The sequence below is a fragment of the Podarcis pityusensis genome (genome assembly GCF_964106645.2).
Source record: "Podarcis pityusensis genome assembly, chromosome: 15".
NCBI classification, from domain to species: domain Eukaryota; kingdom Metazoa; phylum Chordata; class Lepidosauria; order Squamata; family Lacertidae; genus Podarcis; species Podarcis pityusensis.
Window position 1 is genome coordinate 35,916,951 of NC_138040.1, and position 71,824 is coordinate 35,988,774.

The 71,824-nt window shown below is 46.8% G+C and overlaps 1 protein-coding gene and 1 long non-coding RNA gene across 2 annotated transcripts; one reads left to right on the plus strand and one right to left on the minus strand.

Annotated features, from left to right (window-relative positions):
* Window positions 1-1,498: 1,498 nt before the first annotated feature.
* Window positions 1,499-5,747, minus strand: ZNF703 (zinc finger protein 703). The gene is made up of 2 exons (XM_080982461.1): window positions 5,220-5,747; window positions 1,499-4,233 (listed from the first exon to the last, which is right to left on the minus strand). Exons 1-2 carry the CDS (start codon window positions 5,508-5,510, stop codon window positions 2,770-2,772), a joined length of 1,755 nt encoding a protein of 584 aa, XP_080838587.1. The 5' UTR covers window positions 5,511-5,747; the 3' UTR covers window positions 1,499-2,769.
* A 7,173-nt stretch (window positions 5,748-12,920) lies between these two features.
* LOC308463903 lies at window positions 12,921-23,207 on the plus strand. Its single transcript, XR_013979807.1, has 4 exons — window positions 12,921-13,114; window positions 13,314-13,414; window positions 21,035-21,257; window positions 22,900-23,207. It is a non-coding gene; the product is annotated as an uncharacterized lncRNA (long non-coding RNA).
* The last annotated feature ends 48,617 nt before the right edge of the window (window positions 23,208-71,824 follow it).

The following is a 71,824-nucleotide window of genomic DNA, read 5'->3' on the forward strand; positions in this document are numbered from 1 at the left end:
TCAATGGGTCTAACATTAATGAGCAGGCCTAACACTAGAGGCCCCCCACCAGATTTTAAATAGAGGACATGGATATGCCAACTAGTACCATGGAGGGTAATGAAATGCAGGTACAGTGGAAATGGAACAACCACAAGGAAAGCCAAACCAAGCTTACTCAATTCACCAGCATTCCCACCTGACTCAAATTCCATGCTACTTTGGGTCCACTGCTACCAGGAGAATAGTATGTCTAGGAGCCCAGCCCAGGAGCAAATTTCCCCAAGCGCACCTTTTGAGATCTCAGCTGCAAAATTCAACTAGGGATGTCTCCTGGCTCTTCACAGACCGAAATATGGAAACGGCGCCCCCAAATATTGCTGCCCAGCTGGTTTGCAAAGCTTATGCAGCACTGTTTTGCAAAAGGAGAAAGGGGGGGGAGCCACCCCCAAGTTTGGAAGGCCACCTGGCTTAGTGCCATGTATCCCAAGAGGCTGAGCGATGGAAGACCTCCTGGGAATTTGAGTAAAATCAGATGATAGCGCGAGGCAATTGCCCTTCGTGTTTTGCATCTTTCGGCAGATTTGCAAGGGAAAGTAATCGTCATTAAGGCGGCCGAAGGTGCGTAACCGGCGTTCGTACCAAGACGCACAATCAGCTGGATTTTTCTCTACCACTAGATGGCGCTGCAGCCTTTCGGTGAGCCTTCTCCCAGGCAGGCTAGAAAATTACGCCGCCGACTCGCCTCCGCTTTGCTTTTTGTGAAGACTCCTGACACAGTCCTTCAGTTTGCAGATTTCCTATAACGAGGACTCATTCGCGGAGGCATCTTGAGGAAACACTTTGAAGCAGTCTACACATGCAGCAGAATCAAGTGGCAGAAAGGGCCATAAGGAACAGGTGACAGGTGTGCGGAGGTGATGCTCCCGGGGGGAAGAGATGCTGCTGCTGCTGCTGCAAATGCTGGCATAGCAAGGAGAAAGAAGCGAGCGTCGCCTGGTGCCTATTGTGCCGCTTGCTGGCAGGTTATTTTCTGAAGTGAAAAAGGTGACCCATTGCAGCCTGAAAGGATACAGCCTACCCTACAAATTCAGGACTATACCACCTCATTGTTCCTGCATGGGGAGGCAGAGAACAAGAATGCCTAGCTGCTTTGTACTGAGCAGACCTTTGATCCTTCCAAATCAGTATCGTCTCCAGTGACATGGCAGTGGCTCTCCAGGGTGTCAGACAGGGGATCTGTCCTGCCCTACCTTGAGATGCCAGGATTTGAACCAGGGACCGCTTGCATGCAAGACCGATGCTCTTACCACTGAGCTAAATCCCCAAACTAAATCCTCACCTTCATATTCTTGCTAATCTTTAATGTGTCCTAAAAAGGCCATAGGTCATTTACTAGAGGAGTTTCACCCCCCCCACACACAATTTTGTTTTGGTGCTGTGGTTCATACGGAAAGAATGCGCACAACACACAGGCAGCCGAAGGGAGAATGCAAGACAGCACAAACTACAGGGTAGATATAGCCAAGTATTCATTTATTAACAAAATAAGACTTACCAGGATGGAGCTCTTATCACCCAAAATGATCCGCAGCCTTCCGCGCTGCGTTAAGACTGGGGATGGGGGATGGGGGTGGGGCTCCACAACCTAATGACAGTTCCATTCCCATAGGTCAAGATAAATTGGGGGATTAGGGAGGATTGAATGGTTTTTTTTTGGTATGTAGATTTGAGCCTGCAGTTGAGGATGCAACTGGCCCCTTGGGGCTAGCCGGACTCTTTATAAGGATCCAGCTTGAACTAGGCTAAGCAAAAGTTATTTTGAGTTCTTCATTTGGTGCATGTTGGGGGGAAAAAGGTCTTCAGTTCCAGTCCCTCGAGGGTGCTTGCCAATTTTATTTAAATCCAGGTCTTTAAAAAAAACAAAACACCAAAATAAACAAAAGAAGAGCCACCTCAAAAAAATTGTGGTAGGTGTCCCTGTGATGGATCAACTTGCTCAGCACTCTTTCTGGGCTTCAAGTATCATCAGCAACATCCAAGCACCAGGATAACTGGCACATCAGCCCTTGCCTCCATACAGGGCACTCACCAACTCTCAAAGCTCAGAGCACCTGACTTTATGGAGAAGAGAGAGGGCACCCGACTTAAGATGGAGTAGTCCTCAGAACCAAAGCCGGCGGCAGAGGCTGGGGTCCTTCCTTGCTTACAACCCATCAGCAAAGTGCATCTCACCACCCCATGGCAAGTGATGCTCTTGCCATCCTGCAGCTAGAACAAAGCCACAGAACATCTCCCAGCTGACCTCCCGCCGCCCCTTTCCTTAGAACACAATACACAAAAGGACAAAAAAAATATAATTACATTTCTGATAACTGTACAAAAGGGGGGAAAACTATTTCCTTTAAAAAAAGAAAAGAGAGGGGGGAAACAAAGGAGGGAGGGATGCATTTTGTTGAGAATCATGCAAATGGTTTATGGGGGATCAAGAGATTTTTTTAAAAAAAGAAAATTATAGGGGGTTAAAAGAAAGATAAAAGAAAACACAATTAAGAGCCCCCACACAAGCAAAAAGAGAGAGAGAGAGAAAGATTTAGGTTGGGTACTGTTATAATCAATATTATTTTTTTGGGAGGGGGGACACAGACTTTTTGCATACCATTGATTCATTGGTGTATTAATGCACTTATAATTCCCAGCGTTAAGCTAACATACAGTAAATAAATACATAGTCCCAGGACGAGGGCAGGAAAAGAAGAGGGAGAGGCGGCAGACACCGGGAAACTATAGTTACTGATATCCAAGTGCAGAGGCTGAGGTTAGTCTTTGGCCATAAAGGGCATATGGAGAGTAGTAAGGTCCAGCTGCGGGCAAAGAGGGCACAGGCAATGCCCCGGCCGTGGGCAAGTGGCTCTTGCCATAAGGGTGGTACCGGTTTAGTCCCAAAGTGTGCGGGCTTCTCAAAGACAGCGATCCTGGCAAGGAGCTGGGGCTCCCGGGGCCGGTGGGTGGGAGATGCAGGTGGCAAGATGCCGCGGACCCCAGCCCAGAGGTAGGGTAGCCAGCCAGGAGTTTTTCTGCCCCTGGCAGTGTCGTGTGGGTCCGTAAGTGGGCCAGCAGTTCCTCCGAGGTGGCAAACCTCTTGTCGCAGGGTCCGCTGGCAGACACCCAGTTGCATATGTGGGGAAGGGCGTCGTTCTGGAGCATGAAGCCGTATGTGTAGAGCGGGTGGCCCGGCAGGCTGGGTGTGGCGCTGGAGAGGGTGGTGTGCAGAGGGTGCGTGGGGTACACCAAGGGATATCCGCTTTTCAGGCTGCCCGGGTCGTGCACGCAGCTGGAGCAGTTGCTAGTGCCCAAATGCGAGGCGCTGTGGTAGCTCAGGCAATAGGGGTCGCGGCATAATCCTTGCATGAAGGAAGGGGGAGAGGCCCCCGTCAGAGGGCTGGAGCTGGGGGGCTTGCCCGGTAACCCCAAGGCGCCAGGCAACTGGCTGCTCACCAGGCTGGGCTTGGTAGGGTCCAAGCTGGGCACAAACTGGGACGGGTAGCCAGCATAGGCCCCGACGATGGAGCCGTGGTAGCCGATGCTGGAGGGCGGCAAAGGAAACACCGAGTGTCCCGGCTTGTATGGGGACACGGGAGCCACGTGGCCCGCGCTCAGGGCCGGAGGCTCCGACTTGCGCCCGGAAGCGGCCTCGGTATGAGCTCCGGGCTCCGCGCTACCCGCGCCGCTGCCCGCGCGGCTGCTGCAGCCGCCGCCGGCTCCTTGCGCGCCGTCGGGGCTGGCCTTGGCGGACATATCCATCTCCTTCTTGTCGTCGGCGCCTTTGCAATCTGCGTGCTGCGGAGAGCTTCCCCTCGAGCCGCCCGGGGAGGAGGAGGTGGAAGAGGACGAGGCGGTGGCGGCGGCTGCTCCGTGCGGAGGGAAAGGAGGGCAGGCGGCGCTGGGCACGCGGAAGCCCGTCTTCTCCGCGCCCGGCCCGGCCTGGTTCGGCTGCCCGCCGCCGCCGCCGCCCTCCTTACGCAGATCGCCGCCTCCGCCGCCTTTGGAATAAGGCTTGAAGCTGGACTTGTCCTCGGTCGGCGCCTCGCCAAGCTGCTTGAGGGCGCCGCCGCGGCTCCCGGACTCCTTGTCCGGCCCGGAGAGCCCGGCCGAAGCGCCGGAGTTGAGTTTGGAGGCGGGCGGAGGGTCCGGCTTGCCGATCTGCGAGCAGGTTTGCGCCAGCAGCGCCAGAGGGCTCTTCTTGGCGTCCAGCTGGGGAAGGCAAGGCAAGGAGGGAGACAGAGAGGCTGGTTAGACCACGCAGAGCTGGACGCGTCGGGAGGAACTGCGCCCCCACCCCCAATACAGTACAACACCCACCCAAAGGACGCAACAACTCGGAAAGGCCCCCGGGGCTCACCGCGGAGATCCCGCAGACGGTGCCCTCTTCCCGGCCCTAGTTGCAAAAACACTCCTGCCTCGACTCCCCTACTATTTTAGGCTACCCCCCCCCCCCGCTTCTTTTTAGGAGCGCCACCCTTACGGAAATTCCCTCCGGCGGAACCGGACGGAAGTTTCCCCTCCTGCAAACCCCACAGACGACCAGATCCGGCCCGGGTTGGTTCACTCTCCAGACGGGCGCTCGGCTCACGGAGGGTCCGAACCCGGGTGAAAGATTCTCCCAGGAACCGAGAGACAAGCAGCCTCGGCGATTCACACCCGCTGCCTATCCCCCCCACCCCACCAACCCCGCTCCTTCCCACCCCGATTTGATCCACACCCGCCTTTGATCCACAAAGGCTCCGGGCGCGCGCAACGATCGTTGCCAAAGCCCACGAACCTTGCCTCGCAAAGTTCGGGCCGGGAGATCGAGGAACGAACAAGCGATTCCTCCGCCGTCGGAATTTGTGTTAAAATCACAGAACTCAAATAACTCTCTTTGCTTGGGACTCTATTTAAAAGGAAAGTCCGGGCGAGGATTTTCTCCCGTCTGGCTCCACAAATTCAGAGAGAGAGAGAACAGACGGACCTTCTAGTCCAAACCAGGGCGAGAGATCAGGGTGGGGCTCCCCAAGGGACCGCGGACCGACGCGAGGGAAGCGGGGCGCAGCTCTGGAGGGACGCAGGTGAGAAGCGCCCGCAGGTGGCGGCGGCGGCGGCGGTGCCGGGGGACCCTCCCGTCGCCAAATTCGCCGTCGGGGGAGCGGCGTGCGCGGAGAGGGAGAAGCGCAAGCAGGAAAGAGCTGGCTGGCACTTACCTCGATGGGGCTGACGGGCGTGGAGGAGAGGGGCTGCAGGTATTCCGGGTGCAAGAGGTGTCCGCTGTGGGCGCTCAGCATCTTCAGCACCCTGATGGGAAGCCGGTTCGCCTGGCGCAGGGGGTCCTCCGGGGACAGGTGCGAGAGCGCCGGGCACGCGGCTCCCGGAGCCTGGGCTGGAGAGGAGAAGGTGGTGGCGGCGGCGGCTGCTACGGCGGCGGCCGCGCTCTTCCCTCCGCTGCTGGTGGGCGATGTCCTTGCGTTAGATCCAGCGGGCGAGCCAGCGCTCATTTGGGGGAGCGGGCCGGGCGGGGGTGGGGTCGGGCCGGGCTGGGGAGGGGGAGGGAGAGGCAGGAGAGGCGAGCTCCGCAGCGCCCAAGCCCGGGCGCCTGGCAGGAGCGGCGGCAAAGACGAGCGCACCGGCCCCAGCGAGACTTTAATGAAAGAATAATAATAATAAAAATAATAAAAACCTCTTTTGGAAAAAAAAAAAGCCCTTCCCGTTCCCGGAGCCGCACGTCAAATAGCTCCGATCTTGCAGCACACTTCAAAGGCACCGGCCCTGCCCACCAATCGGGGACGTGCCAAGGAGCTCGGGGAGGGGCGATCGGCCGGTGGGGGGAGCTTAGCCTAGTGGGAAGATGTGGGGCTTAAAGGGATCTCGCGCGCTCTCGCGTTTTGGCACCTCGCGGATTGCCGAGGAGCTGCGTTTGCGAAAGGGCGCTGCGCCCTCGTCCTCGCCGGATTGCACCCAGGGGCGAGGCTGGCTCCCCCCCACACTTTCAAAAGGGGGGGGGGAGAGAAAGGCAGTGGGGAAAAGGGTGTGTGTCTATGGAAAACATTGCACTCACCTTTCTTCACTTAACTGAGCAGCAAAGACTTTTAAGCTTTACCTTCTTTCTTTTTTAAAGGAGGCGGGAATTCAGGAAGAACAAAAAACATGTAATATTCTTTCGTCACTGGAGAAGCGGGTGCGGGGAAGGCACTTACAGTACAGTACTTTAATGAGCTGCCTACGCTCTGTGCACCGAAAGTACATGGCTTCCCCCGAAGTATCCTAGGAACTGTAGTTTTGTGCTGGGAATTGTAATTCTGCTAGGGGTAAACTGTGGTTCCCAGGACACTTTTGGGGGGAAGTCGTGTGCTTGAAGTATGGTGTGTATGCAGCCTTGCAAGCCTTTTCCAGCACATCCTTTCTATGGGTTGTTTCCAACTAAGCTCAGAGTAGACCCATTGAAGTTAATGAACCTCAGTTAGTCAGGTCCATTAACTTCAAGGGGTCCACTCCGAGTAGCGCTAGCATTGGAGGCAACCGGACGTTGTGTTTATTGAGTTGCTCTCTGTTTGTTTTGCTGGTACTGTAGTTGTTTTGGGCTTCCTTCCAGGAGGAAAAGCAGGAGATAAGCACCGCATGAAAAAAAGAAAAGAAAAAAAATGAAAGGTCACGGGTCTAAAATATGCTCTTCCGAAGCCAGTCTGTTGGTAAAATAGCTAAGAATGTGGAATGGTGAGCTTCAAAATTAAGAACATAAAAAGACTGAGCCCTGAAGTTTCAGACCAGCATCCTGTTCTCTTGGGAAACCCTCAAGCAAGGCCTGCTTGCAACAGCAGCCTTCCGGCCACTTGTGCTCGGGCCCATCCCATAATATGGATTCACTAGAGGGCCTTTAGAATCAGCCACTGTGGTCTCTGCATTATGGGGCCATCTTAGGCACAGGAACACAGGAGACTGCCTTCTGCCTATCCCATGGGTAGGCAAACTAAGGCCCGGGGGCTGGATCTGGCCCAATCGCCCTCTAAATCCTGCCCGTGGACGGTCTGGGAATCAGCGTGTTTGTACATGAGTAGAATGTGTCCTTTTATTTAAAATGCTTCTCTGGGTTATTTGTAGGGCATAGGAATTCATTCATACCCCCCCCCCCCAAAATATAGTCCGGCCTCCCACAAGGTCTGAGAGACAGTGGACCGGCCCCCTGCTGAATAAGTTTGCTGACCCCTGGGCCCTAGCCAGACCATTGGTCCATCTAGCCCTCCACTGTCCACACTGATGGGCAGCAGCAGCAGCAGCTGTGCAGAGTTTCAGGCAGGGGGCATTCTCAGCCCTTGATGGAAAAGCTGAAGATTGAGCCTGGAGCTTTCTGCTTGCACTTACCCTTGGAACCCCCTGCCTTATTGACACCAGGCAGCACCTTTTTGTTTTTGCTCAAGCCTATCCAGACATGGAGATAGAAGTCACCTGTGTTGTATTTCTTTTTTGCTACTGTTGTTTTTAATCGTATGGAATAATTTTTGAAAAACTTGGTTTTTAGTTTTGTAAATGGATTTGAGGGTTTTTGTTTACAGTCGAGTGGTATATAAAACTTATTAAACGAAATAGATGGACATAAAGGAAAAGCAGATGTTGTGCCTCTGAGCTACCACATATTTACTTGAAAGAAAGTCTCACTGGTCAGACCTTCAAACTTCAGCTCAGGGGAGATGATATATAATGAACTAAAAAAGGTATTTAAATATACCTTCTTGAAGAAACCAGAGGCCTTTCTCCTGGGCATAGTCGGCCAATCGGTGTTAAAAAAGGACAGAACTTTCTTTATGTATGCTACAACAGCAGCAAGAATACTTATTGCAAAGCATTGGAAGACACAAGACTTACCCACACTGGAGGAATGGCAGATGAAATTGATGGACTATATGGAATTGGCGGAAATGACTGGCAGAATCCGTGACCAGGGAGAAGAGTCGGTGGAAGAAGATTGGAAGAAATTTAAAGACTATTTACAGAAATATTGTAAAATTAATGAATGTTAGAATGATGTTGGATTGAAGTTAAGTGGTTTCTAGCTGTACAGGTACAAAAGAATATGGAAAAATTGGTTTTTAATATGTAAAAATTTAATGTTATAATATATCAAGATTAAAGATTAGGATTAAAAAGGAGGGAAAGGAATTGCTGGATTAACAAATTGAATTGGAATACAAAAGAGGGAGGTATGAGGAGGTCCGGGAAACAAGTAAACGTAAAAGAAGTGATGAAAAGATGGAATTGTTTTTAACTGTTTTTTCTTTTTTCTACTTTGTATTTTTTCTTTTTATTGTTAATCTTTTTATTAATGTGATTTTTTTCTTTTGAAACTTTAATAAATATTTTTTTTTTTAAAAAAACTTCAGCTCAGGTACCTTGATTTGTTTGTTTTTTAACCCACTTCCCCCTTTTTGCCTTCTTTGGCAGCCAAGCAAGAGTGCCATCTTGGTCCCACGGGGCTGTGGGTACCATGCATGGCCCTGGCACCAAAATTTGTGGGTGCCCGGCCCCTTCATGGGGAATTTTGTGGGTATTTGGGTACCCAGGGCTCTAGGGAGTTGGTACCTATGTGACCAAGTGTCCTGTTTTACAAAGGGCAGTCCTCAAATGGCATCCTCCATTTGGAAGGCTGTCTGGTCCAAGCCCAGTTTAAATGGAAGGAACCATAAGAAATTAGAGCAGGGGCTGTGAAATTGCCCATCCGAGACCAGGGAGAAGAGTCGGTGGAAGAAGATTGGAAAAAGTTTAAAGACTATCTACAGAAATATTGCAAAATTAATGAATGTTAGAATGATGTTGGATAGAAATTAAGTGGTTTTTAGCTGTAATATTATAAGGGAATATGAAAAATTGATTATTAATAGGTTAAAATTCAATGTCACAATATTTTAAGATTAAAGATTAGGATAAACAAAGAGGGGAAGGATTTGCTGAACTAAGAAACTGAATTGGAATACAAAAAAGGGAGGTGCGAGGAGGTCCGGGAAACAAGCCAATGAAAGATAAGTAATGGAAAGATTGAGTTGTTTTTAACTACTTTTATTTTGTATTTTTTCTTTTTTCTTTTTTCATTTTGTAATATTTTGAAAATCTTAATAAATATCTTTAAAAAAAAGAAAAAAAAAAAAGAAATTGCCCATCAAGGATTGGTGAAATGCAGACTGAGCAGGCACATACAGTAGGTCATCTGGGTGGCACTCAGTCTCATAAATTCTGAGCACATGATAAAGCATGGGGAACTGTCATTTGTTAAGGGTGCTGGGAATTGTAGCTCTGTGAGAGTAAACTATAGTTCCCAGGATTGTATGATGGACACAATGTGCTTCAAATCTATGCTGTGGATATTCTGTAATATTCTACAGCCTTTTAAATGCATCTGCATTTTCTGTTTTGTTTTAATTATTAACTTGTTTTTATCCTATATTTTATTCTGTGAACTGCCCTGATATCTTAGGAAGAAGGGCAATATGTAAATCTAATAAATAAAAATAAAATGGCCTGGCCAGAGTCTACTCCACTATGGGGACACATATTTCTATTTCTGTTTGAGTAATTCTTTCCACATTTGCATCTAGATGTATAAAGTGACATATGCAGATTTTGTGCAAAGCTGTGCCCTCCTTTGTTGGTGTGTTAATGATGCCTAAGCGGACTCAATGCTAGGTTGCAGGGGTCTGGGGAAATGGTTGCCCACTCCGCCTTTGGCCTCCCCACTCATAACAACAACAATCAAAGATGAGCAATTCAGACAAATTTAAAACACTCCTGAAAATTGGGTCTCACTGGGTTCCACCATTATTAGGACAAAACAGGAATCCCTGGTCTATTGGAGACATTGGCAAATACTTCCCCTTTTATGGGGAAAGGAGTCAGCAGATGCGAGCTCTTGTCTTTCTTTGGAACTATTGGGCTTTTTCCAGAAGGCTCTTTTCCAACTTTGGGAAATGTGGCTGTAGAGACAGCTATGGCCCCTACTATGGGGTAGATTTGCAGCTACCTAGACTCTCCATGGGAGGGTGGGGTGACCTTTGTAAAGTTTACAGTGAATGGGCAGTGCCGTGCAATAAACACAAATCGCTCCACCCACAGTAATTAGGCTTGGAAACAATTTTCAGTTGCAGCCAATGGAAGGCTCTTTTCATGACTAACTGGCGTGTATCCAGCAAAATCCTACTTGGCTTATGTCCAGTCATTTCAATGGGTCTACTCTGAGTAGGACTAAAATTGCACATAACCAATGCAGGAGCTACCTTTCGGTACACCAGACTGCAAGCTTGTCTTCGAAAGGAACCCATAGAATGGAAGGTAGGACTTTACAATGCTGATGAGACCAGAGAATTTCCAAGGAAATGAAAACTCACTTTAGGCAGCCATGAATACTACCAAGTTCTTACCGTCTAGCATGCAATACTTCAGGGCTGTGGGGAGAAAAGCAATCACAAGTTGTCGGAGAATAATTCAGTGCAGAGATAGAATCAAGTAGCGGTCAGGTAGATTGATGAGTGTTGCCGACAAGTGGAAAGCAGGCATGAATGGCACCCAGAGCAGCAGAGAATATTGCCATAAATCTAGGCGGCTGGGACGTCTCCAAAGGCAGGTTCACACACAATCATTTCAAAGTGATGGCTGACACCACAAAGCCACTGTGAGATGTCTGAGTTGCGAATGCTTCTCAGGTATGTGTCCAGACACAAGCTTAGCAATTCCTTCAAAGTCACAGCTGAGTCAAGTGGCCGTGGAGCTAAGATTTCAGCATGTGCCTGATATGAGTTAGAGCACTCACATGGCTGGGCATAGCTGAGGAAAAGTGGCTCTAGCAAACTAACCCCCACCCCAAATGATGAGCTGTAACCAATGCTAGTCATACTCAAAGTAGACCTGTTGAAATTAAGAGGTCTTAACTTGGACCCACCAATTTTAATGGGTCTCCTCTGAGTAGGAGCTTGTGGCTACAACCCTGTTGTGTTCATGGATATTATACAGTAGGACCATAGCTGCAGGGTTTCTTATGGGAAACTGTGTTATTACAAGTGAATCCTGCAAGAAAATGTTGCAGAATATGCTTACTTCCTAACAGTAGTGTTCCTTTCAGCCATTCGCAACAACCAGCCACACCTCCTTGCAAGTTATTCTATTCCATTCCTTTGTCCACATTTTCATTTTTTGTTCCCAGCTGACACTCAGTGTTCTGTGACCACTAAGCATGAATAGTCCCCCCTTGGGCGATATCTCCCTTGCTTTTCCGTGGCCCTTTATAATCCCCAATCTTGTCTACACAGCATTTGAATTTGCTACTTGATGGGGATGAATGTTGTGGTGGTATTGAGAGCTGGCCATTGGCTGCCTGAAGCAAACAACAAGATGGTGCCATGGTGCCTGGAGAGAGGAGACTGAGAGGAGATATGGTAGCCATCTTCAAATATCTAAAGGGCTGTCACATGGAAGAGGGAACCAATGGCTTCCAGATAAACAAAAAGGAGATTCTGACTAAACATCAGAAAGAACTTTCTGACAGTGAGAGCTGTTCGACAGTGGAACAGTCTCCCTCGGGAGGTTGTGGACTCTCTTTCATTGAAGGTTTTTAAGCAGAGTGTGGATGGCCATCTGTCATGGATGCTTTAGCTGAGATTCCTGCATTCCAGGGGTTTTGAATAGATGGCCTTTGGTCCCCTTCCAACTCTACAATTCTACAATTCTCTGATTCCTCATACAGAAGCTGACCAGGCATCATTGTTGGTGACAGGACAGAATCCTGCACCACAACAAAGGACAGCAAGTTGCATGGCATACAGAACCCCCAGCATCCAGTAATCAAGATGTCCACCTCATGGGCCAATCATGGCCAACCCCTACCATTACAGTCAAACAGTAGGGCCGGCCCTGATTATCATGACATATGATGCCATCAACCTACGGGGTGCTCTATGGAGTTGGCAAGATAGTCAAGTTCCTATCTCCAAAGGTTTCTATCAATCTAAATGGATGGATGGGAAAATAAGTGGGGGGGGGGGGAATCTGGACACATGTGGTTATATTAGTTGTCGCCAACTAAGTTCTTCTTAAAGTAGACCCGTTGGAACTATTGAACCTGAATCAGCCATGTCCATTGACTTCAATGGCTCCACTCTGCGTTGAAGTAGCATTGGATACACCTGGCAGTACCTGAAGCTCAATTCCAGCTGACAATGAGAATTAAAAGGTGGCCTCCGGTGGTGCAATATATCTTACTTGGCAGATATATAAGAATATAAATGGTAAAGCTGGAGTTGAATGGCAATGAGACATACCTTTACGTATACCTTTATCCTTACGCAGTAGCAGGCTGGTGATAACTGCTGGGATGATTTTATCAGTACTTGTAGTTTGGCAGGGAACCGTTTGCAAGAAACAGTCCTAGATAGCACAAATATTCTGGCATTGGTGAGCTACGTGAAACATGTCTCAATGTAACCCACAAGTGATGACATCAAACTTCTTGATGAATTATAATTCAGCTGTTTCACATTGTATTCTTCCTCTGAAGTTCCTTTGGCATATATGTGTAAATAAATCTTATATTACAAAACAATCAGTCTCCAGTAACCCAGTTCCAAGGAAACCAAATCCCAAAGTAAGTGCTGGAACCTCAGCAGTCGGATAATTGAGGTGTGCAAAGCAATATATTATTTTCAATTATGGTTAGCCTGTTTCCCCAAAGGGAGGCTTCTGCAATTTTATATTTGGGAACAAATTCACTGGTTGAATTTCTGTGGGCTTGAGTCCTTGAGTCCAGCCCTCAGGCCTTTCTCTCCATGTTCAGTTCAGTGTGTTCTGCGTGATTACTCTGAAGCAGACTTTGCCAACTTGATGCCTTGCAGATGTTCCTGGACTACAGCTCCCATCAGCTCCAGCAGCATGGTCGTGTTGGCTGGGACTGATGGGAATTGTAGTCCAAAACATCTGCAGGGCACCAGGCTGGCAAAGGTTGCCCTGAAGTACGTGGTTTGGAGAATCATGGCCTCAGTCAGATGAATTCTCATGAATAAAGGAAGCATTATATCAGCCAGCACAGACTGAACCAGTCTGTCAGTCCGTAGGGTGGAAAATTGAAAGGGTGAGTACATGGTATGTTTGGGGTGATGTAATTGCTACGATATTTAAAAATAAAATTAAAAAACCCCATGGCTTATCTGGAACAAATTACCCGCTGAAACCCCAGTAAACCTGCCTCTCTGATTGGCATGCCACACCACTAACAGATTTATAACTCAGATTGTTTGACAGTTTCCTACTTCCTTTTATGTATTTCTAAGCGACGGCGTGGAATTTGCCAATGGAACACCACACGGCAATTGTTGGCTGAGCGGCTGGGCAGGATGGAGATGAAAAGGCTTCCAGGAGAGCTTTCCTGACTGTGAGTAGACACATCGCAGACCTACGAGCGTCCATTCCTAGGAATCAGAGCCTTGCCATTTCTTCCCTAAATCACAGAACACAGGTTTTAGGTTACCGCTACCTCCTGAAGAAAAGAAAAAAAAAGCCGAGCGAGCAAGCTGTATAATTAATCATATTAGATCCTGGCAGATGCTTTAGTTTGCAACAATGTTGCTATTATTAAGCATCTACGGCCGCCCATTACAGCCGGGGCCACGTGCTCAGAGTTCTGGGAAGGAGGACTTGGCAGGCCTCCCCTGAGCGAAGTAGGCTTGTCACATGGCATGCTTCAAGTACCACTTTCCCAACCACAATCAATCACTCCGCTTGTCGGATCTGTCAGTTCTACCTCATTGCGAGACCTTTCTCTGAAACTGACCGCAAGCCTGATTCGAACCGAACGGCGGTGATGGCAGAGATGGGAGTTGGCTGTGTGTGTGTGTGTGTGTGTGTGTGTGTGTGTGTTTTCCTCAAAGGGGAACCATTCAAGTTCAGGAGAGAAGCAAGAACAAAGCTGGGGAGGGAGGGAGGGAAAGGAAAGGAAAGGAAAGGAAAACAGCAGCAAAGCAAAACATAACAATTGCTTAAGAGTAATTCAAGTTGGAAGAAAATGACAAAGAAATATGCATGCACAAAGGTGGGGCAGGTAATGATATGTGAATGACTCCTTTCACAGGTACGGATGGGTGAACATGCCCCATTTTGGTTTCTCCCAGTTTCTTATTTTCCCAATGCTTCAGTTCTTCACATTTCAGCATCACTTTTCTGCCTTTTATAACTAACTAACTAACTAACTAACTAACTAGCTAGCCAGCCAACCAACCAACCTAACTCATTGAACATTTCCAGCATTTTAATGTGAATTCCTGCTAATATGCACATTTTCACAAGACAGTGCCTGTTTCAGTTGGAGAACTGTAGTGCAAAATTCAGAGGAATATGAATTTCAGAGGCTGACTGAAGTTTGGCTTGTGTGAGGAAGTCTCAGGAAGTCTCAGTTAAGTGGATTCACCTTTAAATGTGTGTGTTGAGCCAAATTTCTTCCATTTACCTGTCCCCTCCTGCTCCACAAAAAAACTTTGCAAGAGCAAAGACAGCAATGATTATGATTCTGTACCATTTCTGAATCATAATGTAACTAGGAAGCAGCAGATGGACTTGAGGCATGCAAAGTTTTGAATCTACTAATGCCTACATCTCTAAGTCATGCTGGCTGGATGACCAAAGGAGATGGGTTCTGTGCATGGGCAGGAATCACACAGGATATTTTCAGGTCATTTTCATAGCCTCTGTTCTTGCTGCTGAAGAGATAAGTCATTGTTCAGTTTTGTTTTTTGTTTTGTTTAAGCAGTTTGTCTCTTCAGCAGCTGGAACAGGGATGAGATGATAGCTGGTGATGTAAGAGGATTCCAGAGCAATGAGAAATTGAATGGTGGAGCTGACCCAAGACATTTTGATGCCTGAAGCGAAGCACCAAATGATACCCTCCCTATGCTAGGGAGGTGGTGGACAAAATGTAAACAGTCTTGTTGCACTAGTTCAGATGTAGCTTCTTGACTTTATGTATTCCCCTAAATTCTGGCTCCTGAAACAGAATACTTCACCATAGCAGAACTGACACAGTAGGATATGAAGAAGTTTCATCAAATGTGATCAAAGGCTCATCTGACAATCCCCTTTCAACAATAAAATATGGACACAATCGAAAGCGTTTGATATATGGTTTTAAATCTTAGGCTATTACATATTTTTTCAGTCATGAGTTGCGCTAGCCACTGCCAGAGGTTGGATACTGGGTTTCGGGGCAGCTTTATGACTTTTGGCATATCAGACAAAAAATGTATTTGGGAGTTTCTGGGCTGTCAGAGTTCCTAAGATATTGCACCCCATTTTGTGTATGTGTGTGTGTTTCCTATTGCCAAAAATTCCTCTAGCCAACTTGCTCTTCTGATGTGGTTTATTTTAACTGTCTACTTTATTCCAAAGTCCCTTCACTACCTGAGAGTTTATTTTGCTGAAGACATCTAAATGTATAAGAATAATTAAAGCACCCTTGTTTTGAGGGGACATTTTTCTTAATGAATAAAAGTGTCCAAAGCTGGCAATCAAGAGGAAAGGTAGTGAAACAATGACCAGGGACTGTCGCTAGTTTATTGGCAAGAAAGCTGCCAGCTCAAAGTAGTTTCAGCAGCAACAAACTGTCATCAGGAGATCAAAGATGATGATGATGAATGCTGTTCAACCGACTATTATGGGGAATTATTATTGCTGATGATTCCTTCCTTTTAAACATACACTCTGCTTCTGCTATCCTGAGCACAGCACCAACTATATGGGCAATTCATCCAATAACCTCATTGGTAGAGCATCTGATGCAGGGAAAAATATGTATAAGCTGGCTCACCCTTTTCGTGCGGCAGTATTGCAGGACGGAGGAGGCTTCACTGGAGGGAATTCAAGCCGGCTGTGCCCTTCCTGATTGGTGGAGAGGGCATAAGCCCCACCTGCCTATCAGGAACTGTATCCTGGCCTGCTCCCTGCTTTGGCAAATGGGGATGCAGGCCAGGGCTTGGACTGTGCCAGGGGTGGAGCCAACACAGTCAATGGTGGGCTTCCCTCAGATCCGCCCCTTGCCTATTTAAGCAGCCAGCATCTGGGGGCTCAGCCTGTTTGTTCCTGCACCGGGTTTCCCTGCCCACCTACCCTGGGTTTAAGCTGATCGTCAATGACTTTGCTGTGGCTACAGTGGTTGCCATCCTTCAAGGGGCTGGGTAGGAATTTGCCCACTGGGCTAATTGGCACTGACCACTGGATAGCAATCATCACAACTGGTTGGGCATTGGGGCAATCCTTTGTTTTGGATGGAGGGGAGGTTGTAGTCCCTGCCTGCCCCTCCAAACGCTGGGGTATCCCATTAAAGGGATCTGGGGGGAATGGTTATGTCTGCGTGCCCAGGCGGGGACCAGGGCTGAAGGCACTCCCCCAGATGGCGGTCCCTGTGGGGGGTCACCCTATTGGATGTAAGTTTTAGGAACCCCCACCTGGATCGACCACGCGTCACTTCTGGCAGGTGGGCTGGAAGTATTTTGATTGCCCCATGCCCAAGCCAAACGTCTTTCATCCGTATTCAATAAAGTTGTGGCCTGTTTTGACCCCAAACCAGTCTCATTGGTCTCTTGTTATTTGGGTTGGGGTATGCGAAGTCCAGTGGCGTAGCGTGGGGGGTGCAGGGGGGGCTGGCCGCACCGGGCGCAACATCTGGGGGTTAGGGTTAGGGGGCGCAAATCCACTGGTTAGGGGGCGCAAATCCACGGGTTAGGGGGCACAAATCCACGGGTTAGGGGGCGCAAATTACTTGCCTTGCCCCGGGTGCTGACAACCCATGCTACGCCACTGGCGAAGTCCGATGCCTGGTCCTACTAGACAGCTTTTTATAGTCCTCGTGGCTGTGGAAGGGCTGGAGCTCAGTGGCAGAGCACAAGAAGCTCTTTGGGAAAGACCCTGTCAGAAACCCTGGAGAGTCAGTCAGATAATAATGATGTAGATTTCGAACGACACAGCTTTCCATATTCCTGTTGCATACCTTTGTGATTTCTTGGAAAGAAAAGGCAACACAATAGAAAGTGCCTTAAAAAAAAGAGTATATGACTTAAAAGGAAAAACAAACAAACGGATAATGGAAATCAAATCAAATCCAACATTAACTCAACAGAACATAAGGCCTTCCCCCACCCCAGGTTCTTAGACATGATCTTTCAGAGTGATTTAATAACCGATTTTCTAGCTCTGAAAAATTGTTATGCATAGGGGAAGGCACAGTGAAGGACTTAGCCCATTTCCATGTGCTAAAAGCACTCTTTGCATCTCACAAGTCTGTAATTTGAACATAAAAAACTCAAGGTGCACAAATGGTGCACTTTGATTGTTCAAACTGCTTGTTTCCATTTTCTCATGATACACCATTCGCATGAGAAGACAAACAGTCCTCACAAGACTTATTTATTTTTTTATTGAGTTTATATCCTGCCTTTCTCCCAAGGCAGTTTACATTTAAAAACGTCTTGTCAGAGTGGCACATGCTCTGTTTATCTCCTGCTTGAACTACTGCAATGCTCTCTACATGGGGCTACCTTTGAAGGTGACTCAGAAAATACAATTACCTAATCCAGACTGATGACTGGGAGCGACCACCAGGACTGTGTAACTCCGGTCCTAAAAGATCTACATTGGCTCCAAGTATGTTTCCAAGCACAATTCAATGTGTTGGTGCTGTCCTTTAAAGGCCTAAATGGCCTCAGCCCTGTATACCTAAAGGAGCATCTCCACCCCCATCACTCAGCCCGGACACTGAGGTCCAGCTCAGAGGGCTTTCTGGCGGTTCCTTCCCTGTGAGAAGTGAGGTTACAATGGACCAGGCAGAGGGTCTGCTGGGCAGTGGAATGCCCTCCTATCAGATGTCAAGGAAATAAACAGCTATCTGACTTTTAGAAGGCATCTGAAGGCAGTCCTGTATCGGGAAGTTTTTAATGTTTGATGTTTCACTGTGTTTCTTATATTCTGTCAGAAACCGCCCAGAGTGACTGGGGCAACCAACTCAGATGGGCAGGGTGTAAGTAATAAATACTAATACCAGTGCTTTTTTCAAGGGGGGGGTGCAGGGGTACGCATACCCCTAAACATTTTGTGAATCTAAGGTTGGCCTCATTGAGGGGCAGTATTTCAATATCAGTAGGAAAATGAGAATATCCCTAAACATATTTTTTTTAGAGAAAAAGCACTGACTAATGCTAATACTGATACTGATACTAATTGTTTGTTGTTGTTATTAAATACAAAATAATCAACATGAATTAGCCTTCCTTACAACTAGTCCAGGGGGTGGCACCCCTACCTTGTCCTTAGTTTCTGTGTTGCCCAGGAAGGAGGGTAGTACTAGAAGTACCTGGGTCTGCCTGCCATTGACTCTAGCGCCACCTACTGTTGTCCTCCTGGCTTACACCCTACCAGACCCAATGGACTTTAGCTGCCACTGCGATGGGAAATACTGTAGCAGTTCCTGTGTGCATCATTGGCTAATGTGATATGCCTGAAGTCATCTTGGATGGAAAGCCACCGTGGCTCTTCCCCCTTATAAGGGGTTCCAGAGTTGGGGCATGGCAAGGGCATTTGCTTCCACCTTCAACAAGAACTGCACCCCCTCCAGCCCCTCACCCGACTGTTTGCCCTGGTGGTTCCTTGAAGGAAAGGCATTTTCCCCAAGTACATTCCAGGTACAGCTGAACCATATATACTAGAGAACAGAACAAGGCTGTAATCTTTAGTGTGCTTACTTAAAAGTTCGCTCTACCAAAATCAATAGGACTTAACTTCAGAGAAAAGACCTTGAGGATGGGAGCGGTAATGTGAAATATGTTGTTATTTGTCGAATCATGTGAGGCAAAGCTTGCCTTGGGCCTTGTGGGAGGGACCCCACACTGTGGCTGCTCTCCAGACCATAGCTGTCAACATTTCCCCTCTTTTAAGGGAAATTCCCTTTTTCTGAATAGGATTCCTCGCAAGAAAAGGGAAAGTTGACAGCTATGCTCCAGACCGCCCTCACCCCTTTGGAAACGGGAAGGATGTTGGTGTGGGAAGTAGTGCCAGCTCCAGGAAAAAAACAAAATGGGGCAGGGCATGGAAGTGATAACGTGCCTTCAAACAAACCCCTCACTTCCTTTCTGCCCTCTGCCCTTGCTCAAATTCCCCTGCATTTCCTGCTTCCTCCTCTTCTTCCTGCAGACAGTATAATCTTCCTTTGCACTTTGGATCTGGCTTGAGGCTTGGCTGAGCAGCTCCCAGTTCCAGATCTGAACTCTGCTGCTTCCCACTTTCCCTTTTCCCCATGTAAGGAGGCTCCACATGTACACGCACGCACGCGCGCGCACACACACACACACTCACGTGTTTGCAAGCCTTGGTGTTCTCCTGAGCCTGCTGATACCCCTTTTTTTTCTTCTGCGTGGTACCATTTTGTGGACATAATGATTGGCACGTAAGCCAGAACTTTGGTATTGACAGGAATGATAAAAAGAAAGAGACAACAGTTCCAGTAGGGAGAGTGCTGCTTGAGAGGACATATTTCCTACCAATTATGTTCCTATTAAATTCCAGGCCATAAGAGGCCTCATGTACCTTAAGGCATAAAACAGGAGGGAAATTTTTTACCTGGTACTGTTTCTCCCATCAGGCCCGTGATGGACAGGGATGGGGAAAGCTGCACATGGTGAAGTTTTCTGTTTTGCGGAACAAACAACCTCTTTGGCTACCCAGTGCTCAAACTTTCATGCAGTCATTTGGGCTCCGTGCACTGAAATGCAATTCCGCCCAATGAGGGACTTTGTTTTCTCTCCCCCTCTCCCTCTCCTGCATTTAAGATCTTTCAGCAACTTGTAATTACATGTTGGTGAGATTTCCGTGTTGAACACATAGATTAGGGTGTCTGTCACGCCTTGCACATATTTCCGGCCTTGTTCCAGTAGTTTAAAGGCATTCCACACACAAAAAATGGGCTTTCAAAAGAGCTTCTCCACCCACCCCAATGATAACCAATGTTTTGTTTTGTTTTTTCACTTGAAAGAATGAAAGAAAAAACACACACACAAAGGCTGTAAGTGATGGCAAGAGACCACTGGAAAAGGTCCATCAATAACAGACCTGTCTGCAGAGTCACTAGCACAGGAAACATGTCAGTAATGATGGATAAAGGAGTAACACTGACTTCCCCAAGTGATTTTTGTGGTGGCCAATGCCCTAACTCTTTGAAGGAAGCTATCATCATCAGTGGCAAACTCATGTTTTCTCATTACACATATCCTAAAACAGTTATTTTTTTTTTAAAGCCTTTTGAAAAGCCAGGATATGATGGACACTTTGGCTCCATGCGCAGTATATATTTAAAGCAGTATCACACCACTTTAAGCAGTTGTGGCTTCCCCCAAAGAATCCCGGAGACTTTGCTGTACAAAAACAACATAGAGCTAGTGAAACTTTGTAATAAAAACAAGCAGCATGATAAAAGAACTGAAACAGGTGAAAACAGGAACTGAGGAATAACAGGGCCTGATCTTGTGGGTCTGGGAAATCCTGGGCAAAATGCTATGTCTGAAGCAACCAATAGATGATGCTTCACATTCCGCAGGGACCATGGTAGAAGATGCCGGTCATGGTATCCTGTTGTCAAAGTCACACCTGTGCATTTAAAGAAACACTTTGTTCAGAATGGTATTTTATTTTGGCAGGGCATATCCTTTCTTCTTTCAAATCTGATCTTCATATATTGAGGAAGGAAGAGATTTCTGCTGCAAATTTCCTGCAAGAGACTTCCTGGTCCTTTAATCAGCTACTTCCTATTCTGGGTCCTCCTGATGCTTTCCGCTTAGTTCTGCTCATGATTTTCCAACTGCCCATCATAATGTGCCGTTCCCCGTTCCTGTTCACCCCATATATTGCAGGATCTAGCCTTGAAGGCTTCATGACAGGGTTTCCCAGTCTCTTCCAGACTTCTTCCCAAACTGATTCTTACCCTTTGTTCCATTTCTCACCTTTTCAATTTCCACTGGAGCTGATGTTGAGGAAGCAAGCTCCTTGTGCTCACCCACTCACCATTCCTCCCTGGGGAAATGGTCATTGGTCAGTGATGGAGCGTGTGCTTTGTATGCATAACTTACCAGGTTCAAGCAGAAGAACATAGAACGAGGCCTTCTGGATCATTCCAAAGTCCCACCCAGTTCATCCTTCTGGTCTCACAGTGAACAGCCAGTCAGATACGTCTGGAAAACTGACAAGTAGGTTGGGCGCACAATAGCACACTCACACCCATAATCCCCCAGCAAATGGTACTGGAGGTACCACATAGCCATGATGACTAGTGGCCATTGGTAGCTGTATCCTCCATGGACTTGTCTAATGTCCTTTTAAAGTCCATCAAGTTGTTGGTCATCACTACAGGCACCAGGTGTGATGGCCTGGGACTCAGGCTCAGACTTGGAGCCAGAGCAGTTTCAGTCCGCACCGGATCCTTTGCCTCAGGTGGCAGCTGAACCGAGTCTGGGGCCTGATTCTGAAGAGCCCCAGTCTGCACAGGTTCCCTTGCTACAAGCACCAGCTGGGCCGAGTCAGGGGCCTGAACCTCCCCTGGCTCCAGATGCAGGGATTACCTTGTTGCCTTCAGCTGGGCCATCACTTACAGCTGCTCCACTACCAATTGGGTCAGGAGAGGCTGAGGTGGCCTCTGGGTCTAGTAACCCACCCGCATCTCCCGAGCTGCAGAGACTCAGGTCTGAGAGAAGGAGAGACCTGAGTACTCGCAGGAGGAGTGCTTCCCTTCAGGCGAGACAGGGAGGTGAGTCATCGGGGGATCAGGACCAGCTGTTACCCCGTCAGAGATCAAAGGCTGCCGGACCCCGCCCCAGGTTGTGGGAGCAACATTGCTTGACCTAGCCTGGTTTCCTGCCTTGGCCCTGTTGGACTGACTCCTCGTGGAATCCTTGGATTCGGGACTGGACCTGGACCGCGTTGCTCGGGTTAACCCCCGGGCCCAGCACACCAGTGGATGGAGTGGATGAGACCAAGAGTGGGTCCCACAATCAAGAAGGCAGTTTTTGCATGTGCTGTAGAGGAAAATGAGGGGCAGATGGGGCTCACCACCCTGGGAAGGTAGCCCACCTAGGAGAAGGAAAACTCTGGTCCTAAGCCTCCACTGCTTTGCGGCTGTACTCTTTTTTAAGAAAGGCTTTGGGAGCAAACCCTGAGGGAAAATCCATACCCGCTGTCTTGTGGGACACCTTTGGGAGAAGAAAAGGCTAAGGGGCAAAGCCTACACAAATCCAGAGTGAGGTCCCTAAAATGGTTGGATGACATTTGCATGCCTCCTTCCAGGAACTCCTGCAGCTGAGCTGGTGCGAAACATATTGCTCTGCTTTCCTATGGACCACATCAGCAAGGCTGAGAGGGGGTCTTGTTGTCTGGACAGCTCAGGACTTCCTTACACACTGCCAGGCTTGCACCCCAGAGAGGTCACTTGGTTGCTGCTCATGTATCAAAAACAACACAGGAGGCAGCAGTTATGAGTTAATAGAATCATAGAATGGTAGAGTCGTCAGGGACCCAGGGGTCATCTAGTCCAACCCCTTCAATGCAGGAATCTCAGCTAAAGCATCCATGACAGATGGCCATCCAACCTCTGCTAAAAAACCTCCAAGGAAGGAGAGTCCACAACCTTCTGAGGGAGGCTGTTCCACTGGTGAACAGCTCTTACTGTCAGAAAGTTTTTCCGTTTGTTTAGTCACAATCTCCTTTCTTGTAACTTGAAGCCATTGGTTTGAGTCCTGGAGCAGGAGAAAACAAGCTTGTTCCCTCTTCCATGTGAAAGGCCATACGATATTTGCAGATGGCTATCATATCTCCTCTCATTCTCCTGTTTCCCAGGCTAAACGTGCCCAGCTCCTTCAAGCACTCCTCATAAGGCTTGGTTTCCAGAGCCAGAGTTACCTGTCTCTGCAGCCACAGCAGGCCCTGAAATTCCCCAGCACACACTCCATAGTCTCCCAAGACAGACTGATTCCAACAACTTTCTTCTCTGTGTGCTCTCTCCACGGAAAGTCTGGAGGATGACAACATGCGATTAGGTCTTTTCAGTGGTGGCTCCCAGACTGTGGAATGCTCTCCCTAGGGAGGCTTGCCTGGCACCATCGTTACATATCTTAAGGCACTAAGCATTAAGCAAAAAGATTTATTTTCTGGCCTCCTTCAGTGGGTGGGATGTCTTAATCACTCCTTTAATCCCTCCTTTTAAAAACATGAATGTGTTTTAGATTTATGTGTGAATTATTTTATGCAGGTTGTGATGTATATACTATTTATTTATTGCTGTAAGTTATTCTGAGTCATTTCTAAAAAATAATAATAAGTGATCAATAAGTTTGGCTTCCTCAATAAAATATCTGAGGGGGCTGAGCCTTCACAAAGATGATATGCGTGTGCTACATCACGTGTTCAATTACTGTATTTTTCGCTCTATAGGATGCACCCGACCATAGGACGTACCTTGTTTTAGAGGGGAAGAACAAGAAAAAAAAATTCTCCCCCTCTCTGCTCAGCGCCCTTTCAGCGAAGTGGCAGGAGAAACGGAGCCCCTTCCACTTCTCCTGCTGCTTGGCTGAAGGGGCGCTGCGCAGCTCTCCCTCTCTGCTGAAACCAGGAGATTCTTGCTCTCCCGGCTTCAGCAAAAGGAACCTGAAGCCTGTGGAGCGCAGCGGGAACTCGCGCTGCGCTCCGAAGGCTTCAGGCGGCTATCCCTGAAGCCTGGAGAGCGAGAGGGGTCAGTGCGCACCGACCCCTCTCGCTCTCCAGGCTTCAGCGAAAGCAACACAAAGCCTCCAGAGCGCAGAGGGAGCCCTCCCTCTGCGCTTCGGAGGCTTCGCGTTGCTATCGCTGAAGCCAAGGAGCCTGCATTCACTCCATAGGACACACACACATTTCCCCTTAATTTTTTGGAGGGGAAAAAGTGTGTCCTATAGAGTGAAAAATACGGTATATGGGGGTGGGACTTACCAGGGCCTTCCCAATATGTTATTCAAGTTGGGCCCCCTCTGTGTGTGGGGCATGGGGAAGAGTCTTCAGGGTCAGAGAGGCCTGGAGGGCTGCATTTGTCCCCAAAAGAGAATCCTGGGAACTGTAGTGTATGCCCACAGAACTACAATTCACAGAAGGCAATTTTTTAAAAAGAACTGGACTGTGTACATTGAAAGCACACACCCTTCCCAAAGAATCCTGGAAACAGCAGTTTACCCCTCATGGAGCTACAATTCCCAGCACCCTTGGCAAACTACAATTCCCAGGAAACTTTGGGTGGGGTGCGATGTGCTTTAAATATATGGTGTGTATGCAGCCTTAAAAACTGGAGGCGGGGATATGGCACCCTCTGTAGAATCTGTTGCCTAAAGTGGCAGCTTCATGTTGATTCATAGCAGCGCTGGCCCAGTCTGGCTCAAATTAAGTCCTGAGTCAGGGCTGTCCTCCACTTAGCTTGGACGGCTGAACCCCAGGCAGGAACATCTCATATATCAAGCTCCTTTCCTTAATGGAACGAAGATGACTCAAAGGCTTTTTAGAAGGAGTGGTTTCATTTGCTCTTGGATGTTTGCTTCACATCTTTTATTTTATGGGTAAATCATCATCTATTAGGCCTCCTTTAAACAAGACGATGGGAGCCTTTACTCAAATCATAACAGACCCTTTCAGCTGACTGTGTGGAAGAAAATGTGTGTCAGCGATTCCCACCAGCCTCTCCAACTCTCGATGCAAGTCCTACCTTGCAAACTGGAAGGGGGCCTCCCTTCTTGCCGCTGAACAAGTGCATAAAGAGGATCTTATTTATTGCAGGAGACATGTTTTAAAACAACTGACAAAATGGCAAGATGTAAAATGACAAGCAAAAGGGATTTCTTTTTTTCCCCTTTTTTCAAAAAACCGCATACTGCATAGATTTCTGGCATTGATAAAAATAGTGTTTTATTTTAAAGTTGTAATTAGGGTTCTTTCTTTTTCTTTTTTTAAAGAGCAATAATGTAGCAGGAAAGCAAGGAGACATTTGGGTATTAGCTAAGGATGCCAAGTGCAGTGCAGTGGAGAGCTGAGGCCCCAGATTCTTCTCCAGCTTAGCTTTCAACCCAACTTGGAGAAGAATTGAACTATGGAATTCTTTCCCACAAGAGATGGCCACCAACTCAGATGGCTTTGAAAGAGGAGTAGACAAATTCATGGTGGATAAAGCTCTCTGTGGCTACTAACCCTGATCAGTAAGTTCTACCTCCACTGCTGGAGGCAGGAAGCTTCCCAATACGAGTTGTGGGTGGGGTGGAGAGAATACTGTTTGCTGGCTTCCTATGGGGATGTAGTCGGCTACTGTGAGAACAGAATGCTGGACTAGATGAGTCCACCCAACCTGGCCTCCAATCCACTTGCCTGCTTCGCGGCAATGGTGGCAACAGACAAACCTCCTTTATTTTCCTCGTGGCTGGAGTCCCTCCGCTGCTGTTGCAATTTAAAGAAGGGGGGGCAGGATGTTGGGAGATTTGGGTGTAATGGAAGAGGGATGAGTACAAGAAGGGAGATGCTTTGGTTGTACAGTAAGAGTTGTAAGTGTCGGTCCATTCACAGTGGCTCAGAGTCAAGAGCTCAGCCATTCTCCAGTGTTTTGGCTTACGAGGGGTAAGAAGTTGCTCATCTCAAATATTAACTGATAGGCACTGGATCACAAGTTGTGCAGTTTCAATTGCCTCGTTGTTCTCTTCTCAGCCCAGTGACTAACATTAAAGAACTGTGTGAACATCAGTGGAGGGAAAGGGGGAGGTGAGATTTATCCCCCCCCCTCTCTTCCATTCCCTTGATGTGTGACTAACAGCTGTTTTTCTTTGTGGCAAACCAGTGGGATCTTCCTGTTGTTGATGTAATGGAGATGCTTCCTGGTGTGAAATTCTACAGGATGGATTGCGCAAGGGGAGGAGGACTTCAACACACTTATCAAAGTGCTTTCCAAAAAAGAAAACCACTCTTCTATTCTGTAGGGACGGGCAACAGATCAAAACACACACCGAGTGGCTGACATCAGGTCAGAGTGACATGAGTTAATGCCTTTTTGGTGTGCTCTTTTTTAAAACAACAAGAAGAACTTTTATGAGCAAAATGATGCTTTTTGTGGAAAATGCAATCGGATAACTGTAATTAAGAGGCATCCCCACTTCCCAGGAAGGGTGTAATTGCTACTTTTCACTGTGATCTACATGTGTCATTGATATAGATGCAGCCAGCCATCAATCCAATTGGTCTACTAGGACAATGAGTGCTAGATACCCCATGCATGGCAGCTTTCAGAAAGACTTTCCCCATTGTTGTTGTTGTTGTTTAGTCGTTAATCGTGTCCGACTCTTCGTGACGCCATGGACCAGAGCACGCCAGGCACTTCTGTCCTCCACTGCCTCCCGCAGTTTGGTCAAACTCATGCTGGTAGCTTCTAGAACACCATCCAATCATCTTGTCCTCTGTTGTCCCCTTCTCCTTGTGCCCTCCATCTTTCCCAACATCAGGGTCTTTTCCAGGGAGTCTTCTCTTCTCATGAGGTGGCCAAAGTATTGGAGCCTCAGCTTCACGATCTGTCCTTCCAGTGAGCACTCAGGGCTGATCTCCTTAAGAATGGATGCGTTTGATCTTCTTGCAGTCCATGGGACTCTCAAGAGTCTCCTCCAAAATTCAAAAGCATCAATTCTTTGGCGATCAGCCTTCTTTATGGTCCAGCTCTCACTTCCATACATCACTACTGGGAAAACCATAGCTTTAACTATACGGACCTTTGTTGGCAAGGTGATGTCTCTACTTTTTAAGATGCTGCCTAGGTTTCCCCATAGCAGCATACAATTAAAGAATTATTTACTTTGGAGAGATCTCACTGAACCTAGCTATAATCTAAGGGCTCATCCATAACGACATTTAATGTGGATAGTCAGCTTCCTGTACCTTCATTATTTCTCCACAGTCCATAGGATGTTCTCCTGGTTCTACCCATTGCCTTCCTCAACCCAGATTTTCTCATACCAATATACTCCAAAAAGGAGAAAATCTGGATTGTAGGAGGGGAAAGTGTGTGTGTGTGTGGGGGGGCAGTTATCTGGAGGAGATCAATGTATGGACAGTGAAGAATTAAAGGAGGTATGGAAAGCTCACTATCTATATTAAAAGAAAGTATGGATGAGCCTTCAGACATACATGTTGATCTACTGCAAATCACCTGGAAAGCTACTAGTAGATCCCTTACTATATGCCTCCTTCAGGCTCAGAACCAGCATGCCTCTGAATAGTGGGAGTGCGCTATTGCCTTGTTGCCTTGCTTGCAGACTTCCCTAAGGCAACTGGTTGGCCACTGAAGGAAGCAAGATGCTGAACTACAGTAGATTGGCCTCTGGCCTGATCCAGCAGGAGCCTTCTTTGGTTTGCTGCACCAGGTGGCTTTTTCAGTTGTGGTGGCATTGACCGTTAGTTAATGAATTTTGGAAACAGATTGGTATAGAAATATCGGGAATTGTGGGTAGGAAGGTGGGAATCTCTAAATTAATGGTTCTTATTGGTCTGAGTAGCGCCGAGTTAAAAACAAAAGAGGAATGTAAATGGGTAAAATTGATGGGAACTGCAGCCAGACAGGTTATAGCGAGTAATTGGAAAAATGCAGAAGAGCTAGGGGTGAACCAATGGAGGAAAAAACTGAATAATATTATAATTTTAGAATATCTGTGAAGATACACAGAATGAAAGGGTTTAAGGTCAGTGAGAAAGAGGAGGATTGGTTTGAGAAGATATTGAATTATTGGGGTAGGTGTGAACAATTTGGGGCAATTAAAATGTTAAAAGTTAAACCTTGTGAAGGGAGGAGTGTTAACATATATAAAATTGTACACATGGTTGATTTGAATATGTTATTATTGATTTTGTATACCCAATGTATAAGCCGCCTGGGGGGTTTCACTGTTTGTGTTTTGCTTGTTGGTAAAAAAATAAAAAAATTTAAGCGTTAAAAAAAAAGTTGTGGTGACATAACCGAGAATCCAAAATTAACCATGAAGCTGTGATACAACCACCTTTTAAAGTGCTGAGACTTTGAGGAAACAAGTAAAGCCACAAGATTCAGAATGAGATACTGAAAGCAAAACAGGCAACATGGTGATGGAAAGCAGCTGCCATCTTGACGGTGAGCAAAGCCAAAAGCTTGAGGGGAGATGGGGTGGAGGGTCATATTCAAGAAGGGCTTGGATTTGTTAGGCGCAGGGAGTCACTTACTACTACTCTTCCTCCCACCCATCCCCATTTCTCTTTGGCGGTATTAGTTAATTAAACTATGCAAATTAAAGCATCTTATAATTTATATAATATCAACACCACAGCCTTGAGCCATTTGGCTTGCATTGTCTGGCACGTACGTTACATAAAATGTTTAGAGCGGCTCTCATAAAAATGAAAAGAAAAAGAAAAGAAAAGAAAGAAAAAGAAAAGGGCTGTAAATCAGGTTTAATTTATTCATTTTCTGTTTCATATGAAAGCATGCCAAAATCAGATTATTTATGAGCCCTTCATAACAATAGTCATTTTTATGGGATGCATTGACAAAAAAGAGGCATTTGGTGGTGTATGATTCTCCTCTTTTTTCTTTCTTTTGCATTTTTGAATGCCTTTTCAGGAATAATTTTTTGGGGCCACCTAATTTCAAAGAAAATGTTTAATCATTGATATAGTCAAAATAATTCATATTTAAAATCCTGAAAAACTCATGAGATATATTTAAAATGGCAAAACAACAACACATTAGATCTTTTTGAGCAGACTGTGTGTAATCCAGTTTAAATGGCAGTGCATTTGAGGCTTGATCTGGCCCAAAAAGTTGTGTGGTTCCCATGCAGAGAGATCAAAAAAGCAAAGAAGAGGCCTACTGGATCAGTCCAGGATCTGCTCTACAGCACTCTCCGCACCTATGAATCCCAGGAACTGGAATTTGGGGGCATACCACCTCCAATGCTGGATGGGGCCACAGTCCAACACTCTAACCACTACACCACACTCCCCCTTCAAGGCCAAATGGTCTCTCCAGGCCACACTAGGCAGGCAGAACCTTTTCCTTCCCTCCTCTCCTCATATTGAGGGGAACACGAGCTTCAAGTGTGAAGGGAGGGAGGGAGGAGGAAGAAACTGTTCCATTCATTAGCATCCTGCAAACCAGCACTCCGTACACACTTCTAAAACAATCGCACAGACCGGCCCCATCCCCCCTTTTCAAAAATGTCACATCTTTTCAAGCCATCTTTTGTTTATTATCCTAGTGCAGATGGAGGCAGAAGCTTAGAACGGCGTCAAATGTTTTCCATGATGAGAAAAGGCCAATGGTTTGGCAGCAGTTTGGAAGGGGAGGGGGGAGGAGAGAGAGAGATATGTGGAGTTGTTGAGGCCCACAAAAGTATCCACTTGTGACATATCTGAATGGGCCGTTTTCAAATCCCTCCCAGGGGGCTGACTCTCATTGAGGCCGGTTGGCCCTCACAGACAGCTGGTGGGGCTGACTCAAACTTAAGAGAAATACGTAATCCTTGAGTGGTCAATCCACTCCATGATCTATCATAGGGACACAGGAAGCTGGCTTAAACCAGGTGAGAACATTGGTGTGTCTATCTCAATACTGACAATTCTGACTGGCATAAGCTCTCCAAGCTTCTCCCAGCCCTATTCTGGAGACATCAGGGATTGAACCTGGGAGCTGTGGCATAGCAAGGCCAGCTGAGCTCTGGGAACATCACTTGCTCCTCAAGGTAGCCATTCCTGGTGACTGCTTGTGCCTCAGTACCAACCTCTATGCTCTCAGGATTCTTTAAGGAAAAGACCATTCAGAGGTAAAGCTCATGGCTTTGAATCCAGAAAGTCTAACAAATCTCCAGTTTGAAAGAGTCCAGTTACAATAGCAGGCGATGGGAAAGACGTCTGCCCTGGGTCTTCAGAAAGCTGCTGCCATTAGATAGACTAATAGTCCAGTGTGAAATAAGGCAACTGCCCACATTCTTTCCCCCATCTCTTTGTCTCTCCCTTCCTCTTCCCAATATTCGCTTAGACCAGCCGTTCTCAACCTTGGGTTGCCAGATGTTCTTGAACGACAACCTCCATCATCCCCTGGCCATGCTGTCTGGGAATGATGGGAGTTGTAGTCCAACAACATCTGAGGACCCAAGTTGAGAAAGGCTGGCTTTAGACTGTAAGCACTTGGAAGGCAAAGATCAGTTTAGTTTCACTGGTGTGATTCGGTGGCAATGGGCCCCAGAGTGCCTATTTCCCCAGGTCAGGGAGGCTTGAGCTTTGAAGAGAGCTGTTGCTTCGGTGGAAGCAGGTCAGATTAGGATCTTGTATAGGAGCTGGAGGCTATGCCCCTAACTGGCTCTCAGTCACACCCTGAGCCTTGCTTGCATCTGTTTCCATGCTAACACCCACACCATACATTTAAAGCTCATTTAAATGAGCTACAATTCCCAGCACCCTTAGCAAACTGCACATTCCAGGATTCTTTGCAGGAAGCCATGGGCTTTAAATGTTTGGTGTAGATGTGACCTTACCCTTTTTTTCAGCCTCCTGGGCAACTAGCTGGACACTGCGACAGTGGCTCAGAAGTTCCTGCTGTCTCCTCTGGTCCTGGGGGAGAACAGTGGAGTCTGAGAGATAGCCAGGTACCCTGTTGGGATGCCCAGACTCACTGGTTCCTCAGGATCACTGGCAGTGTGGTGATCTGACAGAGGCTTCTGCTCCCTTGCACTCTTCATATAAGCAGACTTCAATTTAGTGGTCTGGGCAGGGCTGAAGCCTGACACAGAGGCAGTGTGGCTCTGAATGTCAGTTGCTGGGGTTCCTAAGTGGGAAAGAGTTCTACAGTGGTACCTCGGGTTATATACGCTTCAGGTTACAGACGCTTCAGGTTACAGACCCCACTAACCCAGAAATAGTACCTCAGGTTAAGAACTTTGCTTCAGGATGAGAACAGAAATTGCACAGCGGCAGCGGAAGGCCACATTAGCTAAAGTGGTACCTCAGGTTAAGAAAAGTTTCAGGTTAAGAATGGACCTCCGGAACGAATTAAGTTCTTAACTAGAGGTACCACAGAGCCTAGGACTTGCCAATGAGAAGGTTGGTGGTTCGAATCCCCACGATGGGGTGAGCTCCTGTTGCTCCGTCCCTGCTCCTGCCAACCTAGCAGTTTGAAAGCACATCAAAGTGCAAGTAGATAAATAGGTACCGCTCCGGCGGGAAGGTAAACGGCGTTTCCGTGTGCTGCTCTGGTTCGCCAGAAGTGGCTTAGCCATGCTAGCCACATGACCAGCGCCCTCGGCCAATAAAGCGAGATGAGCACCTCAACCCCAGAGTCGGTCACGACTGGACCTTATGGTCAGGGGTCCCTTTACCTGCTCCTCAGCTTCCCATAGGCATCTAGTTGGTCACTGTGAGAACAGGACGCTGGACTAGATGGGTGTTTATTGGTCCAGCAGGGCTCTTATGTTCTTTTGTAAGTCACCATGCACACTGCTGAATTGTACAGGGAATGTTTTCCTTGCTGGAGCCATTGGATAAATGGAGAGGAAGACACTCCCCTGGAAGAAAGGGGCTGTTTTCGAGGTGAGGCCTGGCCAATCCAAGGGACAGCATTGCCTCTCTCTCCAGCAAAATTAGCATACAGGATCTGTCAGTCACTGAGAGCTTTCAGTAAAAGGGCTCCTTGTCAGCTTCCCTGCCTTTGATGTGACTGGGATGGAGGTGCTCAATTAAAAGCCTATCAGTCTGTAAGTAAATCAAGGCCTATCAGGCTTGTCACATCAAACAAACGATTATTACACTAACCCGCCCACACCATTTATCTAGCTGTTCCTTCTTGACAGCTCAGGGTCAGGGCACTGTAAATCCTGCACTGGATTCCAGCCACCTGGATCAGGATTAAAGCCGCCATCCAACATGCCCTGCTGCACCCAATTATTTTCCACCACCGCAATCAGGGTGCGAGGAGAGAAGGAACACATTGCATTTCCAGGCAGTTGGGAAGACAAACAAAAAAGCACACGGGTGGAAGAGACCAGAGAACAAGAAAAGCTACGTGTTAAATGGGTTTTATGTAATCACTACTCTGACTGACGCATCAATATACGCAGCAGATTTTCTTAATTCCATTCGAAAAGGATCACTTTGATTTTTTTTCTCCTTTATGAAAAGGAACTCAAGTACCCAGCAACCACAGAAGCTGGGCAAATCTCCCATGGATCTCTCATTTCCAAAGTGGCCAAACCTTCAAACCTTCATTGTTTCAGTTCCAGCGGGTTATGGAGGTTAGACACTTTTAAGAGTCACACTGAAGGCAGGATTTCACCCATATCAGTTTTGGGGCACCACAGTGGCAAGAAAAGCACACCTGGCAAAATGTTTGCTTCCACGTCAACGATAGGGAACCTCAGGCTGGGGAAGTGAATTGGAACTGAACTGGGAGCCCCCCGCAGGCCTTAATGTCAGGACCTCGATACTCTCCAGAGGCCACACCTCTCAGTGGCCCTGTTTTGTACCCCATGTGTGTTTGTCTGGCTGGAATGTGTCCTTGAGTTCTGCTGTTGCCTCCTGCTTGTCTGAATGGAGGATAAATAGTTTGCTCTGCTGCTTTTAGCTTCTGGCCTCATGTATCTTGAGCATGTGTCCCTTGGAAGGTTGTCCAGAAGGGAATGTGGCGCTTTGGCTGAAAAAGGTTCCCCACCCCCTTTTTTTATGCCACTCTGAATGGTACAAGTACTTTCATGTTCTGCACCTGCCTTTTGCTCTTGCCCAGATAACAATGATAGTGAGTGGGAGGAGCCATAGACACAGTGTTGAAGGAAAGTATTCAACATCACCTTGAGCCAGAACTTCGTCATTTGAACCATAAGTATTGCTACCACAGCCACATACCATTTTGGCTAATGCAATTTGTATTGTGCAACCCTAATTATATTACGGGATGCCACCAGAAATCTCCCTCCCACAATATAAGGAATTTGAAATAGCCACACAAAGGCGACTTGTTCTGTTTTCAGAAATGTTCTTGGCTGCCATTGAATTTTTTTTTCTTCCTTCAGCTGGAGACACCTTCACCTAGATGAAGCACACCTTGATTCCATCTCAAGCGTGGCTCAGCTTGTTTTCTTTTGGAGTGCTGGCTGACATCATGCAGTAGACTTCATGTTCTGATTTTCAAGGGGGGGGGAGTTTTATTTTCTAATAATCGGGGAGTTTGGGATTGTATGCACATTAAATTCCTAGTTTCTTTGTGTTGTGGATGTATTTTAGTCAGTAAAACCCAAGTACATATAGACAGACAAACAAATAGAAGCCTGGTTTGAGTTTCCTCCCACCCTTACGATTAGCATCACACAAGATGGGAAATGGGGAATGAACCCTTTTTCCCTGTGTTGCATTCCTGTAACTGATTCAGTTGCCTTCATCATGCTTAGAAGGCAAATTACTGCAAAAATGAGTCTCTTCTTGTGGCAATTCCACGTGTAACATAGAACTGAGAGATGGCTTTAAATGGGGTGCATGGAGGGCAAGGCTATTACAGTGGTACCTCGGGTTAAGTACTTAATTCGTTCCGGTGGTCTGTTCTTAACCTGAAACTGTTCTTAACCTGAAGCACCACTTTAGCTAATGGGGCCTCCTGCTTCTGCCGTGCCACTGGAGCACATTTTCTGTTCTCATCCTGAAGCAAAGTTCTTAATCCGAGGTACTATTTCTGGGTTAGCGGAATCTGTGACCTGAAGCGTATATAACCTGAAGCATCTGTAACCCAAGGTACCACTGTAATGGCTACCAGCTATGATAGCTCTGTATCCCCTCCAGTGTTGGAGGCAGTATGCCTCTGAATACCTGTGACATTAGGACCATGGAAGATCAGAGTTGTAAATCACTCTAGAAGCTAACACTATTATTAAAAGAGAGACAGAAGGTTCCTAGGAGGTTGATGAACCCAGTGAGGAGGACACAATGGAAGGGGTGAGCCACTAGGTTCATCCTTTCTCTGCCTGCATGTGTGTGGAAACATCAAAATAGAAATGACTGTGGGGGTCAGTGGTTCCCAAACTGCCCCTACCCCCATGAACCACCTGAACGTTGCTGAGGGTTTTGGAGGATCACTTCATTATTTTTCTGCCCATTGCAGTAACTATAACATGCTGTGGCAGATACTGCGTGATTTCAATAGGATTCAAATGGTAATACCTGTATATGCAATCAAAGAAATAAAAGAAGCAATAAAAATACGATTAAAAAGCAATTCAAATATTTAGGGCGATGGATGGGCTGCTTCCTATCATCAACCACAAATCCACAAACATGCTACGGTTCACCTGAATGAAGCTAACAGACCACTGATGGTCTGCAGACCACAGTTTTGGAACCCCTGTACTAGATTATATGGCTGAATGCTTGGATCTCACCAGTTCATTTACATAGATGCCAACAGTGGTAAAAGATACTTCCACAACACACAGAAAGCTGGAACAGATTTTTTTTTAATAATAAAAAAGCAGGAAGTTACTGTTACAATTGATAAATGACGATAAAATATGTAGTTGTTGTTGTTTTAAAAAGATGCTTGCTTGTCTTGCAAGTCTAATCATTCAAAGGTCAGACCTGAAAGTGACTGTCAAAGAGCAAAAAGGAGGCAGCTTAGTGTGCTGGCATATAAAGGGGAGAACATAGAGGAGGGCTGAAGAACAAAATCGGCCTGTTCAAGGCTTGGGGTTTTGTTTGAATCCTTTCTTTAGAAGCTTATGCCTTTCCATGAGGCCAGGCTTGAGGCTGCGGAGGGCTTGTGATTATCCTCATAAATGTCCTAGCCCCTCTAATTACAAAAAAGCACGGTTCTAAGATCACATGGAGCCAGCAGACAGAGCATGGAAATACTTCATTTGGCCTGCAGCAATATATTATCTGGTCTTTGCCCATTGTTGGATGAAATCCAGATTGCATCCATCCTAGATGTGGCTGCAGATGACAGATGATTGCTTTTTATTAACATGTCTGCCACGCCCCACGCCTCCGCTTTGCCATTAAGGTTTCCAGCCCCAGAATCCCCACCAGCGGACCCCAGGTGGAAATGAAGAAAACCAGGTCATGCATTTTCACATTGTCATTCAAAATCATATCCTTACGGATGCTGAAAAAAACAAGGATTTAGATGGGCCAATTTGCTATGCTTCAAGGCTTAAAAGTAATATTAAGTACGCTTCAAATAAAACCAGAAGTTGCATGGGGTGTTTGTGTGCTCCCTACAAAACAAAATAGTTTGGCCGCAGATTCAGGGCATACAAACAAAAGTTATTGTCCACACTGCAGACCACTGATATGTGGAATTCTCATCCTCCTCATCAGGCTTAGCCAGTGGCCAGGGATGATGGGAGTTTTCGTCTGACTATATCTGGGGACCCAAGTTTGGAAAACACTGACTTAGACAACTATAGAAAGGGCTGAGAGTGTGGGTGGGGAACCTGTGGCCTTCTAGATGTTGTTGGACTCCCAACTCCCAGGAACCCCAGCTAATGATTAAGGATGAGAGTTGTAGTCCAGCAACATTTGCAGGGCCACAGCTCCCCAACCCTTGGCTTACATCAGTTTGTGGAGAATAAGATTCAGGGGCTATTAGGTATGACGTCCATAGAGAATGGACATACCCAAAGAAAGTGTAATACAGTAACACTTCATCTTACCTGTGTTTGACTTGCCTGATTTCAACCATACACAGATAAAGGCTGTCTGTCTGAAAGTGAGCCAGTCAAGTCTCAAGCAGACCTGGAGCGAAAAGAGCTCTTAAGCTCTTGGCCTTGCTTCCTGGGCAAGGCTCACTCAGCACATCCTATGAGGGGCAGTGGTTCTGGAAGTGGTAGGGATGCTCCCTTTCCCGCTCTCCCTCACCAGCTGTCTTCTAGAAGGCAGGTTGGCTAGCTGTGGAGCAACTCCAAGAGTTTGGCTATATATGTGTCAGTCTTGGAGCCAACCCCCCGCATAAATATTACAGTACGGACGGCTACTTGCTGGCAGGCAATGGGAGGGAGGGCAGGCTATTATCTTCATGCCCTGTTTGTGGGCTTTGCAGAAACATCTGGCTGACTACTGTGTGAAACTGGATGCTGAACTAGAAAGCTGGACCTCCAGGCTGATCCGACTGAGGTCTCTTGTGTTTGCCAGTGAGACAAATCGCAGACAGTATTTGAGCTACAGAGCTGATCCAGCTTTCCTTGTAGATCAGGTCTCTTTGCCACCATGCATGGAAGGGCCATAGTTCAGTGGCAGACCATCTGTTTTACATGCACCACCCCTGCCACTGCCACCACCACCCTGCCTGCAAGCGTGCCCAGTCTGCCTCTGCCCACTGCCTCAGCTGCCCACTCACTGCTGCCACTGCCTGCCCACCACCGTACCTCAATGGAGGCCTCGTGACAGTGGAGGATGCTTTGGCCTCGTTGTGGTAGCAGTGGTTGTGGCAAGCCAGTGTAGGTAAGGTGGCGCGCAGGCGGGGGTGGTCCAGGTGGCCTGGGCCCCCTTACAGGCAACAGCAGCAAGGGTGGGCCACACTGCATTGTACACGCATCTCAGGGGGAGGCTTCCTCCACCCTCTCCGCCCCCTCAACATTGTGTGGGCTCCATCTCCTCCCAACAAATATTGAGGGGGCAGAGGACACGTTGGCTCTATCGTGTTGGTGCCTATGATCTGGGGTATTCTCCTGCTGTGGCCTGGCTTCACACACACTCACACTGGCTATTGGCTCCTTCTAGAGAGGAAGGGATAGAAAGGACTTCCAGTTCAGTCTGGGACCTTGACTGAACGACAGTGGTCTTCAAGCTCTAGTGTGGTGTTTGATAGTAACTCCTGGCTTCCCTCATTGACTCCTGACACCTCCCTGATAGCTGCCTATGTATAGCTCATTCCTGACAGCAGAGGCTGTCATGAGGGTAGGACTCAGGCTATGACCTACAAGAAAACAGAACCACTCTAGGTATGTCCTCATTTTCATTTGCGGAATGTTAGAGGTTAAAGAGGGAAATATTGGAGGCTTTGGCTCTTTTCCTTTGTGAAATTAGGAATTTATGTCCTAAAAATCATGGACATTTTAGAGGAGAAGAAACATTCTGCTAGGCTTTCCCCCAGAGCAACATGAAACTGCTTCTTTCAGGCCATCCCTAGCCCAGCTCAAAGCATTCCTGTGGTCGTTCTAAAAGCAACCTTGTAAGCAGAATTAGAACAGGCAGCCAATGTTTTCTGGAACTATAAAGCTGCTCTTTTCACACAGCGGCTCACGAGGCTGTAATTCTTGCTCTTAAAGAACACGAGCTTGAAAGAAAACCAATAGAAAGAGCGAGACAAAATGGCTGGCTTTGAGAAGCAGCAAAGCCCAGCGCCTTCAACGGTGACCAAAAAGAACAGCTCATCATGTGGAACTCTGGAAACCATCGACAGTTTGTGTCGGGCTGCCAGAACAGTTCCTCACTGCAGTTTGGAAAGTCTCTCATGCAGGTTTCAACACCTCGCTCTCACACCACATTATGCAAAAGCTAATTCGACATTCAGGCTGATGTCAACATTCTCCTTTATTTTTATTGCCACGGCAGAATGTGAAGGCGACGTTAATTTGCATTCGCTGTATCTCAAGTAACACATTCCAGATCCTTACGGTCACTCACTCTTGAAAGTGTATATTTGCAAATTTCCTGGATGGAAGAAAAAAGAAAAAATACAAAGAGAAAGAATCCAGAGAGGGAAAACTATATATATATTTGTTTGCTTTCGAAACTCCACCTGGAATGGCCGGCTCACAAGCCTTCCTAAGCTAGCTTCAGAATAGGCTGACTTCTTATGTCAGCCTGGTTTGCATTAGGTTGGAGTGACCAGTTAAATGAATAGGTTCAGCAGTCATACAAATCAATCTCCATCATTGGATATGTATCATTTTTTTACATGCAGTCACTGAGAGATGAGCGGATAATTGTGTGTAGCAAAGCTTATTCACACAATTGGAGCATGTTGAGACTGTCACTGTTTTCAGGTCGGGACTCAATAGCACACAATAGCAAATTCAGGTCGCACACTTAAAGGTGATTTTGTGCTCTTGCACAGCAAACCCACTCCCCTTCCTCCAAAACCAGACTTTTTGCAATAAGGAAAGTGACAGGGTAGTGTATTGGAAAGTGTGGGTTAAGTGGGGTGGATGGTAGCTGTAGCCTAAAGTATCTAGGGAGCACTGGCTTGGTGAAGACTGGACTATGCAGGGCACCCCAACAGCAGAAACCTGCCCAACCTCCAGTGGTGAAGGCACTTAGAGCAGGGCCTGTGACAATGATCTCAGCAAACCGCTGTGGTCTAACGGTTAGAGTGTCAGACTAGGGCCTAGGAGACTAGGATGCAAATCTCCACTTGGCCGAAGGAACTCACTGGGTGACCTTGGGCCAGTCACTGCCTCTCAGCTTAATTCCCTCTGGGGATTTAAAGAGGAAGGGGAGGAGAATGTGTGTCACTTTGAGCTCCTTGGAGAAATAATGTGGAATATCAATAAAGGGCAGGCAGTCAGGCAGGCAGGAAAAGAGGAAGATCCACTCTTCATCCCATTATCATTGCAAATGTGGAAACAACATTATTTTAGACCTTCAATTTGCAGCAGAGGCTTCAGGATTCTCTGGCCAATTCCGAGATGGGAGGCTGGATAGATCATGGTAGTCCACACATTCCAGCATTTTTTTTGGTTTTTTGGACATGCCAGGTTTAGGACATAGGAATTAGCACCACATTATTCATGTGACATGAGTGTATGAAACTGTGGCAATCAGACAGGCTGCTTCCAGACTGTCATTATTTTGCAGATAAGATGGGAGGGGAAGAAAATATTGCCCTACTGCACACTAAAGGCAACTTCCTAAGACCATAACAAAAAGCCCTGCTGGATCAACATCATGTGGTCAACCAGATACCTCTGGGAAGTGCATAGGATTGTTATCCAGCCCTCTTGTGATTCTTAGACTGGCAAGACTGGGAAGGTCTGTAGCTTTGTGATAGACTGCTTGCTACCCATATAGGAGGTTCCATGTTCAATTCAGCTAGAGTTCTGTAAGACTCCTGTATGTATGAAACCCTGGAAAGATGCTGCCAGTCAGTGTAGAGCCGGGGTGGGTGGGGAACATGTAAGCTCTCAATGTTGCTGGACTACAATTCCCATCATCCTTGACCACAGGTGATGCTGGCTTCTGGGGCTTCTGGGAGTTGAAGTCCAACAATATTTGGTGAGCTGCAGGGCACTACCTCTCACTGGTGTAGACCAGAGTCTCTTACATTGAGTCCTCTAGATGTTTCTGGGCATCGTAATTGACCATTCGCCATGCCGGCTGAGGCTGATGGGCATTGGAATCCAACAACATCTGAAGGGTACCATGTTGGCTGCCCATTATGACTGGCAGGGCAGAGGGCAGGGAGGACAGCCAAAGCCGATAATAGGCAGAGACAGAGACAGCTTGGTTCATATAATTCTAGCTTTGTTCCTATAATTCTCCTCTCTAATGAGTTCTACAGAAAACAGAAAAACAGAGACCAGGTTTAAACTGATAGCCAGGACTACCCACTGGGCTGGGTGTAAGTAAGAAGGCAGGTTGGGAGAGGCACAGTGCCCCATTCATCCTAATGGACCAGTCTCCACTAGTAGGCCAACGGTTCCTATATTCCATTTTAGAGGTGCCCTTCTGGTGTAAAGCACAACTGGGTCCCCCTGGGATTTCTCCAGCAATGAAGTATCCTTTAAGGGAATTTGGTTTCTTCCAGGTAACACCTGCACTTAATTTCTGGGTATATGATCTGTTAGTGCCTTTAGGAGCCAGTGTTTAAGGAACATGCATTCTAAAAGCTCCTGGTACAGTTGCATCAATAAAACATTTAATGCACACTCACAGTAGGCGGCCCTTTCTCTATAAAACAAATAGCCCATTGCTAACAAGCAGTTATCGGAGAAGTCAAATAATTATTACTTTAAACAGCATGCTCAAAATATAGATACTTAAGGCAGTGGAATAATGAGTCTTTGTTTACGACTCTGATCAATATGCGGTTGTCTTATATGCATACAGAATATGGCAAAACCTGCCTTTCAGGCTAAGGTGGAGGCTAATAAAGGTCCCAGCTAGGGGGAGAGTACCCTTCAATTACTTCTATAATTACCCACATGCTCCAGAGTCTCCATTGATCAGTGTTTCTATGCCCCCTTTCAGTTTAAGGCATTGCTTTTGATGTGTCAAGCCTTACTTGATGTAGGTCCCAGAGACTATGGTGATTGCTAGATGTTGGCTCATTCAGGGTTAGCTCAGTTGGTTAGAACGTGGTGCTGATAACACCAATATGGGCCAACTGCATATTCCTGCATTGCAGAGGGTTGGAGTAGATGATCCTTGGGGTCTATTCTATTCTATTCTATTCTATTGGCTTCCTTCCTAAAGGGCCTTTACATAGCTCCCTGATATGTTCTCAATACAGGCCTGCAGCAGAATTTCTGTAGCCCTCCAGACACCTGCTGAACTGGGTTTATGAGAGAAGGCAGGCAGGTGGGGGCTGCCTGAGGGCAGATTGAGGTGGGTGGGGCAGAGCCCATTTGCCCTAATGGGCCGGTTTTCATTGTCCACACATCTTCAACAACGAATCCCATAAATTAAGTACTCCTTGCATGAGGAAGTCCCAACACATTTGTGCTTCCCAATGGGCCTCTCTGTCTATCTATCTCAGCTTCCAAATAGCTGTGTTTGGGGAGCCCACAGAGGCATGTGGAGGTGACAAATTCATTTCCATTTATGATCAATTATGATGATACCCTTGAAGAATAAAAGTCTATACATAATAATCCTCTCTCTCCCCACCCCCCTCTCTCTAGCTTTGTTAACAACTTCAATTAACAGAGAGCTGTGTAATGCTTCATCAGCCATTTGGATTACAGATGAAATTAAGCCATCATATTTATGAACTGCTCTGCAAGTTGTGGGAGAATTTGGCATATTTTATTTTTAATAACATGCCCTCTCGTTTCATTTACAATGCTTAATGTAACCTCAGTTTCCCTCCCAAGCGATTCCTTGGTGTGGAGAGAACAATGGGGTGTGGGTTCAAACAATTGTGGAATGGATGTGGGGGCGGGGAGAATGCCTGAACCCCAAATTACTTTCATGGATCATAAGCTACCTTGAAGACTTTGCCCCGTAGAGCAGCACTGCATAAATCCATTGTTACTACCGTTAATACATCAGCTAGACCAGCTTGTTGCTATTCAGATATTGTTGGAACTCCCAGCAGCTGGCATAGCCAATGATAAGGAATGCTGATGGGAGCTGAAATCCAACAAAACCTGGAGGGTACCATGTTGGGGGAAGGTTAAGCTAGACTGTAACATGTTCATGTGAACACCAGTGGGATCATCATCCTTTTTTTGCAATCCACCCTGGGACCATTCGGTGATGGATAAAGGTAGGACTCTGGTCCATGGGGTCACGAAGAGTCGGACACGACTAAACAACAACAACAACAAATAGAGAAATGAATCATCATGACCATAGAAGCCAACTCCTAGGGGGTGAAGTCCCTTTAACCCCCCCATAATTTTTTTTGAGGGGGTGGATCCCCCCAGAGTTGATGGGCATGGCCATTCAAATGGTGTGTGTGTGTGTGTGTGTGTGTGCCGTGTTTTGTGATAAATTATGTGGGGTGGAGCTTACTTGGGCCCCCCAATATTTCATTCAAGTTGGCACCCCTGATAATGACTGTTAAATGCAGTATAAAGTGGAGAAACTGTGTAGCTGAGTGGTTCAGAATCAAAACAGTTGCTCTGCCACTGAGTTATGCCTTGTCTCCTTGTGACACCCCAGGCAGATGCCTCCCCACAAAGGGCCCAATAAAAAACAGGAGGCATGATCCACTGGGACATCCTCCTGCACTAGTCCCAGTGACAGGAACAGGAGCTGCAGACAAGCATTATGATGCTCTTGTGCAGCTCCCCATCATTTCGGTGGAGCTTGTGAAGGAGAGATTCCAGGGTCATTGTGCCCCACTGGGTCCAGATCTGTCTCCCTATCTTGTTTCTCTTAGTTGGACCAGAATCTTCTGCCTGGGGGTGGCAGCTGTTTCCCCTGGTCTCATGCAAATCTGCTCAGTGGCAGATCATCTGCCGGAATTCAATTCCCTGACATCTACAGGTAGGGCTGCATAAGATCCCATTCTGTCATGCCTCCAGCCTATCAGTTTCCTGACAGAAGAAACAACCAGTGGGAAACCTAACAGAAAAAAGCAACTAGAACTAGGATTTCTTTTAACAGGGAGAGGAAAAGGGAGGGGGGGAGAAAGCAAGATGAGTTTACAATGTTAACATAAGTCTCTAAACAACAAAATAGGATAATGGAGTTTAATAATTAATGGTTCCTCCAGATGTCCTTTTTTATTGTGCATTCATGATTATTTGTGCTCACTGTGGCATTGGGGCATGAACCTGCTTGCAATATTGCTTGTGCCATCAAAAATAATTTGGGTGGACATACTGCTTCATTTCCAATCAATACATGTCTTATAGCAGTGGTGTCCAAACTTTTTTCAAAGAGGGCCAGATTTGATGAAGTGAACATGCATGAGGGCTGACCCAAGTTGTTGAACTTTTTCTGGGATTGAAGTTGTTGAGCTTTTTTTACGATTTTACCCCCAGGAAATAAACTGCCACAGATTACACCAACTGGTGGATCACCCACCCAGATTAGGTTCTTGGGACAGACTTTGGACATGCCTGTCTTATAGCATCCTGCTGAAATCCTGTAACTTTTCATGTCAGAGAAGTTCTGGTTTGTTGTTGTTTTGTCCTGTTTTTGTAGCATCATAGTGGAATCCCTGATCTAGACCTTGTGTGGATATCAATTCTCTCTATCAGAAGCACAAGTCTGAAAGCTTTACTACAGTACAGTCAGTGCCTTTTTTTCAGGAACTCATCAGGTTCATGGCGATCCACCTTTCACCGCTGCTGCCCTTTTCAGAGGGGTCTCATTGCAGGACCTCCCAAAATGCCCGTACCTGATGAGCCAGACATACAGCCACTCGCCATGTCCCATCCCCTCACAGTAGTAGACAGAAGCTGAAGTTTCTCTTGCTTCTCTTTCTTTCTTTCTTGAAGTTATTTCTGCCACTATGGGACAGTGACTCTACTCAGTACTGTTAGTGTAATGCTAGTGTGGCTGACAAAATCAGTGAGCCTTGCACTCAGTGGAATTGCTTATTTAAAATATTTTACTGCAACAACAAACTGCGTGGCTTCAGCAGAAAAACAGGAACAGAAAGTCAGAGAAGCTGCTTAGATAAAATAGGAGATTATAAGCAAGTAAGATTTAACCATCACTGATGCAGCTCCTCTTACTGTTGGAGAAGACTAATTGCACCTTCAGAAGATGTACTGGGGGTAGCCAACATGATGCTCTCCATATGTTGATGGACTGCAACTCCCAGTCAGCCTGGTTTATAGGGAATATAGGAGTTGCAGTCTAACAATATAAGTAAGGCACCACACCGGCTGATTCAACTATCCACATGCCATTGCTTTTCCAACAGCTCTTCCCATTGAGATTATGCTATGCTATAATGTTCAACTTCTTTTGAAAATTGCAAAGGTGATCTATGGGCAGCAGCTTGGACAAGGGCATCTGCAATCATTTCTTCAGATGAACAAAATTTCAGGTCAATAATGTATTGTTTTTGCTTTACCCCACTAGTAACCAGTTAATGGGCTGTGTATCAAAGGCAAGTCCTACTCATTGCAGACCCACTGGAATTCATAGACATGATTAACATAGGCCCAGTGATTTAAATGGGTCTACTCTGAGCAGAAGTTATTTGGCCATGGCCCATAGAGTCCTCATTCTTACTTCATCCCAGTGCTAAGAAGGTTAGTTAGCATCCAGCAACCATGTATCTGACCATCTCAATCACTAGCTTGTGGTTTTCTCTTTCCACTACTCCATTTAGTTTATGGCATGGTTTTCTGGTGATTGATACACTGTTTCTTATATATACTTCCTCTTCCTTTCCTTTGCATTCCCCACTGTTGTCTGTATGGGTTATTTGTTACTTGCACTGGAACTTGTTTCTGACAAAAGCAACTGCAATTTCCCAAGCATCTCATGTTTTTGCTTCATGAGATGTGTCAGTGTACCTGGAATAGTCATCGTTGATGATGGTAATCAGGTATCTCTTTCCATCTGTTGTGAGAATCTGCAGAAGTTTGCCAGTGCCACTGTGGATAAGTTCCAAAGGATATATAGCCTTGCTCTGGCTGCTTTTGGAAAGCAGGTTGCATGCCGGTTTTGCTTTTATACAGCATGCAGACTTCATACGTATGCAGCCTGATGACACCCTCATGTCCTCTGTCACATTCCTTTTCATGCGCTCCTTTATAGTATCTATATTTCTGCATTTGAGATGTCCATGGAACAAGTGGACACATTCATCACGGCCTGCGTGAGTGGTGGTTCTAGCTTGCTCATTCTGGCAGGTGAGTTTGTACAGGTGTTCTCTCCCAGTTCCTATGGCCACCATCTCTTTCCCTTTCTGATGTTCTTGGAACTGCACCATGATACCATTACTAAGGCCTTGAATTTGCCCATTCATCCAGGCAGCAGACGGGGCAAGCACACAGGTCACAGACTTGTCCCCCACAACAGCGAGATGTATTTAGATGGCAGCTATCATTACTAAATTTGCATTAGATATAAACTGCTGTGTGCAAATTTTATGCAAATCTGTGCCGTCTTTGTCCTCATATTTCTATTGGCATATATGTGGCCATCCTGGGCCCAGTACCACCACAATAACTACTGGCTGCTTAGCTGTGGAGCTGCCGTTGGCTGATCAGCTGTGTGAGCTCAGAATGCTGCCACCCCCACCTCTTCACTTGTCTTCTCTGGATGCTTTCCCCCATCCCCCTCTCCCTATCATTTTCTCAATCTCTCTTTCTTTTTCGAATCACCCTTTCCCTTTCTCCTAGAGACCAAACCCTTCTAACAGCTCCTAAAGGTCATAAAGGCCATTCCAGACATCCCCCAAGGGCTATGCTCTATGGCAGGGATCAGCAAACTTTTTTAGCAGGGGGCCAGTCCACTGTCCCTCAGACCTTGTGGGGGGCCAGACTATATTTTTTGGGGGGGGAAATGAATGAATTCCTTGCCCCACAAATAACCCAGAGATGCATTTTAAATAAAAGCACACATTCTACTCATGTAAAAACACCAGGCAGGCCCCACAAATAACCCAGAGATGCATTTTAAATAAAAGGATATATTCTACTCGTGTAAAAACACGCTGTCTGTGGGGCCAGATTTAGAAGGCGGTTGGGCCAGATCTGGCCCCCAGGCCTTAATTTGTGTACCCATGCTCTATGGCAGGGATGGAGAACCTGAGGCCCAGAGGCCAAACGTGGACCTCCAAGCATCTTCTTGGGAACCTCCCCAGGCCACACTCAAAGTGCTTTTGAGAGGCTGGAATATGTCCACAGTAACGCTAGATCAGGGGGAACAGTGTGCTGCCAATAATAATAATAATAATAATAATAATAATAAATTTTATTTATATCCCGCCCTCCCCAGCCGAAGCCGGGCTCAGGGCGGCTAACAACAATAAAACAGTACAAAAGTACAGCATAAACAACACTCTAAAATCATTCATTATAAAATTAATTAATTCAAGCCACTGGCAACCATTGGGCCAGAGCTCCGCGAAGATTGCCGAGGGAGGGAGTCAGGCTGTGCCCTGGCCAAAGGCCTGGTGGAACAGCTCTGTCTTGCAGGCCCTGCGGAAAGGTGTCAAGTCCCGCAGGGCCCTGGTCTCATGAGACAGAGTGTTCCACCAGATCGGAGCCACAGCCGAAAAAGCCCTGGCTCTAGTTGAGGCCAGCCTAACTTCTCTGTGGCCTGGGACCTTCAAGATGTTTTTATTTGACGACCATAAGTTTCTTTGTGGGGCATACCAGGAGAGGCGGTCCCGTAGGTACGAGGGTCCTAGGCCGTATAGGGCTTTAAAGGTTAAAACCAGCACCTTAAACCTGATCCTGTACTCCACCGGGAGCCAGTGCAGCTGGTATAGCACCGGGTGAATGTGATCTCGCAGTGAAGACCTCGTAAGGAGTCTCGCTGCAGCATTCTGCACCCGCTGGAGTTTCTGGGTCAGTCTCAAGGGCAGCCCCACGTAGAGCGAGTTACAATAATCCAGTCTGGAGGTGACCGTCGCGTGGATCACAGTGGCTAGGTCAGGGCGAGAGAGGTAAGGAGCCAACTGCTTAGCTTGGCGGAGATGGAAAAATGCCGCCTTTGTTATAGCTGCAATCTGCGCCTCCATGGAAAGGGAGGTGTCGAAGATTACACCCAAACTCTTAACGGACGGTGCTGGCACTAATTGCACCCCCGCAAGAGATGGGAGTTGCCCCCCCAATCCCATATCACCCCGTCCCAGCCACAGGACCTCTGTCTTCGAAGGATTTAGCTTCAACCGGCTCCCACGTAACCATCCAGCCACAGCTTCCAAATATCTGGTCAGTGTGTCTGGGGCCGAGTCAGGATGGCCATCCATCAACAGATAGAGTTGGGTGTCATCGGCATACTGATGGCAACCCAGCCCAAAACTCCGAACAAGCTGGGCGAGGGGGCGCATAAAGATGTTGAAAAGCATCGGGGAGAGTATCGCACCCTGAGGTACTCCACACACCAAGGAGTGGCGCTATGACAATTCCCCCCCAAGCGCCACCCTCTGTCCCCGACCAGAGAGAAACGAGCGCAGCCATTGAAGGACTGTGCCCTGGATCCCCACGTTGGCAAGGCGGTGGTCCAGAAGTTCGTGATCGACCATGTCGAAAGCTGCTGACAGATCTAGAAGAATCAGCAGCCCCGACCCGCTTCGATCCAGCTGTCTACGAAGATCATCTGTTAGGGCAACCAGAGCCGTCTCGGTCCCATGACCAGCGCGGAAGCCGGACTGGAATGGATCCAGAGCCGATGTTTCATCCAGAAACCCACCAAGCTGTTCAGCAACCGCTCTCTCAATCACCTTACCCAGGAACGGAAGATTCGAAACCGGGCGGTAATTGGATAGATCTAAAGGATCTAATGATGTTTTCTTTAAGAGCGGGCGCACCACTGCCTCCTTCAGTTCCCCTGGGAATGTCCCCGTGCCAAGGGACAAATTGATGATTTCCCCCAGGAGGGCCCGCACCTCGTCTGGACACGCTCTAATCAGCCAAGACGGGCACGGGTCGAGAGGACAGGTGGTGGGCTTTCCAGCTCGGAGGAGTCTGTCCACATTGGCTGGGGATATCCGGTTGAAGTGGTCCAATACTGGACCCGAGGACAGTCGAGGGGCCTCCAGTTCTTTTATTGTATCCAAATTGGCAGGGAGGTCATGGCGGAGCAACAAGACCTTCTGCCTACATTTCACATGCTTCTGCCATTCTCTAGTCCTTTTCATATTTGATTGCTTAGCCCCAAGAACAAGGAGGCTTCTGCCTGGTAATTGCTTTCCATGCTGCACTTTAGAATCCTGAAAGTGTCTAGTGTTAATAATTAAAGTATCCAAAGTGGAACAGTTATCTCTACAAACCGCTGGAGTCAGGCATACAGGAGGGACCGATGGTAGTTATGCAGAAAAATTCACTCAAGCCAAGTTTTTGAAAACATCAACCCTTCCCCCCCATCCCAGTGCACTATGGGTTTTAGGCCACCAATCAAAGCTCATTGCTTTGCAAGGGCACGTTTTCATGGCAAATTCAGTGAAGTTAAGACTAGTACCTGTGAGGACCAGGGTTCAAATCACCACTTGGCCATAAAGCTCACTGGGTGACCTTGGGCCAGTCAATGTTTCTCAGCTTAACCTACCTCACAGGGTTGTTGTAAGGATAAAATGGGGAGGGGGAAAAACCTTGCATACCACCTTGAGCTCTGGCGGACAGGTAGGAAGTAAATGTAATAACGAATGAAAGAAATGTGTACATCCACAAACATCACACATAAATTATCCACTTCAACCACATAAGAAAGTACACCAGGAATAATCAACAAAAAGCTAGTCAATCAACTGACCAGGGACTGGGTCCCCTTGGGTCCTAGTCCATCACTCTAACCTCTAACCTTTAACCTCTGTACCACACTGGCTGTCAGTATATTTGTTTCATTTTAATGAATTTGTATTGCATATTTTGTATGACACTGTTGCTGTAAATCACTTTGGGACTTCTGCTGGCAGCATAAAGCGATACATAAATTGAATTAAACAGAATTCCCAGAAGATTGTGCTCAAAGCTGTTTATAATGCAAACCCCCCTCAAATCAGCAATACAGATCAAGAAGTGGGTTCTGCACATTGCATTGCACTGCAGAGTGATGCTGTCCAGCACTCCAGCAAATTATTCCTTTCGCTCTTCCTCCCTTCATTTTTCATTTCCCCCTTCAGCAGTCAGTCAGCATTCTGTGATCTTGAAACAAGCTCTATGGATTATTTTTGGAAGCACCCCTAGGGTTCCCCCCCTTAAAAAAAAACCCCTCTCCTGCAAATCACGAGTGTGCTGGGTTCCCTTCAGCCTGCTGATGAGCTCCCTGTTGTGGGTGGGTGGTGCTGTTTTGACTATGAAAGCTTGAGCACTCACAGCCTGAACATCCAAAATGGAGGGAATGTTAATTTAGTTACAACAACAATTCAGTTAATAGACAGAATATAAAGAATTCAACCATTCATAAGCCTTTCACTGAATAACACAGTATCACTAGGATCATCAAATATTAACACAAACCAGACAAATTGTGTTAAGCTATCTAGGGCAGAGCAGTAATAACAATAACATGCATAATATTAATGCAAAACTGATGCATGTAATTTCACTCTCATTCCTTTCCAAACAATTTATCTTAAGAATGACATAAGCCACTTTCCCAATGCCTCTGAACCATGTCAGGCTAGGAAAGGTTTCCAACCAATTAACCTACAGTAGCTGGAAGGTTGCTTCTCAGGCCATCTAAATTCTCACATGGGATGCTCTTCCCCATAGGCTGCCCCTCTGCACATTAAGATGACTTGAGAACTTACTCCTTTCCTCTTTTCCTCCAACCTAAAACTGAATAGAATGGACTTCTGAGGCTCAATAACATCATGCAAAACTGGGGCTCTGTTGGGAACTAAAAAGGCCCAGCATAAATTTGTAGAATATTTGCCCTATGCTAATATGTGTGCATAGAGGCAAATTTAAGTCAACTTTCGTGGAGGGGGGAGGGATAATTTCTTGCTCTTGCTCTCAGCGCTTAAATTGAACTTTTTGTGTCAACAGGATTTTCTGGACACGCTGTTTGTGGATTGGGCCTTCTGCAATTTCAGATGACAGCTACCTGGGACTCCTGTGGTTCTGCATTTTGCAGTCCAACTAGCTGCGCTGTAAGTAAAGCACATGAGAATATAAGAGCATAAAGCTGTGCTGGATCAGGCCCAAGGCCCATTTAGTCTTGTTCTCACAGTTGCCAAGCAGATAACTGTGAGACACCTAGAAGCAGCTTCTGAGTTCAACAGCACTCTCCCCACTTGAGATTCCCAGCGACTGAGTTTCAGAGGCATATTGCCTCGGACCATGGATGCAGAACATACACTGTGGCTGGCAGTCATTGTTGCCTTTACCTCCATGAATTTCTCTTTTATAGGCATCCCAGGGGATGGCCACCATGACCTCTGGTGCAAGCAAATCCCATAGTTTAACAATGTGATGTGTGAAGAAGTGTTGTTATTTAGTCGTGTCCGACGCTTCGTGACCCCATGGACCAGAGCACACAAGGCACTCCTGTCTTCCACTGCCTCCCACAGTTTGGTCAAACTCATGTTGGTAGCTTTGAGAACACTGTCCCACCATCTCGTCCTCTGTTGTCCCCTTCTCCTTGTGCCCTCCATCTTTCCCAACATCAGGGTCTTTTCCTAGGAGTCTTCTCTTCTTATGAGGTGGCCAAAGTATTGGAGCCTCAGCTTCAGGATCTGTCCTTGCAGTGAGCACTCAGGGCTTATTTTCTTAAGAATGGATAGGTTTGATCTTCTTGCAGTCCATGGGACTCTCAAGAGTCTCCTCTAGCACCATAATTCAAAAGCATCAATTCTTCGGTGATCAGCCTTCTTTATGGTCCAGCTCTCACTTCCATACATCACTACTGGGAAAATCATAGCTTTAACTATATGGACCTTTGTCGGCAAGGTGATGTCTCTGCTTTTTAAGATGCTGTCTAGGTTTGTCATTGCTTTTCTCCTAAGAAGCAGGCGTCTTTTAATTTCGTGGCTGCTATCACCATCTGCAGTGATCATGGAGCGCAAGAAAGTAAAATCTCTCACTGCCTCCATTTCTTCCCCTTCCATTTGCCAGGAGGTGATGGGACCAGTGGCCATGATCTTCGTTTTTTTGATGTTGAGCTTCAGACCATATTTTGCGCTCTCCTCTTTCACCTTCATTAAAAGGTTCTTTAATTCCCCCTCGCTTTCTGTCATCAAGGTTGTGTCATCTGCATATCTGAGGTTGTTGACATTTCTTCCGGCAATCTTAATGTGTGAAGAAGTACTTAATAATAATAATAATAATAATAATAATAATAATAATAATTTTATTAAAGATATTCATGGTTTGCAAAAGCACGTGCATTGTCTTTTTCTGCAGGCTGTGTTTGCCTGACCTGGATCTTCCAACAATTCACATTCATTGACTGGCTTTCCAAGTTCTAACGTTATAAGAGAGGGTTGTTCCCCCAAGTATGTTTCCCAAGTTTTATAAAAGCAGGGGGACAGGATAGGGAATCTCAGGCCTGAGGTAAAGGATTCTAGATACACTCCCCCCACCCACAAAAGGTCCAAAAGGCCAACAGCCAATGGGAGGATTATGTTAAAACTGTGATGACCAGTGGAGATCACAGGGCAAAGTTGAATTTTCCAAAGCCAGAAGGCAGGAAAGAAGATTTAAGAGAGAGAGAGAGAAATCACAGGATTGTTAAGCCAATCTCATGAATTTAAGCACAGGGTCTCTTCCCCAATTTTGTTACACTACCTAGGGCAGACCTCGGCTTCCACAAAATCATTGCAGGCTCTTTTCTTCTTCTCAGTGACTTGAGAGCCCTGGCAAGGTTAATTAATCTGAGTGGAGAGCAGATGAAAGCCTTAAAGGATTGGGAGACCGAGGCTGAAAGATGACAGCTGGCAAAAATCATTAGGAGCATCTTTCGACAATCTATATCCTGTTATTGATCCAGCTATAGATCATGTTCTCTCCCCTCTCCCCCCACACCCAATCCCTTGCTCTCTTTTTTTCTTCGAGATCTTTTGGGTCGATACGGCAAGTGCATTGAGACTGTAGCAACACATTTAAAACCTTATAAAAGGTTATTTAGTTGCTAACAGTGCAGCAGTTTCTGCAAAGCCTGCCAAAAGGTTACAGCTTTTGGGGCATCATAAATTACAGACGACAGGGAGGGGGAAAAAAGTAAGTGCGGTTTTCTTTATTGTCTCCATGATGGATGAGCTCCTGAACAAGACACAAAATACATCATATCACCTTTAATGGGCCCACATTTCTGTAGCCGTAACTCACCATTTTAAAATAGAAAATGGTGAAATATGGCATTGTATATTCCGCTCCTGACATATTTATGAGTCCTTCCCTTCTTATAAATACAGTGATTGCTATTTCAAAGTGCCATGTCAGGTATGAGCAGAGCGCAAACAGCTGGTGCGGTTGAAAAATTATAGCTAGACTTGGACGTTTTCAAAAACGCTCTCTCGCAGCAGTAAATTTACAATGTTTGCACTAACTGTTATTAAAACCAAATCCATATCTTGGCAACAGGAACCCATTGCTTCATAACAGCTGGAGTGACAATTTTGCAGGACAGCTGGGCTGAGCTGGGGCTCCTATGAACATAAAACAAGGGAGGGGAGAGGGGAGGGGAGGGTCATCTGCTGTGTCCCCAGCAGGTTGTGTTGTGGGCTGTTCCTTAAAAAAGGAAAAAGAAAAAAGGGTGTTTGTGTGTTATCTCTGAAAGATTTTTGCAACTGCCCCACTTCAGCCTTCGAAACGACCCAAAATCAGTAATCAGTGGGAACCCTCACTACTCAAAACGTACCTTATGAAAATGGGGCTGTATTCAGCATTCCCTGCCAGCTGGTGCAAAGTCTGTTGTGCTAGTGGATGGGTAAGTTTTCATGTTTGAATCCCCACTCAGCTATGAAGCTCACTTGGTGACCTTGGGCCAGTCACTGTCTCTCAGCCTAACCTAACAGGGTTCTTGTGAGGACAACATGGGGAAGGGAGAATCATGTATGCCACCTTGAGCTCCTTGGGTGAAGAGTGGGATTAAAATGCTCTCAAGAAATAATAATGGTAGTGATAATAATAAGGCTCGGGACTTCAGAACCTCAGGCACTGCCATATGAACTGACCCAGACTCTGAGCTCATCACCTGAGACCCTTCTTCGTGTGCCCCTTCCATGGCAGGTTTGAAGAGTGGTAATGCAAGAACAGGCCTTTTCAGTAGTGGCCCCTGCATGTGGAACGTAAATGCTTTTCTCTTTATCCAGTCTTCTGGCCCTTAATTTTAAGGGTGGCACTGTGGCCACCTTTAGTGGGATGGGTTCTGCATGTTTTGGCTTTTATCTGTAGAGCTTTTGATGTAAGTTGCTTCAGTTCACCCTGTGAGAAAAACAATTGACAAATATAATAAAGAAAATTAATATTATTTGTAGTCAAAGGGCTACTAAGGACCAACCAGGAAACACACTGCTATACAGTGGTACCTCGGGTTAAGAACTTAATTCGTTCTGGAGGTCTGTTCTTAACCTGAAACTGTTCTTAACCTGAGGTACCACTTTAGCTAATGGGGCCTCCTGCCGCCACTGCGCGATTTCTGTTCTCATCCTGAAGCAAAGTTCTTAACCCGAGGTACTATTTCTGGGTTAGCAGAGTCTGTAACCTGAAGTGTATGTAACCCGAGGTACCACTGTAGCTGGTTCCTAACTTGTTACCTTGAATAATTGCTTCTGCTGAGGCCGTGATTTTGTATTACTTAATAGGTTGGATCCAATGTAGTGCCAAGTTAAAGTCACTCAGTGATATACGTGTTCTGCTGGCAAGATGTTTTATGCCAATGGAGTATCCTTGCACAAAAGAATGCCTAAACAGGTTGCTAGTAACTTAGAGATTGTGCAATCTCTTGCACAGTGAGTTTCCACTAGTGCAACTATTGCACTGGATTCTTCTTTTGTACATTAAAACTCACTTGTCTGCAAGAGCAAGAGCCCTTGTGCTAGCAGACATGGATTGTAGGACACAGCTCTATGTTTAATGGTCAATTTACTGTAATAAATGTTTGATTAAAATATACTATACTTAAAAAGAAACACTCATTAAAATGCAATACAGTAGTACCTCAGGTTACAGACGGTTCAGGTTACAGACGCTTCAGGTTACAGACTCCGCTAACCCAGAAACTTTCCAGAATGGGAAAAAAGAGAGCCTGGGAGTCTGCAACCCTATGTCAGAGGCCAAAAAACATGGCTCCAATCACCGCTTTTGACCCCATAGGCCTCTCTGCCCCTTTGTGATCTCCATGCCTGTCCCTCCCGATCACCATTGCAAGGTCTGTTAGAGCACACCCAAGAAAATGCAGGGCTTGAATTTCTCTCTGTCTGGGTTCCAACTGGCTCTCCAGTCCCTAACAGCAGGTTAATGATACGCTATGACAAGTTTTTAAAAGCTGCTGCCATTTCGATAGCAGAATTCCCATTCGTGGGGGTCGAAGTGTTTTCCTCATAAATACCTCATGATGAAAATAACCCTGCCAAGAGCCCTTCTGAACACAGGCAGCTCCTGAGTGTACCCAGAATGCTCCATCCTCATTTACTCAGACAAAAGGCCTCTAATTAGCTTTTTGTTCCACCCGATTACGAATGGGAGCTTTGACCTTTAGAAGTGATTAGTTTTTAAGTTAACTCATTTGTACGAAGCCACTTTCTAAACTGTATACACAAGCCAAGGCCAGGGTTTTCGAGACACTGCACCTAATATACTAAGCAAGGCCCAATGTTGACAAAAGCAGAAGGAGGCCCAACGTTGCCTGCAAGGAGGCCATCATTAAAGTCTGCAAAGTGATGCATGTGCGAGCATACGGTTTTTTGCAGGTTAAGGCTGCACACCTACCTGGAATTAAGCCCTATGCTAAATTAGCATGCATAAGATTGTGCTGTAAGTAGGAATGGGTAAATCTGGCAATTTCTTTTCAGTTTCTCACTTTCCCAATCTTCACCAGTTCTTCACATTTCTACGTCAGTTTGCAATCCCACCCCCCAAGATGTCCTCATGAAAATTCAGTAGCATATCAATGTGAATTTCTCCTAACACACACATTGTTGTATGCAATTTTGCCCAATATACACATTTCTGCAAGCAATTCTAGTATTCTCATATGTTACTTTTACTACTGTATGCATTTCTATGCACCTGTTCCCCTAATATACGAATTATTGTAAACATATTTTGGTGGGAAAACCGCATTTCACAATTCAGAGAAGTTGCTTATTCATTTTGAATTTATCATTAAGGCCTAGAACTCCATCTCTTGTCCCCACAAGATGCCGCAGTTCCTCAGACTCCCTTCCTGAGAAAATTAGTTCAAGCACAGTTCAGAATCTTTGCAGTGACGTTGTATACAAAGGATCAATCCAGCTTTTATGCCATCTCATAGAATCATAGAATTGAAGAGTTGGAAGGGATCCCAAGAATCATCTGATTCAGCCCCATGCAGTGCAGGAATCATAGTTAAAAATCCCTGACAGATGACCATCCAACTTCTATTGAAAAGCCTGCAATGAAATAGAGTCCGCCGTCTTCCAAGGGAGTCCATTCCACTGTCATTCAGCTCTTACCATCATAAAGTTCTTCCTAACGTTTAGTCAGAATCTCCTTTCTAGTGATTTGAAACCATTGGTTCAGGTAGTACCCTCTGGAGCAGCAGAAAATAAGCTTGTACCATTATCCATGCAACGCACTTTCAGATACTGTATTTGAAGATCTCCTTTCTCCTTTCACACACCTTTGACTCCCTTGTACAATTGCGTCTCTAGCTGATTTCCTTCTTCAAAAGCATGTTTTTTTTTAAAAATACAGTGTTACCTCGGGTTACAGATGCTTCAGGTTACAGACGCTTCAGGTTACAGACTCTGCTAACCCAGAAATAGTACCTCGGGTTAAGAACTTTGTTTCAGAATGAGAACAGAAATCACACAACGGCAGCACAGCGGCAGCAGGAGGCCCCATTAGCTAAAGTAGTGCTTCAGGTTAAGAACAGTTTCAGGTTAAGAACAGATCTCCAGAACGAATTAAGTTCTTAACCCGAGGTACCACTGTGTATCTATATAGTTGGGTATAATGCTTATAGAGACATTCCCTCCCCCACCAAAGTTTGTGTTTCTTTTCATTATCTGGGCAAAGACTTCAGTTTTCTGAAGGAAGCCTTCTCACCTCTAATAGCTTCCTTGACTCTGCTCAATAACCACCCTGACACCCTCTTGGCCTTGGCGGCACCTTTCCTGATCTGTAGTCCACACTCTAGCTGAGCTTCTGCTATTGTGGTTTTGAACAACCCACAAGCATTCTGAAGAGATTTGACCCTCTTGACTTTCTCTTTCCACTTCCTTTTTACCAGTCACCTCAGCTTTGAGAAATTTCTTTGTTTGAGGTCAAATGTGACTTAGTTGGACTTTCTTGGCAATTGTCCACTTACATTTTTGCTGAATTTGTTAGCTGTGGCCATTGATCCCCATTGGTTCAACAACCAAAGAGAGACCAGAAGGTTGCCTATAGATGAACACATGGACATTTTTGTTATTCCCACAGGCCTTTGGTCCTCAAAGGACAGATGTGTTTGGTTCCAAATTGAATACGGAATGTCACCCATGCATCATGTACTACTCACTTTCTTCCACAAACATACATATGTTTATCTGACCTTGTTTGGCATTTTATTTCTCTCTTAAATTTCATTTGGTTTCGTGCTTGACACATGGGGCAGCCAGTCAGTGCTGCATATCATCCTGTTGTGAGGAGACGAGGAGGAAGTGAAGGTACGACTCACCCAACAACTGGTATAGTGCAAATCCAGATTCCAAAGCAAACAGGATAAAGAGATTTCCTGTGATCTTGATCTGGGGCAGAAGATGGTTGCATGTCTAAAATGTAATGGTGCTCTGTCACAGTGGGCTAACTGTTAAACTTTTGCACACCTGGACACATCTGAGCTAAAGGAGATATTGCACGTGTGTCCACAAAGAGGAGAGCTGCCCTTAATATTCAGTTCCGCTGGCCACGTGACCCGGAAGTGTCTGCGGACAGCACTGGCTCCCGGCCTCTAGAGTGAGATGAGCGCACAACCCTAGAGTCTGTCAAGACTGGCCCATACGGGCAGGGGTACCTTTACCTTCTTAAGGTCAATGTAGCTTGTTCCAATTTTCTAGCAGGGACAATTTACTGGTTCTGAAACTCTTCTGCTGATCTCTGTGTTTTAGAAGAAGCCTTCTGGTAGGGAAATAAAATCCAAGGACACAAGCAGAAATGTAGGAGCTAGATGTAAACCCCTTGATGATACAAAAGAGAACAATAGGCATTTAGAAGTTCTTTGTAGCAGCTAAATGCACAATCCTTTATCACTCATTTACATTCCTTTATCTAAGTCAAGCCCTTGGGAGGGAGGCTTTTTTAAAACTCAAGATTATTAAACAACAATAACAAAAAAAGTTATTGATAATGAAATGTTGGGGATTTTGCATTCTGCTTTGAAACTCAGAGTCATCATAAAGGAGGCTTGCAGTATGCTAAGTTGGTTTTTTTATCAGTGCATGCAGAGTACATTGCTCCTTAAACCTTTGTCTTTGTGTGGTTTATCAGAGCCAGGGGTATTATGTCTATCTCGGATGATGATTCTCCAATCCTGTTAGTAGATTTCATGTCTCCGTGGAAGAGAAATGCCAGAAGATAAATTACTGCTTCAGGTAACTCCTCTTCAGAAATCAGTCTCAGCTCAACAGTCCTGTTTCGGGGATGGGAGCTTAAAATGTGAGAGAGATAGAGAGAGAGATTTTAAGTTTCAGGAGGTGCTGATAACAATTACAGCTCTTCTTACGCATCCCAGTTCCCCCCATAAGACAAAGGGGCAGCTTCATGGCTTGGACATTAGGACTGGGAGACAGGAGCAGTGTTTAAAGTTGGCAGTACCATCAGCATACCAAAAAATGTTAGCAGTGGTACTGGATTATCAACACAAGCGATAAGCTTTGGAAGTTTCAAGAAAGGTGTTTGGACTGTACCATCCTTTATGTGACCACATGTGTCTCACTGGGAGTTCTGCTTCAGAGGCCCTGCCGGCTGATCCATCACTGGAGAAAATCGGATTGGCAGAAACTGGGGAACAGGGCCTTCTTAATGGTAGCCTCATGGTCATATGAAATTCTCTTCTCAGTGAGCTCTGCTTAGTCTTGGGGAAGAGCCATAGGTCAGTGGTAGGCATCTGCTTTGCCTCCAGAAAATTCCAGGTTCAAGGCCTGGCAGTGAAAAAGGCAGGGTATCATCACCATCATCACCATCCCCAGTATCTCCAGGTAGGACTGGGAAATACTCTTGCCTGAAACCCTGGAATGCCCCTGAGTGTCAGCATAGACAACATTGAGCTAGATGGACCAGTGCTATGACTTGGTATAAAGTAGCACATTTGCATATCTGAGAAACTTGTCATTGGCACCAACTATCCCATATTGCAAAACACACACCAAAAAACATGCAACCCTTGAAAAAAGTGTCTTGGCTTTCTTTCAAGCCTAATGTGGGAAGCAGGGCTGTCGTAAGCATATGCAGCGCCGGGGTGCAAAGATCTGCCCGGCGCCGTCCCAGGTTGCCCAGTCCCAGGTGTGCAGGAGGGCGGAGCCAGCCGGCCGTCTTGTTAGCTTGGTCGCCCCCGAATTCGCGGTGCAGAGCTGACGGGCAGGCTCTTCCCCGGACTCAACTCTCGGGCCCCGGACTCTCGGCCTGGTGCCCCTGCGAGCCCTACACCCCTAGCACCTATGGTTAAGACAGCCCTGGTGGGAAGTGATTTTCCTGGAGAGTGCGGCTGTGGAGGAAAGGGTCAAGCCTTCCACACCATTTGTGAACTCTAGCTTGATAACTACCCCCAGTTATTAGGCTGGGGGGGGGGAGTATTGCATCGGAGCCATTAGAATACTTTTTAAAAAGCCTAATACATAGCAGCAAGGAAAGGACAATTTGTAGGACGCAACTGCAGAGGACAAAATTAGCTACAGTATTCCCTGCCTTGAAAATGGCCCTTGGATGCTACAATCAGTCTTGAAAGAAGCCTTCTATTTTACTCAATATAAGGCTTTCCCCAAGCCTTATTGTGAACTGGGAGTATTTTCATCTCTCTCTCTCTCTCTCTGTCACAGCTGGGGAGGAGAGTGTGACCCCCCCCCCACAATAATCCACCACAATTGCAATGGGCAGGAGAAGATGGGGGTGCTCCTCTCTGGAGCCCCAGGGGAGCCTTGGTGGGTGCATGTGAGCCCGGGGGCACCAGGTTGATGACCCCTAGATTATTATGTGGCTTTTTATAGTATCTCCTGCAGTGGTTACCAGACTTATTTTCCCCACTTGAAAAATTGCAACAGATCTTGAGTGGACCACTTAATGATTTTTCTGCCTGTTGCAGCAGCTGTAATGTGCCATGCTGAGGGTTGTATGGTTTCTAATTGTATTTTTATTGCTTCTTTTATTTCTTATACACTGTATTTTATTGCATTGCATTACAGTTTGAATTCTGTAGAATCCGAATGGTCAGGGGTTTCCCCAGACATTCCCCAGACCACCTGAAGGAAGCTCTGCTGTGGTCCACAGAGCATATTTTAGAAACCCCTGATCTTCCATTTTCCTGAGGCTTTCTTTCCGTCTCCCCCCCCCCCCCAGTTGCCTCAGGAGAAGGAGAACTTGTTCTTAAGGGCAGGAGCAATATAATTAAAATGAATGAGCGAATGAACAAAGGAGAGAGAGAGAGAGAGAGAGAGAGAGGCTGGCTATTAGGTGAAAGGGATCTGAGCCAAAAAACCAAGGGTTCTTTTCTTTTGGCAAAGGTCAGTAGGTCTATTTAGTTAAAAGATTTTTATCCCACTTTCCCCTTATAATATCCTTCGAGACCTGCTTACAGCTCTGTGTAAAACAATCTGAGATAACACTGATAAATAGTTAATGACAGACTGAAAACAAATTCAACAACATAAGTAAACAGCGGTTCGGCTACCGATAAGATCAGTTACAGGGAGAAATCCAGCTTTAAAATTAAAGGTGAACCTATATAAATTTGCACTTAACGATTTTGTTTTTTAAAAAAAATACATTTGCACTTAGCAGAAGAATATGCAAAGTGAAGCACAGCTATCCTTCAAAATTTCACACTTTTTAAAAGTTTGCAATGCAGTCTCCGAAAACCCCGGTGTACAAAAATACATAAATTAGGAGGAAGCATGCATAAAAATGCACGTGTTAATGAAAGTAACGTACAAAGGTGGATTAAGTTTAGAAAATTGTTTGTCAAAATGTCCGTATTAGGAGACATGTACACTAAAAATGCTGGCAAGTTTTCATGAGAACATAAGAAAAGGATGAACCAGAAACTGATGGTGAAATATGGGGAACTGAGTTTAACAGTAGAAAAATGAGAAATTGAAAGTTGTCAGCTTTGCCCATCCCTAGTGACAACCAGTCAATGGATTGTACCCCATAGATGTCATACCCAGGATAGACCTATTGATATGAATGCACATGACTAACTTAGGTCTTCCAGTTTCAGTGGGTCTACTCTGACTTAGCTGGATACAACTCAGAATGACCAGTTGCTGTTAAATGCTTTCATGCCATATTTAGTAAAAATATGGTTTTTTTTTTAGGGAGGGGAGGGGGAAGCAGATTATGTGGCACATTTTGACTAAGGGCCAAAACTGGATGTGACAAAACTGGGAGATCTGTGTTGGAATTCCTTGCAGTTAAAAAGACAACCAAGATGTGCCAAACTCTAATCAGATCAGGAATCTAGTGTTTCCAGCTGATTGCTGGGGATTGCGAAGAACCACGTAGGGTGCTATACACAGGACTTGGCAGTGAGTCTTTTCTTGACCCAGCCATATCTTTACCTGCCCCTTACCTGACAACTTATATGATGTAAGTCTGGTGGGCGTGGCATGGCCCAAACAGCCTTGTGGACTAAACGGAGAGGCCTGGTGGCAGTGGCGTAGTGGGGGGGGTGCGGGGGGGCCGGCCGCACCGGCCGCAACATCTGGGGGTTAGGGTTGGGGGCGCAAATCCACTGGTTAGGGGGTGCAAATCCACGGGTTAGGGGGCACAACTTACTTGCCTTGCCCCGGGTGCTGACAACCCACGCTACGCCACTGCCTGGTGGGCTTCACGAGGCTGGCAGGCCACCTCTCTTGTAAGGTTTCAGCATCCCCCTCCAAAGCTGTCCAAAGAAAGGACAAAGCAGTTGCACAGTAAATTTAAGCTGAAATTCATTCATTTGCTCCTAGCGCGATGATCAAAACTCTGTGGCACATTGACTAGCTGCGCACACCTGTAGATGATTCACATCTACAGTCCTTCTTTAGCAAAATCAAGCTCGCCCATGTTGATTCTCTGGTGCAGCAAGGCTCCTGCTTTAATTCAATCCGATTATCGGACATCAGCCATTTCCACTGGCAGGAGGATCACTCAGTTGTTCCCTCCCATGCCTACATTATATACATGTGTGCCTATATGCACCCCTCATGTACAGAGGCAGGAGTTTACAAGCCTGGCTTTATGAGCTCAAAGCCCCCAAGTGGGGGTGCTGGAGGGTTTCTTTCCTGCACACATGCCGAGCCCTTTGAGCTGACTGCTCCGTTTTATAACGTTGCTGTTTCCTGGCCTCACTTTATTACATCTGTTCTTTGGGGTATGGTGTTATAAATTAGGTATGTGATGATGTGTAATCACTAACTGGAAAGCCAATACATTTTCACTGCCACAGCAGTGAGGGTAATAAAAGGGGAGAATGAGAGGCTGTGGCAGGCTTTGGCAAAGGGGTGTGTTAGGCAAGCCTGGTTGCAAATTGAGAACAACGTTATCCCTAAATGTAGGTAGTTTCATGGCTGACACTTTCTTTTGGGTAGTGGGGGGAGACCTAAACTTTTAGGGAGCAGTTTCATTAATTTATCTATTTATTCTGGTCTCCTCCTGATAACTTTCTACTTCCAATCACTTCTCCCTCAGAGCTCAAGTTACTTCTCTTGTACTATGAAGGTGACAGGGGAGGGAGAGAGGAAGCTGCCTTATACCAAGTCAGAAGTACTGGCATATTTAGCTCAGTATGGTCAACACTAACTGGCAGCCGCCCTCCAGAGTTTCAGGTGGGGGGGAGGTCTCTCCCAGCCCTACTTGGAGATGCCAGGAATTGAACCTGGGACCTTATGCAGATAAAGGAGATGATCTACCCCCGAGCAATGGCCTTTTCCAAGGTGTGTGCATGCATGAGGGACTGGGAAAGACCCTTTCCTGAAACCCTGGAAAGCTGCTGCCAATCCGTGTTGACAGTCTTGAGCTAGATGGATCAATGGCTCGACTCCATATAAATTAGTTTCCTATGTTACCTCACCCGGGAATAAATCCAGTTGACCATACTTCTGAGTATACAAGCTTGGTATTGTGTTGTGAGTTAAGTAACATACATTACCAGCTAAAGAGCCTCCCCTCAGGATAATTAAGTCCAGAATTTGCTAAAATTCACTAACTGCACAATTGAATTTGAGCATGCAGAACATCATCTATGAGGAAGGGCCATATTTTGGTGGTGGAGTATCTGCTTTGGACTGGTCATGTTGTTCAGAAGCCTGATTATCGTCTTCCAAAGCAACTACTCTATTCCAAACTTAAAAATGGAAAGCGTAATGCTGGTGGACGCGGGTGGCACTGTGGGTTAAACCACAGAGCCTAAGACTTGCCGATCAGAAGGTCGGCGGTTCAAATCCCCGCGACGGGGTTGAGCTCCTGTTGCTTGGTCCCTGCTCCTGCCAACCTAGCAGTTTGAAAGTACGTCAAAGTGCAAATAGATAAATAGGTACCGCTCTGGTGGGAAGGTTAACGGCATTTCTGTGCGCTGCTCTGGTTTGCCAGAAGCAGCTTAGTCATGCTGGCCACATGACCCGGAAGCTATGCGCCGGCTCCCTCGGCCAGTAAAGCGAGATGAGTGCCGTAACCTTAGAGTCGGCCACGACTGGACCTAACAGTCAGGGGTCCCTTTACCTTTAATGCTGGTGGACAACAAAAGAGGTTCAAAGACTCTCTCAGGGCAAATCTAAAAAACTGTAGTATAAACACTGACAACTGGGAAACACTGGCCTGCGAGCGCTCCAATTGGAGAACAGCCTTTACCAAAGGTGTCATGGGCTTTGAAGACACTTGAACTCAGGACGAAAGGAAGAAACGTGCTAAGAGGAAGGCACGCTTGGCAAACCCTCACCATGATCAACTCCCACCTGGAAACCTATGTCCCCAATGTGGAAGTACGTGTGGATCTAGAACTGGCCTCCACAGTCACTTACAGACTCACTGTTAAGACCGTGATCATGAAAGACAATCATACTTGGCTATGAGGGTTTGCCAAAGAAGATCTGCTTTGCATGTGGAAGACCTCAGGTTCAACCCTGAGCATATCCAGGTTCAGCTGGAAGAGAACCCTGTCTGGAGAACTGCTGCTCATCAACGTAGACAACACAGAACTCCTTGAACCAATGGTCTGTCTCAGTACAAGGCAGCTTCCCTGTGTTATACAAATACTAAACTTAATTATCCTGTTGGAGAAGGTGCTGTGTGGAACTTCAAGCCATGCGAGACTATTGAAGGAAGACCTTTCTTTCCATTTCCAAATTCCATATATCATTGGAGAGAAGCTGACAGTCAGACATTATGCCATTCCTGAAAACCAGGAACTTGAAGCAATTTTTACTGAATTCTTGCAACGATGAAACAAATAGCCCTGCTTGTGTTATAGAGCAGATAAATCACACCCAAATGAGAGCTGTAATTCCCAAAAGTACACAAGGAATTGATTTTGCTACGACAGTCAGCATGATGAACTGGTGCCGCAGTGTACAGGCATGTCTTAAGATGCAGTTGGTTAGAGAATACCTTCCCTTTGTCTGCTTTGGCCTATCTGCAGTGATCTAGTCCTAGGGCGCAGAATAATGAAATTTAATCCCAGCAATTGCTCATCCCAATCCCAATTACACACATGAGGCAGGTATATCAAAATCCTGCATGTCAAAGCATGGAACTGCAGAGTGGGAAAGGAAGAAAGATAATCTAGTGCTAGGGTGCAGAAACCTTTTCAGCCAAGGGCAACTTTATCTTCTGGGCAAACTTCCAGGGGCCAGATACCAGTAGTGGGTGAGGCCAAAGACAAAAGTGGAAAAGGAACTGAATTTGTTCTTTTATCTTTGTACATACTCTCTCACACATCCATCTGCATCTTCCATTGAGGCAAGCAAGAGTTGCCACCAGAGTTCAAGGGCACATTCCAGCCAGGCAAAACCACTCGTGGGGTGATGCAGGGCCAGTTTGGGGTGTGACCTGGGGAGATGGAGTGTGGGGTGTAGAGAGCACCAAAGGCGAGACAAAGAGGACTGGAGGGCTGCATTCAGCTCCTGGGCCTGAAGTTCTGCACCTCTGAGCTATTCCAGAGCCAGTCCACCACCAAACTACTTCAGAACAAACTAATCAACCACAAGCGAAGGGCAGGAGCAGGAATACACTTTGTAATAAAATATTTTACTATTTTACCTAAATCACACACACCTATTAAGTAGTATATAAACAAACACACTCACAAACACTCCAATTCCACCACCACCAGACTTTGCTTAGGCTTAAAAATAAATAAATCATAATTTAAATTAGAAAAGCAATACAGCAAATTCCAAATGTGAATTCAAATTTTGCCTGATGTGTATTTCCCCCCAACATTAGCTTCAAATTGCACCATAGCCCTCATTTCAGCCTCTTCCACTTCTATAGCATGCATGCAGTTCTACAATCAAGCGTTCTCTCTATTTCCAAAGTTCAGTTGTGAGTGTGGATCCTTATGAACCCCAAATGGCACTTATCGACACACAAGAGGGAGAGATCAGCAGGCTTGGGGAACCCCATGTTTTGCAGAAGTACAGCAAAACTTTAGGAGCAAACCCTAAAGGGAGGAACAACCCTTCCAAATATAGTGCAGTGGGGACCGAACATGCTCACTGGGGCACATAATGCTGACCTTTGTTTGTGGGTGGGATGAAAAACTGGATGAGAGAAGGAATATCATGGAGAACACTGGAAGAGTGAAGCCTTCTGCACTGCCGCGTTTTGTCGCAGGTCCCACTTTGTTCCACAATTGACCTGTTCTTGTTCTGCAGAGGAGTTCACAGGGCAAGACTGGTCAGTTATGACAGGACCAAGGAGAGCTCCTAATGAGCAACTGCTGCAGCAAGGGTTGGACGTGAACTAAGACCATTAGAGCCTCTGCCTCCAGGCCACCTTTCCTAGGCTATGCCCCCTTTTTGGGGAACTCTTAAAAACTCCCTGACATGAAGACAGGCACTTATCTTGTATTTTGTGACCTCTGGTCTGGTGCACTCCTTGTACCATTGGGCTAGCAAGTAATTCAGGAGGCACTTAGTACCTCAGACCCAGGGAAAGATGCCCACAAGCAGTTGTGGTTGTGGTTCTACAGGCACTGGTGCCGTAGGAGCTAATTCAAAGGGCTCCTTACCTTTGGCCTCTGATTCAGTGGCCCCCTGAGGCTCAGATCCAGGAACCCAGACTTGCTCCTCTGATGGTAAGACTGTAGCCTCCAACTCAGTGTCCTGGTCACTGCTGAACTTGGGGTCATGGAAATTATTTGCACATTCCGATGTGTACTAGGGAAATCCATTTTGCCAACATCAGGCTATGAACAGAGCTCTCCATTTGGCAACTGTTAAGGGAACGTATCTGCAAACAAGAGCAAAGTGTTTACCCCACAACAGTCGGAAGGACCATAGCTCAGCAGCAGACCATCTGCCTTGCATGCAGAAGTCCCTTTACTTGATTCCTGGTGTCTTCAGGTAGAGCTGAGAAAACCTCCAGCCTGAAACTGGTGAATGGCTGCTAATAGTTGAGCTAGATTGGCCAATGGTCTGACACTATAAGGCAGCTTCTCGTGGTCCTGTGGACCATGACAATGCACTCAGCACCACTGGGGCGTGTGGTTGTTTGGAACAATGGGAAATAGCAGTTTAAAAGATGTGGGGGTCAGCTGGAGGAATTTCACAAAAACTTCCTCTTCCCCCTGCAAACCCTCTTTCGAGCTAAAACAGCGAGCAAGCTTTCAGCTCAGCTCTGAAAAAGTACTGATTCTTGGAGTGCAGACTCCAGAGGGTGGCCTTCCTTCCTGCTTCCCCTTTGCCAGAAGGGAAATGGCCTCCTAAATGAAACCTCCCACTGACATGGAAATAAGTAAAATAAAAGCATCAATCTCAAGGGAAAGGGCAGCCCGCTTAGGAGTTCCTTTCCAAGGAGGGCCTGTGACCGGCCTCCCCTTTTCTCTTTGCTCCAGCTCAGAGAAAATCCCCTTAGTTATTTCAATTACATGGATGACTGGCGAGAGTTTGAACACAAGGAGTAGAGTCGGCAGTCCTTGATTGAAGTTTTTCTCCCTAGCACCATTTGAATTGGCATCATTGACCTTCAAAGGGGGGGAACCGCTAATGCAGGGGTTAACCTCCATGCCACTCATTCGGGCCTGTCGTTAGCACTTAAGCCCATGGCAGGTGTTTCTGTTTGTAACCTAGGAGGCCTGATACCTCTTTGGTACTGTGAGTCCCCCTACCTTCTCTCTCCCTCCTCACCCCCATTCCAGCCACAACACATGATGACAAGCTGCAAGGATGTGCAGGGAACGCAGTGGATGTAGCCTACCTTGATTTCAGCAAGGCATTTGACAAGGTGCCCCATGATATTCTTGTAAAGAAGCTGGTAAAATGCGGTCTTGACTATGCTACCACTCAGTGGATTTGTAACTGGCTGACTGACCGAACCCAAAGGGTGCTCATCAATGGTTCCTCTTCATCCTGGAGAAGAGTGACTAGTGGGGTGCCACAGGGTTCTGTCTTGGGCCCGGTCTTATTCAACATCTTTATCAACGACTTGGATGATGGACTCAAGGGCATCCTGATCAAATTTGCAGATGACACCAAACTGGGAGGGGTGGCTAACACCCCAGAGGACAGGATCACACTTCAAAATGACCTTGACAGATTAGAGAACTGGGCCAAAACAAACAAGATGAATTTTAACAGGGAGAAATGTAAAGTATTGCACTTGGGCAAAAAAAAATGAGAGGCACAAATACAAGATGGGTGACACCTGGCTTGAGAGCAGTACATGTGAAAAGGATCTAGGAGTCTTGGTTGACCACAAACTTGACATGAGCCAACAGTGTGACGCGGCAGCTAAAAAAGCCAATGCAATTCTGGGCTGCATCAATAGGAGTATAGCATCTAGATCAAGGGAAGTAATAGTGCCACTGTATTCTGCTCTGGCCAGACCTCACCTGGAGTACTGTGTCCAGTTCTGGGCACCACAGTTCAAGAAGGACACTGACAAACTGGGACGTGTCCAGAGGAGGGCAACCAAAATGGTCAAAGGCCTGGAAACGATGCCTTATGAGGAACGGCTAAGGGAGCTGGGCATGTTTAGCCTGGAGAAGAGGAGGTTAAGGGGTGATATGATAGCCATGTTCAAATATATAAAAGGATGTCACATAGAGGAGGGAGAAAGGTTGTTTTCTGCTGCTCCAGAGAAGCGGATACGGAGAAATGGATCCAAACTACAAGAAAGAAGATTCCACCTAAACATTAGGAAGAACTTCCTGACAGTAAGAGCTGTTTGACAGTGGAATTTGCTGCCAAGGAGTGTGGTGGAGTCTCCTCCTTTGGAGGTCTTTAAGCAGAGGCTCGACAACCATATGTCAGGAATGCTCTGATGGTGTTTCCTGCTTGGCAGGGGGTTGGACTCGATGGCCCTTGTGGTCTCTTCCAACTCTATGATTCTATGATTCCTTGGCACTGGGTAGATGGCCGTGCGCATGATAAAAGGAAAGGCCATCACTCGGTGGTAGAGCATCTGCCTTGTATGCAGAAATTACCAGTTCAATTCCTGGCATCTCCAGTTAGGGCTGGGAAAGACTCCTGCCTCAAACCCTGAAGAGCCCCGTCAGTCAGTGTAGACGACAGGGATCAATGGTGTCAATTGGTATGAGGCAGTTTCCTATGTTTGAGCTAGGTTAACTGTTCCTAATGTATCTCTGCTCACTGGAAGGACAGATCGTGAAGCTGAGGCTCCAATACTTCAGCCACCTCATGAGAAGAGAAGACTCCCTGGAAAAGACCCTGATGTTGGGAAAGATGGAGGGCACAAGGAGAAGGCGACAACAGAGGATGAGATGGTGGGACAGTGTTCTCGAAGCTACAAACATGAGTCTGACCAAACTGCGGGAGGCAGTGGAAGACAGGAGTGCCTGGCGTGCTCTGGTCCATGGGGTCACGAAGAGTCGGACACGACTAAACGACTAAAGAACAATGTATCTCTGGTCTTGTCAGGACTGAATGTGTTGGTGACCTGTTTTGCAACACACAATCATTTTTTTTTTTAAAGCTGGAAGTCTGCTCTGGGTTTTGAAGAATAGAGGAGTTGAGTTAGTGAGGGCATTGGTGCCCGCCAATTAAGGCTATGCTTCTGCTGAAAACTCACAAAATGGTTTCCTCTCCACTGAGCCTGGCTCTGGAAATAATTATTCATTTGCATAGCCCATGGCAAACATAATTCCCTAATAGCTGAAGTACCATTTCATTTCTATGCAGAACTGAGTACACAATAACTGCTGCCTATTGTCAGAACCAAATCCCATCATCAATACTATGTTTTCATGATAGATAAGATGTGATATATTCTATATTGTAGCCACAGTGGCTTTGAAAATAAAGAAGGTCAAATCCCTGGTGTAGAAAACCTGGATTTAAAATGTCTTGATAATCATTTTAATGGAGCAGCATCAGCTTCAGGTCAATGGATCATAGAATTGTAGAGCTGGAAAGAACCCCAAGGGTCATCTAGTCCAACCCCCTGCAATGAAGGAATCTTTCACCCAATGTGGGGCTTGAACTCACAACCCTGAGATTAAGAGTCTCATGCTCTACCAACTGAGCTATCCTGACTGCACGTGCTTGTGAGATTCTCTTTACACATTGGCCACAAGTCTTCCAAAATACAAAGTGATCTGCTTGTGTGTCAGGGGTTCAGGAGCAGAGGCAAGGGCAAGGGAGGAAACAGAGAGCGAGGGGGAGGAGGCAGAAGAAAAGATGAGTGATGACGACGACCCGAGATCTCCGAGTCTTTCCAGTGAATCAGAAGATTCACAGAAAGGAGCACCAGTGGCCAGGGCAAGGGGGGAGCCTAGGGGGACACCCCAGGAAGATAGAGCCAGAGGGGACTCAGAGGGGAGCAGTTGGAAATCAGGACCAGCGTCACCGCCAGAGAGCAGGGAAGAGGAAGGGCGCCAGGGATCAAGCGCTGGCAGCTCACAACAGGGGGGAGGGCACGAGTCAGGAGTGGCCACACCTCCATCGGGGAGCGAAGAAACGGTCAGACGGAAGGTGGAAGGTTGGGCGCGCGCGACAAGTTCAAATGCACAGGAAGGTGGCGCAGTAGGCAGCCCGGAAAGGGAGCCAGGTCCTAAAGCCCGCCGAAAGGAGGGAGAAGAGTCAGGGGGGTCAGCGTCAGCGTCAGAGGAATCCCGGAAGGAAGAGACCCCGGGGGGCAGAGGGACCCAGAGAAGAACAGTCAGGCGGAAAAGGTGGAGCAAGGCTAGGATATTAAGTTGGTGTACAAGGGGCGGAGACTCAGATGGAGCTTCGCCGATCTAACCATTAGACGTAGGGTTGCACGCAGCAGCTTGAGAATGGAAACTGTAACTCAATAAAGACTTTTATTTAATGATCGCTGGCTAGCGTGATCCTCTGTGAGCTAGGATCTGGAAGCAACTCTGACAGTAAGCTCCATCCCCTAAATTGTGGGCATCTACAGCCTCGCGGAGAGGAGAGAAAGCGGGTGCCTACTAGCGAGCTCACGAACGGCAGACAACATGACGGCCGAACAGCAGATAGTGGAACTCAGAGAAGCAGTGTCGCGCCTGAATGCCGAGGCTCTTGCATCCAGGAAGAGAGAGGAGGACGCAGCTGCCGCCTACAGGGATCTCCAGGTCAGGTTGGAAGTGCTTACGAAGCAAGGGCAACTGACACCCAAACCGGAGGGGATTGGGTTGGGGAGACGAACAGGCGGTTTGGTCTCTCACTTCGATGGGAATTTGCAACAGTACCCCAACTTTAGAGCAGATGTAATGTGTGCACTGCAACTGCTGAACAAAGACTTTAGAGATGAGCAAGAGAAGGTGGGATTCATCATGTCCCATTTGCATGGAGATGCTAAAGCATGGCTGCGCAATTTGTGGAGAGATAAGGATCCGGCGCTCCAAAACGCGGATGCCTTTATTAAAGCGATGGATGGGTGCTTTTTGTCAAGCATTGACGTGGATCTTGCTCGGCAGCAGATACATGGACTGAAGCAAGGGAGGGCCAGCGTAAGGCAGTACCATGCCCGCTTTTTCGCTTTGGTCAGTGCTCTGGAATGGGACAGAGATTCGGCTCCTGTAAGAGACCTGTTTTGGGAGGGATTGCACGGCTCGGTTAAAGATGAAATTGCGAGGGGGGAGAGACCCCGGACCACGCAGGAGATCGTTCAGAGGGCGCTGGCGGTGGGGGTGCGGCTGGAAGGACGTCCGTGGAGCAGTGGCGAAGGGCGTGGAGGGCGCGAACCAGCCAGGGGCTCCTCCTTCCTTCCCAGAGAAGCAGCGCGTGCGCAATCCACGCCTCCGCCAGGAGGAGGAGCGGAACCTATGGAGGTTGGAGGTGCAAGGGCTCAGTCAGCAGCCAGAGCCCTAGCACCGGCAGCAGTGAAAGCGAAGCCTCCTAGAGGGAACAGGAAGTGTTACATCTGCGATGATCCACAGCATATGGCGAAAGAGTGTCCCCAGAGGCTCCACAAGCACACTGCAGCCTCAGCAAAGGTAACTGCAGCAACGCAGCAAGGACAACCACAGCAGGGAAACGACGGAGTCTGGTTGGAAGAGGCACTGGGGCCCAGCCAGACGTGTCAGTGAAGCAGTCCCCAGAGATTTTACAGCCCATGGACCCCCTCCCGCCCAAACCGGTAGTGAGGCTCACCGCGTCGCTCCAGCTGCCCAATGGAATCACCATGGACGTGCCAATCACCATTGACTCCGGAAGCAATGCGGACTTTATAGGGCAGGACTTTGTCGACCGGCACGCTATACAGTTGCTGCCTGCCACGCTGCCCCTGCAGGTTGTCACGGTGGATGGCAGGGAGCTGCTAGGGGGGCAAGTGGTGAAGCAGACGCCACCAATGGTGATGCGACTTGGGAATCACAGGGAAATCATCAGCTTCAATGTCACTCAACTATCGGACACGCCCATTGTATTGGGCATGAGTTGGCTGGACAAGCACAGCCCGACGCTGGCTTGGTACCAGAGGCAGCTGACCTTCGGCTCTTCCTTTTGCGCTGAACACTGCATCGTGCCCAGGCAGGAAGGAGAGGAAGAGGAGTCACAGCTGCAGCTAGGCACGCTGCAAGCGGTTCCCCACAAGTACGCAGAATTTTTGGAGGTTTTCTGCGAGAAGGAGGCAGACAGGCTACCCCCCCACAGACCATATGACTGCAAAATTGACCTGCTGCCGGGGGCGGCGCTGCCCAAAGGGAAGCTGTATTCCATGTCTGAGGACGAACTGCAGGAACTCAAAGAGTTCATAGATCATAATTTGGAGCGCGGTTTCATCCGAGAGTCCAAGGCAGCGGGGGGCAGTCCGGTATTCTTTGTTAAGAAGCGGGACACGCCCCAAAAAAGACTTGTAGTGGACTTTCGCATCTTGAACAGTGTGACCAAGCCATCGGACTTCCCCATGCCCCGAATCGACGACCTCCTCGCAAAGGTACGGAAGGGCAGAGTGTTCACCAAGTTGGACCTGCGAGGGGCATACAACCTCATTCGCATGCGGGAAGGAGATGAGTGGAAGACAGCCATGTTCACGCCCCTGGGCACCTACGAATATAGAGTTATGCCTTTTGGATTGCAAAATGGCTCCCACGTTTTTCAAGCTTTCATGCATCACGTGTTGGCGGGGCTCCTCTACAAGACGTGCGTCTGTTTCTTGGATGACATCCTGATCTTTTCGGAATCGCAGCAGGAGCATGACAGACACGTCAAGGAAGTGCTGAGCAGGCTACAGCAACATAGGCTTTACGCCAAGCTGGAGAAGTGCCAATTCGACGTGACGGAGGTGGATTTCCTGGGCTACAAGTTGTCTGATAAAGGGCTCGCCATGGACAGCGCCAAGGTCCGAGCAGTGTTGGATTGGAAAAGCCCACGCAACCGGAAGGAGGTCCAACGGTTTGTCGGCTTCGCGAACTTCTATCGCAAGTTTATCAAAGGCTTTGCGATGCAGACAGCGGCCATCACGGA

Coding starts and splice junctions, on each gene's coding strand:
- ZNF703 (XM_080982461.1), bottom strand. CDS start 5,510: ATGAGCGCTGGCTCGCCCGCTGGATCTAACGCAAGGACATCGCCCACC. Junction 4,234..5,219: donor CGCCCGTCAGCCCCATCGAG/GTAAGTGCCAGC, acceptor TGCCTTCCCCAG/CTGGACGCCAAGAAGAGCCC.